The 68370-nt window shown below is 40.8% G+C and overlaps 8 protein-coding genes and 2 pseudogenes across 13 annotated transcripts; 8 read left to right on the top strand and 2 right to left on the bottom strand.

The window, feature by feature from the left end:
- The first annotated feature begins 3962 nt into the window (after window positions 1-3962).
- LOC115667132 (pentatricopeptide repeat-containing protein At5g14080-like) lies at window positions 3963-6112 on the top strand (annotated as a pseudogene).
- Window positions 6113-11680: 5568 nt separating this feature from the next.
- On the top strand, window positions 11681-12515 carry LOC115672965 (germin-like protein 9-3). The gene has a single exon (XM_030594969.2). It carries the CDS (start codon window positions 11746-11748, stop codon window positions 12397-12399), a length of 654 nt encoding a protein of 217 aa, XP_030450829.1. The 5' UTR covers window positions 11681-11745; the 3' UTR covers window positions 12400-12515.
- A 3072-nt stretch (window positions 12516-15587) lies between these two features.
- Window positions 15588-16240, top strand: LOC115673274 (40S ribosomal protein S17-4-like). The gene has a single exon (XM_030595388.2). The coding sequence runs from the start codon at window positions 15641-15643 to the stop codon at window positions 16061-16063; it is 423 nt and encodes a 140-aa protein (XP_030451248.1). The 5' UTR covers window positions 15588-15640; the 3' UTR covers window positions 16064-16240.
- A 2504-nt stretch (window positions 16241-18744) lies between these two features.
- Window positions 18745-22204, bottom strand: LOC115673052 (ubiquitin-conjugating enzyme E2 variant 1D). The gene is made up of 4 exons (XM_030595083.2): window positions 22032-22204; window positions 20279-20418; window positions 19445-19570; window positions 18745-19121 (listed from the first exon to the last, which is right to left on the bottom strand). The coding sequence occupies exons 1-4, from the start codon at window positions 22063-22065 to the stop codon at window positions 18981-18983; spliced, it is 441 nt and encodes a 146-aa protein (XP_030450943.1). The 5' UTR covers window positions 22066-22204; the 3' UTR covers window positions 18745-18980.
- Window positions 22205-25718: 3514 nt separating this feature from the next.
- LOC115673051 (pentatricopeptide repeat-containing protein At5g04810, chloroplastic) lies at window positions 25719-33108 on the top strand. Its single transcript, XM_030595082.2, has 10 exons — window positions 25719-26749; window positions 27444-27571; window positions 27977-28117; window positions 28467-28553; window positions 28924-29077; window positions 29535-29594; window positions 30324-30752; window positions 31168-31463; window positions 31726-31855; window positions 32222-33108. The coding sequence occupies exons 1-10, from the start codon at window positions 25784-25786 to the stop codon at window positions 32756-32758; spliced, it is 2928 nt and encodes a 975-aa protein (XP_030450942.1). The 5' UTR covers window positions 25719-25783; the 3' UTR covers window positions 32759-33108.
- Window positions 33109-35016: 1908 nt separating this feature from the next.
- LOC115673087 (uncharacterized) lies at window positions 35017-39240 on the bottom strand. Of its 4 annotated transcripts, none has more exons than XM_056306660.1 (3): window positions 37646-39240; window positions 35885-37146; window positions 35017-35270 (listed from the first exon to the last, which is right to left on the bottom strand). In XM_056306660.1, the coding sequence occupies exon 1, from the start codon at window positions 39152-39154 to the stop codon at window positions 37673-37675; it is 1482 nt and encodes a 493-aa protein (XP_056162635.1). In that variant the 5' UTR covers window positions 39155-39240; the 3' UTR covers window positions 35017-35270; window positions 35885-37146; window positions 37646-37672. The 4 variants fall into 4 exon arrangements, with proteins under 4 accessions (XP_056162635.1, XP_030451007.1, XP_030451009.1 ...); XM_030595147.2 differs by having other exon boundaries at window positions 35885-36044; window positions 36195-39239; XM_030595149.2 differs by having other exon boundaries at window positions 35885-36044; window positions 37646-39239.
- A 1192-nt stretch (window positions 39241-40432) lies between these two features.
- Window positions 40433-42847, top strand: LOC115673088 (uncharacterized). Its single transcript, XM_030595150.2, has 4 exons — window positions 40433-40773; window positions 41303-41559; window positions 41688-42133; window positions 42298-42847. Exons 1-4 carry the CDS (start codon window positions 40631-40633, stop codon window positions 42565-42567), a joined length of 1116 nt encoding a protein of 371 aa, XP_030451010.1. The 5' UTR covers window positions 40433-40630; the 3' UTR covers window positions 42568-42847.
- Window positions 42848-43663: 816 nt separating this feature from the next.
- LOC115673089 (vacuolar protein sorting-associated protein 60.1-like) lies at window positions 43664-49601 on the top strand (annotated as a pseudogene).
- Window positions 49602-51186: 1585 nt separating this feature from the next.
- LOC115673122 (vacuolar protein sorting-associated protein 53 A) lies at window positions 51187-63486 on the top strand. 3 transcript variants are annotated; one of them, XM_056308232.1, is made up of 25 exons: window positions 51187-51370; window positions 51482-51796; window positions 51888-51982; window positions 52676-52732; window positions 52863-53013; window positions 53695-53765; window positions 54274-54398; window positions 54720-54880; window positions 55003-55144; window positions 55866-55929; window positions 56676-56858; window positions 56962-57003; window positions 57488-57592; window positions 57688-57747; window positions 58159-58236; window positions 58930-59037; window positions 59121-59186; window positions 59829-59906; window positions 59998-60131; window positions 60209-60302; window positions 60662-60739; window positions 61484-61546; window positions 62491-62559; window positions 62641-62736; window positions 63050-63486. In XM_056308232.1, the coding sequence occupies exons 2-25, from the start codon at window positions 51748-51750 to the stop codon at window positions 63344-63346; spliced, it is 2466 nt and encodes an 821-aa protein (XP_056164207.1). In that variant the 5' UTR covers window positions 51187-51370; window positions 51482-51747; the 3' UTR covers window positions 63347-63486. The 3 variants fall into 3 exon arrangements, with proteins under 3 accessions (XP_056164207.1, XP_030451064.1, XP_056164208.1); XM_030595204.2 differs by having other exon boundaries at window positions 51187-51796; XM_056308233.1 differs by lacking the exon at window positions 58159-58236 and having other exon boundaries at window positions 51187-51796.
- A 2992-nt stretch (window positions 63487-66478) lies between these two features.
- Window positions 66479-68107, top strand: LOC115667704 (cytosolic sulfotransferase 12-like). The gene is made up of 2 exons (XM_030589259.2): window positions 66479-67140; window positions 67330-68107. Exons 1-2 carry the CDS (start codon window positions 66586-66588, stop codon window positions 67849-67851), a joined length of 1077 nt encoding a protein of 358 aa, XP_030445119.1. The 5' UTR covers window positions 66479-66585; the 3' UTR covers window positions 67852-68107.
- The last annotated feature ends 263 nt before the right edge of the window (window positions 68108-68370 follow it).

The raw sequence follows: 68370 nt of genomic DNA, 5'->3' as shown, positions 1-68370 counted from the left end.
CTTATATTACTCAAATGTTGGATGATATAAATGAGGGGAAACGCACTCATATTTATACGTGAGGCTTTCTAATTACTACTGTTGGTCGCCCTTTGATCAACGTAATGGAGATCTATTCTTCCCAACTACCGTCTATCCTATTAAATATAAGAAATATATTGAATACAAATATACAATTCCCATACCATCCTTAGGAGTATTCTAAAATCCTCATGAAGACCCTAGAGCCCAAGACACTTCAATTCTTGTTGATCAACCGGGCTATATCTTCGATCGGTTTGGTCACGAAACCTCCAGTTCCTAACATTCCCTCCACCCATTCGAGCGACGTCCTTGGCACTCTCAAGTCCTTTGCTTGCCCGATCGCATCCTTCCCTTGGATCATTGGTTCCCTCGAACGTTGGTGATTCTTCCGTCTACAATGCCGCTTGGTCTTTCCCTTCCTGACTTGTCAGCTACATGGTTCTTGAATTCCATCTCGTTCCACAAGCAACTCTTTTTTCAGTTCGGCCATTTCCATATTCTTCAGCAAGTTCTCCACTTCCGGAAGAAGCACATGGATCGTCATCTCACTTTGAGTAGGCATAGGTCGCCCAAACTCCACCTTTGGTCCCTCCAAAGGTTGTGGCTTCGCTTTCGACTCAACTATGAGTTCCTCAACTCTCGGCCTTTCGCCCATGAGTCGTATCGTGGAGATGCTCTTCGTCTCCGTCAACCAAAAGAGCATTTTCGGTTGGTGATAACGACTGACTTTGTTCTCATATCGATCATGCCATTTATGCTATCAAATAATTCAAAACCCAAATTAAGATCATATTCATCAAGCGGAATTACCTAGATAAAAAATGTCCTTCTAATCACCAACGTGTTGTTCCACGTTCCGACCAATGCCAACGGCCAATACATCATCTAAGTTGACTGCCTTCAATGGATGTCCGGTTGGTTCCACTCGAAGTCCCAAACTCTTCGCTTGACAATCACTACAAAAAAATATGAATTTTGCGACGGAAATTTGCGACGAAAATTTTTCGTCGCTAATTTGCAACAAACTTTGCGACGGATTTCTAATTCCGTCGCAAATTAGCGACGAAAATTTTCCGTCGCAAATTTGCAACGGAAAATAAATCCGTCGCAAAATTGGTCACAAATTAGCGACGGAAAAATTCCGTCGCAAATTCCGTCACTAATTTGCGACGGAAAATAAATCCGTCGCAAAATTCGTCGCAAATTAGTGACGACTAATTTTCCGTCGCAAATTTGCGACAAATTTTGTGACGGATTTATTTTCCGTCGCTAATTTGTGCAACAAAATTTACCATTTTGCGACGAAAGTGGAGACGAATTGGATGATTGTCACAAGTTCAAATTCAAAAGAGATTGGACGATTTGCTACACGTCCAATTCTAAGAGAGATTAGATATTACAAATTCAAATTAGATAAGAACATCTATTATAAACTCAAGATATTAGATAATCTCTTAAAATGTTCTCGTCCCAAATAAGCTTTTTTAGATTCGATAGGTGCAAATCTTATCTTCTTCTTTTTTTCAAGACTTAGATATAGATAACGCAGATATCTATTTAGTTGAATATGGCGGTTTCCTCCGCACGTAGCTCTTATGTATGCGTAAATATATGGGTAAATAAATTATAGCAATTTTCAAATAGATCGGAATCAGGTGGATGTATAAAATGTAAAGTCAATGTATCTATATGGGGATATCTATAGGAGATCATATAAAAGAGATATTCTTATTTAAACCTAACCAATTTGATCTAACCAATTAGATGAATTATTTCTAAAGGGTTACATCCGAATGATGAGTGAATAGAGGGCATGCATTCCATTAGAGAAATATTTAGAAGATTCTCTATATTTCGTTTAATTGATTGTAATTGATATTTTCCCTTTTAGATAGTCATCCTATAAAACCACTTTTTTCTACATTTAAATGTCTCACGTTTTATTTATTATATATTTCAAGTGATCATATTGATTTATGAATCGTCATGCACATATAATATCTCTCATCTTATATATAAAATATACTAATTTTGTAAATTAATCTGTTAAATTAAATTGGCAAGCAAGACGTATATAAATTGTTGATTAGCTGTACTCCAAGCTTAGGTAACAAGCCTACGTTGGACCCCATCAGTTTGCCTATCCACTTGCACCCAAAAATAAGAAAGACACGACAACAATATAATGCCTTTTTCGCGAGACATTTAAATGTAGAAAAAAGTGGTTGGCATGAAATTCATGCATATAAAAGAAAGTCTTTCATTTAGCGTTTATGTTTTTTTTTTTGGTCAAAATGTAGCATTTATGTTACGTGTCACGTTATTGTGGTATCAATTACAGTATAACAATCCATTGTTGGTCCAATGAAGATGAAGGAAAGAAAAAAAGAAAAGGAAAGGAAAAAGAAAAGAAAAGAAAAACTAAAAAAATTCGAAAAATAAAAAAAATTATATTAAAAAATTAGTTTGGGGTAAAATTGTCACAGGTGTACCAGTTTGGGGTTTTTGGTGGTCAAAAAAATAGTTCGGGGTAAAATTGTCACAGGTGTACCAGTTTGGGGTTTTTGGTGGTCAAAAAAATAGTTCGGGGTAAAATTGTCACAGGTGTACCGGTTTGGGGTTTTTGGTGGTCAAAAAAATAGTTCGGAGTAAAATTGTCACAGGTGTACCGGTTTGGGGTTTTTAGTGGTCAAAAAAATAGTTCGGGGTAAAATTGTCACAGATGTACCAGTTTGGGATTTTTTATGGTCAAAAAAATAGTTTGGGGTAAATCTGTCACAAGTGTACCAGTTCAGGGTTTTTCGTGGTATTAACCCATATATATATTGCTCTTAATTTTTTTTATCACATTCTTGACTTGGTATCAGAGCCCTATTGTTATTTGAGAAATCGTCAATCGAGTCTGTTTGTAACAATGACATCCACATCAGTCATGTTTCTCCACAGTGCTCGTAATGCTAGTCACATCGGCCCATTTCGCAACAACCTTCCGTAGTTGTTTGACATTCCTCCGCTGCTCTAATGAAAAAAAAAAAATCACCAGACTTGCCGCCCTTAGATGAATTAGATCATGACATTTACTAATTCGTCAAATATGAGTAATGTGTCATTGTAAAAAGCATATCTACTCAATGTTCCGATGGAATTAGCGACGGATTCGAAAAATTGGTCGGTATAAACATTTCCGTCGGTAATTCCGTTGCAAATTAGCGACGGATTTGAAAAAATGGGCGCCATGTGCCGCGAAGATCACTTCCGTCGCAAATTAGCGACAGAAAAATAAGTCCGTCGCAAATTTGCAACGGAAAAAATTAGTTTTTGCGACGGAAAAAAAAATCCATCGCAAAAATTTGCGACGGAAACAAAATCCGTCGCAATTTTGCGACGGAAACAAAACCCGTCGCAAAACTTTGCTACGGAAAAATAATCCGTCGTAAATTTGCGACGGAAACAAAATTCGTCGCAAATTTACGACGAAAATAAAATCCGTCGCAAAAATTTACGACGAACATAAGATTCGTCGCAAATTAGCGACGAACTGAAAAGGTTCGTCGCTAAAATTTGCGATGAAATATGAAGTTGGTCGCAAATTTAATTAAAAAAAGTGCGCCCCAAAGCCCCGCCCTTACCCCCAATTTCTCTCTCTCTCGCTCACTGTTCTCCCTCTCTCTCCCTCTTCTCCCTTCTCGCTTCTCGCTTCTGCTTCTTCCCTCTCCCCCACACCCCCAAACCTCTCGCGCTCGCTCTTCCTCCCGCGACTCCTCCTCGCCCATGGCCTCCGGAGCCCTAGAGGCCGCGGAGCCCGAAGGGGCGGCGGCTCCTCCCCCCGTCGAGGGCAAGGAGGAGGAGCTCCCCGAGAAATCAGAGGTGGAGGAGGCAGATCAAGAGGACCGAGAGATCGCCGCTCCGGAGGAGGAGGAGGCCGAGGCCGCCGACGAGGAGGCCTCGGCCGAAGATGACGACGGGGACGACGACGCCCCCCCGAAAGGGAAGGAGAGCGAGGAGAATCCGAAAGGAGGGAGCTCCGTGGAGAAACAGGGCGTGCCCAAGAGGAGGAGGAAATCGAGCGCGGCGAAGAATAAGCAGAGCTCTCATTTCAGCCTCCAGCCGCACCGTCTCGGCGCGCACATGGACGGCCTCGCTCGAGCAAGCTCTCCACCGTCTCGGCTGCCGCGACCTGCTCACCCCTCAGCTCGTCGCCCGCGTGATCGACCCTTTCCTGATCCCCCACCCCTCGCTCGCCCTCGGCTTCTTCGACTGGGCCTCCCAGCAGCCCGGCTTCGCTCACGACCCCCTCACGTACCGCTCCGTCCTCAAGTCCCTCTCCGCTTCCCGACAGTCCAACGCCGTCGAGGCCCTGTTGAAGCGGGTCAGGGCCCGCGGGATCAGCCTCGACGCCTCGGCATACGGGCACGTCATCGCCTGTTTCGTCAGGAACAAGAGGACCCACGACGGGTTTTTGGTTTTCAGCGAGATTGGTTCGTTAGTTGGGGACGTTGGGCCCGACGTGTGTAACTTGCTTCTGGCTGCCCTCGCGTCTGATGGGTATATCGATAATGCAAGGAAGGTGTTCGATGAAATGATGCAGTGGGGGTGTTCGTTTGAGCACTCTGGGATTGGGCGTGTTCTTGTGGAAGTTTTGTGGTAATGGGGAAATTTCCGAGGTTCTGAGCGCGTTAGATGAAGTTAGGAGGCGTAATGCAGGGATTAACGGGTCAGTTATTGCCGTTTTGGTAGTTCATGGTCTTTGTCAAGCTTCAAGGGTATCAGATGCTCTCTGGGTGCTGGACGAGCTGAGAAGTAGAAGCTGCAAACCTGATTTTATGGCGTATAGAATTGTTGCGGAAGCTTTTCGAGAAATGGGTGATGTGGTGCAGAAAGAGAGAGTTTTGAAGTTGAAGCGGAAGTTAGGAGTAGCTCCGAGGGCGAATGACTATAAAGAGTTTTTATTTACTCTGATTTCTGAAAGACTAATGAAGGAAGCCTCAGAGTTGGGTGAAGTCATCGTTAGTGGGGACTTTCCCCTGGAGGATGATATCCTCAATGCATTGATCGGAACAATCTCAGCTGATGATCCCCAATCAGCTATCGCCTTCTTTAGGTTCATGATTAAGAAGGGAAAGTTCCCGACCCTTTTGACATTGAGCAATTTGTGTAGGAACTTATGCAAGCACAACCAAACTGATGTACTGATGCAGGTGTATCAAGTCTTGGATTCTGGTGGTTATTTTACTGATGCGGAGAGTTACACTGTGATGGTCTCATTTTTATGCAGGGCTGGAAAAGTAAGAGAAGCTTATGGAATCCTTCAGGTGATGAAGAAGAAAGGGTTGGGCCCAGATGTGGTTGGCTATAATTCTGTTCTGGAAGCATGTTGTCGGGAAGATCTTATACGTCCAGCAAAAAGGCTGTGGGATGAGATGTTTTCAAGTGGGTATTCTGGAGATTTTAGAACATATACTATCTTGATCAAGAAGTTCTCTGAAATAGGGCAAGTTGAAGAGGCGAGGAGGCTGTTTTACCACATGTTGGAGAAAGGGTTGGAACCAGATTCCTCAATCTACAAATCTCTCATAGAAGGGCTTTGTCAAGAAGCAAACTTTGAAGTTGCCTTTGATATTTTCGATAAGTGTATTGAACAGGATCCAACTCTTGCCAGTAGTGTCCTCAGTGCATTCATCCTGTGTCTCTGCAGAAAAGGTAAAGTTTTGACGAGCTCGGTAAATACTGAATTTGAGTATTCTTGATCTTATATAATTGCACCAACAGATAATGTCTTGGTTCTATGTCTTGACATGCTTGATGCAGGTGATTTTGTTACCGCTTCAAAGTTGCTCCAACGTTTCAATTGTGATTTGGGCAATTTAGACTCCCATGTCACTTTCCTGAAATACTTAAATGATGCGGACGAGGTGAGACTTGCCCTTGAACACATGAAATGGATTAGGGAAAACTCTTCTCTGATGATGAATCGTATTTCATCAGAACTTGTATTCCTAGTTTCTTCTGCGTCTAAATCGGAACCAATCTTGAACTGGCTTGACAGAATGCAAGCGAAGGAATTGCCTGCCGGTCAATAATACCTCTCTGTAGCGATATTAGCGATATACCAATCTTGAACTGGCACGCTTGGACTCTCTTTTTTAATCTTTTTTTCCAAGGGATTAATGGCTCGCTGGTATTTCAGGGTCGTGGTATACAGCTTAAGGACATTCCCCATGGTATGTTTCCAGCTTTAATTGTTTCCTCATGGTTTACAGTGGGTCTGCCGCCTCTTTGCCCAGTACTTCTCTTGCGGGGAGTTAGTTGCTATCTTAGTTTATATGCTCTTTTGAGTTGAACGGCACATGACCTTCGACTATCTCCGGGTTATTGTCTTGAATTTGTTTATGTTGCCCTGAATATTTCAATGTCTCAAGCTGTGTGGAGGCTGATTTATCCTGCAAAGATGGTTTTGCCACATTTCGCATTTTGTGTGGTGTCTCTGTTCCTTAAAAATCTTCATACTAGATTGTAGTCTATATGCCTGGAGAATCTGCATCTTAGGCAACATCAAGCTTTATAGTCTAATTACTATTTGCCAAAAATTTGTGTTTGAATATTTGCTTATTGTCATATCCACAGTCACTTTGGCTGAAATCCAACCATCTTGTGGGTTGTAATGGCGAGAATAATCTACTGCCTGGCATTAGCTTCTGTTTATAAACTTTTGCTTGTTTGATTTTTGTTGAAAGTGCACAGCTAATGGTCCATCAATACAAGTAATTTGGGGAAGTATCGCCTTCGTGATCATGAACTCTCCATCACAATTTTTTGAGCATTTCTAGGGTTTGAATTAGCAAAGCAGAAATTGAGATTATTATCATCAGAGAAACAAATGTTAGAGTCAGCATTTGGCTAGGATGCATCGTTCTGTTCTCCATAACACCAAGCCACCAAATGCGTTACAAGGCCTTCGGGTTATGATAAGCTGATAAGGTTTTATGCAGACGCTAGTTACGAGAAAATTCTAATTACTAGTAGAACCAAAGCATGATTGTTGTTTTTTTCAGAATGATTTGCATGTTGAACTTCATAGTTACCTGCTGGTATGATTTTCCCTATCTAGAATCACGAGCCTGTTGAAGTTCATGTTTCTCTGTTTATCACACACGGTAATGCTCATGTAATATGAATGTGAATGCTTACCTAATTATGCGCTGAACAATGATTGAATAGTCTCCAATTAAGATGTGGTATGGTAGAATAGTATTCTCTGAGCTTATGGATGTCATGGCCGTTATGGGCTTGATATATTATATGATACATCTTCCATCTGCCAGATTGTATGCTTCAAGTAACTTGGAAACTGAATGGTGATGATCCTTGTGTTAGATATTATATGTTAGTTAGTGACTGACAAACAACGGTTTTTTTTTTCAAGGCTTAATTTCTGGGTCAATCGATATGAGGTTTCACGGGTATTACTTTTAAAGAGAAATATTTGTCCATATTTTCTGTCCTAGCTGTTTATCGTAGGTCACCGTTCACCAGTACAATATATCTGTGCTAAAGATGTGCCTCTTTGGATAGGTAGAACTTTTATTTTCTACTTGTGTGTGTGTATCTTGGATTGAATTTTTGTGGATGGTTCTTGAGTTGGACACTGGCTATTTTATCATCTAATACTATCATGCAATAGGTCAGATAGGCACCAGTATAAAATTCTAATTGTAACCTGTGATCAGGGTTTATTTTTTATTTTAACTGCCCTTTTTTGTCAATGTTGGTCATCCTTGGTCTGGGTTCTTCTCTATATTCGTATATGTTGAGGGAAGGTTTGTCTGAGACTCCCTTTTTTACCTCCCTTATGTAATATGTTGTCATTGTTCAGAAGAAAGATTCAAGTTTTCTGTGGCCTTTGTTTTTGAGTGTTATTAGTGACAACTTGTTATTTTCATTTTGGTTGACTGTATCTATTTCTGAGCAGTAAACTTTTTTTAGCACGAATCCAGGTGCTCCACGGTAATCATATATCAGGATAAGTTCGTTTAACAAATACTCCCTCTGTGGAGATTAATGGCGATCACTTGCTTCAAGAGGTTATTAGAAGCAGAAGACGGACGAGAGGAACTGTCTTGGTATGTCAAATCTGGGGACTTCACCTGCAACCATTGACATGAAGCTACTTAAGTTGACATGGAGAAAGTTAGAAGGTTTGGCTGCTAGACTTGGTGGAGCCAAGAACATATTCTGTGAACTTTTTTCTGATAACAAGGCTGATAACGCCTTTTGGTTGGATAGTTCCTCAATTGAGAAAGTCTGTCTTGAAGAGGAAGAATGCACCTTTCAGTTTGGTTCTTTATTTTTATCATTCTTGTGGAAAATGTAGATGAATGTATTTCATTTTCATATTATTATAATATTTTGATGTTATTAAGTGCTTAATCAATGTTAAATATAAATTCCAAAAATTAATTTTGTTTTTAATTAGGTTTAAAATCGAAAAATGAAATAAATTATTTTATCGTACGATCACAAATTACAAAAGTTCAATGCAAAAATAAAATTTCGTCGCTAAACGATATTCGTAGGGGAGTTCGTCGCTAAAGAATTAATAAAAAATTGTCGCTAAATTCGATCATGAATAATGTTAATGGCAAAAGTAAAAAAAATTTATGGCAAATTAGCGACGAATTTTGCCACAAATAAGTTTGTTGTAAATTACTGACCAAAATTTTTTTTTTTGCAAATTAGCGACAAATTTTGCGACGAATAATTAGCGACGGATAATTAGCGACGAAATGTGCGACTAAATTTGTGACGAAATTTGCGTCGATATTTGCGACGAATTTTGCGACGAAATTTGCGACAAAATTTGCGACGAATAAAGTTCGTGGCTAATTTGCGACGAAATTTGCAACGAATTATTTGCGACGAATTTTGCGACGAATTTTGCGACGAAATTTGCGACGAATTATTTGCGACGAATTTTGCGACGGATAGTGTTCGTGGCTAATTTGCGACGAATTTTGCGACGAATTATTTGCGACGAATTTTTGTCCGTCGCAAAATTTTGCGACGACCTATTAGCGACGGAATTTTTTCCGTCGCTAAATTCGTCGCAAATTCGATTTGCGACGGATTTTTCCAAATTTTTCGTTGCAAAAATTATGTTTTTTTGTAGTGAATAACATGTTTGACGCACTCGTGTCCACCAAGGTATAGAGTTTTGTGTTCTTAACCTTGACTTCCACAAATGGCAAACTTATACTTGGAGGCTTCTTAGGCGTCGTTTGAGTCTTTACGAAGTTGAGATTCTTTACGGTTCTCAGCCGCCCTTCTCTCTTCTCTTGCTTTGCTTCTTCCTTTTCCTCTATGGCGAGCACTGTCGTGAGTTTGTACCTCTTTGGACAATCTCGGGATCAATGGGGACTTTCACAAAAGAAGCAACGGGATGGTGGTGGTTTCCTCTCCCTTTCTTTGTGAAAGTCACCTTGGGTCAGTTCCACCTTTTGTTGGGTTCTTGAAAGGGCCATCTCCCCATGATCTTTCTCGTCAGTCTCTTCGACAACGGTAACTTCGCCTTCCTTGTCTTCATCGTGGTGGTGAACCATTGTCCACCCATTTCCTTTGGACTTGAAAGATTCGGGTTTGGGGAAGTCGGCAGGAGGCTCGGCTACAGTGAGTGCTTTTGAGATACTTCGGACATCTCGTCTTTTAAGTTCGAGTTGGGCCTAAGGCTTCAAGCCATCCATCTATGCCCCATTAGCTTCCTCTTCCTCTAAGTTGGGAATTTGGAGTTTTAGTTTGGTGAACTCTTTCACGTAATCCCAGACCATGCCCTTTTGTTGAAGGCGATGAAGTTTGCTACTGGCCTCTTGTTGGGCGAACTCAAGGAAGAAGTAATCTCAAAATTATTTGACAAAGGCACCTCGCTTAGTCTCATCGCACCTATTTCGCCACCAAATCATGGCATTATCGGTTAGGAACATAGAGATGTTTCTTACCTTGGCCATCTCCTTTGGAATGTCGACGGCGCCAAAGTATTGTTCCATGCTCCAAATGAAGTTGTGCACTTCTTTAGCGGACCAGTTGCCCTTGAACTCCTTGGTTTTCGGCACATCCACCTTGTGTGCCACTTGAGCAGGTGCGGCACCGTACATTTTACTATTCTTGCACATGACTAGTTCGGTCTTGAGCTCTTAGATGTCCAATATCAAATCTTCGACTTTGGCCTTGTAGAAATTGTCCTCTTTGAGCTCTAGGACTTTCATCTACAAAGCCTCAATCATGGCTTCGAGGGATTCCTCCTTCAAGTGCAAGGGGGCCGTGGATTTGATCACGACGGTCGTGAATTCAAGGTGGAGCGTCTCTTTGATTACGTTGATTCGCTCTTTCACGACCTCATCGATTCCGTCCACGAACTCCACCATGCTGGCCTTCATTCTAACGAACCTTTCCTCGAGAGCGGACATAACATCCATCGAAACGGCCCTCTTCTTGGCTCTACTGCTGGTCTCCCACTCTTGGACGACCATCTCTTGGGGAGCCTCTTCAACAGTGGCAACATCGATAACTTCTTGGTTCAACATTCTCACGACCACTTGATATGTTCCTCAATCTCTTTGAACAGACTCTTTTCTACTTGCTCTAATACCACTTGTCAATGACGGATACTTGAGATCGAAACTGTGAGGCAATTTTAGACTTCCTTTGGTTCGTTGGGAAGCCTAAGCTAGCATTTTTTTCAATTGGACCAATTTAGTCCTAAACATTTTCACGTTGGTATCAGTTGAGTCCATCCGGTCAATTTAGGCTGGAAATTTGATGATGTCATCGCAGACTGTCTTACATGGCACGATCGCTGATGACGAGGACAAAGGCGATCCTCTCCAGCCTCGCTGGCCACAATGAAAATAAAAATAACAAATAATAAAAGTAATAAAAATATCAGAAAAAATATCAAGATTTTGTAAACTTTGTCCGTGTCAACGCTGGTCATGCCACGTAGGACGGCAGACATCGATGTCAGCAATTTCCAACCTAAATTATCGGATAGACTCAAGTGATACCAATGCGAAAAGATTTTAGAACTAAATTGATCCAATTAAAAAAATTAAAACTGAGTTGATATAGATGCAATAGATTTAGAAATTTTTTTGTACTTTCTCCAAAAATGACATGGTAAGGAAAGAGAAATGGGTATTCAGCTATTTTTGAAGCCCATTACGTTCTTGTAGATGATGACTAAGTTAAATGTGATTAACGTGTGTTGAATGGCAAAATAATCCTCTTTTTCGACGACCAGCTGTCATCATTTTCAAGGGCTTACACTTGAAACCCAGAAAAGCGCAACCAAATAGAAAAAAAACCCAGAAAAGTCAAAACGAGAAAATTAATAAGTTGACATCAAAACAGCTTAATAAGTTCAAGACATGTCAGCTGTCTATACTCTTTTGGTCGATCACCGGCTCGCGTGACAAGAGTTGTAACACGCCCTCGATGCAAATATCTCGGCATTATGCTTGAGCAAGACATAACGAAGCTTGGAACCAAGTTGCTGTCGTTACTGTAATTGGGTGACCATGTCTAGAAAACATCGAGGGCGGCATTGTAATCTTCAGCGAGCAACATTTAGTTCTTTTCTCTCTCAGACTCTTCCTATAAAAACAAGGCCAAGCTAGAAAGCTAGAACTCAAGCCTGTCTTCACACAAAGAACACAAAAGTCAGTCATTTTTATGAGCTCCAAAGTGTCCATCATGGCCAAGAATGAGCTCGTCGTGGCATTAGTCCTCAGTTTGTCCCTTTTTGGCTTTACAAGCGCCGGCGATCCCGACATTCTCACCGACTTTGTGGTCCCCCCGAACGTCAACATCAGTAACATCGATGGCAACTTCTTCACCTTCACCGGCATGAGGTCTATCTTGGGGTCCAATCCCCCGACCGCGTTTACAGTGACCAAAGCAAGTGCAAAGGAGTTCCCCGCTCTGGAAGGGCAGAGCGTCTCGTTTGCAGTCCTCCAATTCCCGGCCAGCTCGGTGAACCCCCCACACACGCACCCCCGCGGATCGGAGCTCCTGTTCCTCATATATGGGTCGCTGCAGGTTGGGTTCGTCGACACGACCAACAAGCTCTTCACTCAGACCCTCCAAGCTGGTGACATGTTCATATTCCCCAAGGGGCTTGTCCACTTTCAGTACAATTTTAATCAGACCGACTCTGCGGTGGCAGTCTCCGCGTTTGGGAGCGCAAGCGCGGGATTGGTATCGGTCCCTGTGGCCGTCTTCGAGACCAACATCGACGATGGGATCCTGGCTAAATCTTTCAATACTAATGTCACCACCATTCAAGCACTGAAGGCTGGCCTTGCACCCCCACCCACCAAACCATGAGAAAGAGAGTGCGAGGGAGACAGAGAGAGGTCAACTTCTAATAAAACAATGTGATCTTTATTCCTGCAATTTATATTTTGAAAGCTGAAGTGTTGAAAATCACTGAATAAAGCAAGTTTGATGATGTACCGATCTACTACCATTATTTTGTATAAGATTTGACTTTGCCGACACAAATGTATGAATACTGGGATATTCATAGTCAGTCGACTCACTATCTTTTCTTTCCCCTCTCAAGCATATACAGTTTCTTTTTCTTCAGTGCCCAACATTTTAGTATAGTGTTTTAGATGTTAAACATAAATAAGTATGTCAGTAATTAGCTATTCCCTGTGTAAAAGGCGTGCTAATCATTTTTTTTTGTGAAAAGAGAAGTGCTAATCATTTTTTTGCATCTTATTTTCTCTTCTCAAGGGTATATTTTATTAGGGAAAATACCACCAAAAACCTCAAACTATATCACTGGTGACAAATTTACCTTGAACTTTTTTTTGTGACACAAAAAACTCCAAACTATGTCACTTGTGACAAATTTATCCTGAACTTTTTTTTGTGACACAAAAAACCCCAAACTATGCCTCTTGTGACACATTTATCCCACAATACTTTGGGTCATGGGCATTTTCGACTTTTTTCCTTTTTTTTTCTTGTCTTCTCTCTTCCCTCCGCCAGCCATGGCGGAGGGAAGCCGACGAGGGTAGCCCTCGCCGGCTTTGGCGAGGGCTGCCCTCGTCGGCGTCGGGCGAGGGCTGCCCTCGTCGGCGTCGGGCGAGGGCTGCCCTTGCCGGATCTAGCGAGGGCGACTTCACTCAACTCAGGCGAGGGCTGCCCTCACTGGATTTGGCGAGGGTCGCCCTCACCTGGGCGGGCGAGGGCAGCCTCGCCCGACGTCGGCGAGGGCAGCCCTCGCCCTACCCAGCGCCGGTGAGGATCGCCCTCGCCGGCTTCCCTCCGCCATGGTCGGCGGAGGGAAGAGAGAAGAAAGGAAAAAGACGAAAATGCCCATCGGCCAAAGTATTGTGAGGTTAATGTGTCACAAGTGGCATAAGTTTGGGGTTTTTTGTGGTATTTTCCCATTTTATTATTATTAATTGTTTGACTTTGCCAACACAAATGTATGAATACTGGGATATTCATAGTCAGTCGACTCACTATCTTTTCTTTCCCCTCTCAAGCATATACAGTTTCTTTTTTTTCAGTACCCAACATTTTAGTATAGTGTTTTATATGTTAAACATAAATAAGTATGTCAGTAATTAGCTATTCCCTGTGTAAAAGGCGTGCTAATCATTTTTTTTTATGAAAAGAGAAGTGCTAATCATTTTTTTTGCATCTTATTTTCTCTTCTCAAGGGTATATTTTATTATTATTAATTGTTTTTGGATTGGCTTCTCCAAGGAATCCTTCATCAATATCAACTAAAGTCACCATTAGTTTCTCAATAGGCTAATTCTCTAAAAAATTCTCAACTTTAGGTTTAATTCCAATTTTGCCCCAAATTTTTTTTAGCTTATAAAAAATCCCTAACTTTTACTTTAGTCCCAAATATGGTCTCACGTCCAAAAATCGCTACTAATTTCTTCAATATTATCAATATCAAAAGATTGCTATTGTTCCTTACGAGGTAAAGGTGTTGATGAAAACACAGGTTCTGATAATGGACTTCTAACTAGTTCTGATATCGATAATTTTAATAAACTGGAGATGATTTTTGAAAGTATAGGCAGATTTGAGACTAGAATAAAAGTTAGAAATCTTTTTTGAGATAAAAAAAAAATTGAGACAGAATTGGAACTGGATTCAAAGGTTAAATTTTTTTTGGAAAACTAAGCCGTTTCTCAACTATTAAACTAATAAGATCCCTTGTCTCAATGATAGTTCCACACGAATTTCGCATACCACCACATCCACTAAGGGTGCCAAAAAAAGGGCACAGAAGACCCAAAAAAGGGGATTGAACCGGTCCGATTTTACGGGCCCAATTATGACCAGGCTAGTCTTCGGCCCAATTTTGAAATTTTCATTCAAGTCGGTTTGGGTTTTTCAGGCCTGAAATGTATTAAAAATAATAATGTCTAATATTAGCAGATAAAGCAAAGTCGAACGTTTGAAGATAAGTGATTCATTATAATGAACCTCAATAAAGTCATAAAAATATGAAATTAACCATCGAAACCTCAAACTTCAAATGGGCCACAAAATTTATTACATGTTAAAGTCTGAGATGAATTTTGAGTAGATTTAATTTCATCTTTTGAGAATTGCACGTTAGAGATTTCAAGTTTGATTACAGTCAATATTTTCAAAAAAAAAAATTAAAATACAAAAAAGAAAAAGAAGTTAGGCCACCAAATCTAGCAATTTCGATTTGGGCCTTTTTTGGGCCTGGCCTACATAGCGAGCCCAAAAAAAGCCAAGCCCAGATCTGTTCGAACCGTACCGAAAGGAGCCCCTCTAGGCTCGGCTCGCTGGCTCCGTGGAGAGAAACCCTAGCGTCTCCCCTCATATTTATACACGCATCCGCCGGGCGAAAGCGCCATTCTCTGTCGCAGTCGCCGAGCGTTCGCACGACCACCCCATTCCATCTTCCATCTTCCGTCTTCAACAGGTTAGCTAATCTCGCGGCTCTTTGGCTGCTCTACTGCAACTTGCGTCGATAAAATCTGATCTGGGATGCTTGGTTGGGGCCATATTCTGTTCTGCTCGTTCTTGATTTCTGGAAATCACTGGCCCGGTTGCGCTTTGAACCTCGACTTGTCTGTAGCCTGTCGTATGCAGTTTTTCTTATACATCTTGAGTTAGTTTTTATTGGGGTTGGAGGATTGTGCGTTGGGTGACTTTGATTTTCATGGGTTTTTCATGTTCTTTTAGTTCGGCCTGGTCTCGGTATCGGATCTTGTTCGGGCGAAGTTTCGTTGCCTTCGATGAGAGGATTCGAATATCTGCTGTTCAATATCTGATTGTGACATTCTCTTAATCGCGATGGAGTCCCTTTTAGCAAGCACCTAGGGTTTCGATGCTCGAGTTTTCCGCTATAGAATTTTGATGAGCTGTTTATTTTTCCTTAGTGCTGTAATCTGACGAGTAATTGCAACTGAGATATGGTAATGGCTGTTCTGTTCTTGTGGTGTTTGCTTTGTTTATGTTTTGTGGGGTTAAGTGGTTTTTGTGTTCCGTGAACCTTGGATGCAATGTCATTTTTGTGGTTTCTCCAACCTTATGTAGGAAAAGGTAAGCCGTCATGGGCCGTGTCCGCACCAAGACCGTGAAGAAGTCCTCTCGCCAGGTTATCGAGAGGTACTACTCTCGCATGACTCTGGATTTCCACACGAACAAGAAGATCCTGGAGGAAGTTGCCATCATTCCGTCGAAGAGGCTCCGGAACAAGATCGCCGGGTTCTCCACCCACTTGATGAAGCGAATTCAGAAGGGACCCGTCCGTGGGATCTCGTTGAAGCTGCAGGAGGAAGAGCGTGAGCGCCGCATGGACTTTGTGCCCGACGAGTCGGCCATCAAGACCAACGAGATCAAGGTCGACAAGGAGACCCTTGACATGCTTGCTTCTCTTGGCATGTCCGAAATTCCTGGGCTCGTGGAGGTCGAGCCGCAGGTCATGATGCCTGCCCAGGCTTTCGGCCGCGGCGGACCTGGAAGGAGGTACTGATTGAATTGCTGTGAGAAGAATGGAGAGCTTTTTGCGGTCTGTCTGATTTTTATTTCAATAGTGGGTTAGTATTTGTTAAGGACATGTTGAATTAAACTAGTCAGCTGGGTGTGTTGAAGATCGACTTTAAGCATGATGTTTTGACTTTCGAGCTGCAATACAATTTCCTTTCGCCCATATGTTGCTATGACTGTGCATGCTGAAGATTGATGTTCTGTTTTGTGGAAATATGCATCCTTCCCTTAAAGTTTGCTAGAAGCAAAAGCTCCTTTACTCTTCCATACCTTCCCCTGTGCATTCTAATTGCTACGCAGATAAAGGGGAAAGACTCTGCTCTGCCAATAAGGAAGGCAGTTCTCTACACTGCCTTTGTAAATCACTTCTGTGATCGGCTATCATTGAAGAACAGCATAGAAGAAATCAAGAGAAAGGTAAAGGAACGTACAAGGATGTGGTGGACGATGCATAAAGGAGGAAACTTAACAAGTGAACGACCTTGTCTGCGCCTGTTAACCAAGAGAAATTAGCAGGTAGGCTGGGTGCATACACCCTGAGTCCATTTTAGCTGTCAGATATCTCTTCAAAGTTCGTGATACTCGTTTAAGACGACCTTGTTCGGGGTCCGTCGAATGAGAGCAGGTATTTTCGAGATAAGCCAAGATCTCAATTGCACACTCGAATTTATCAGACCGCTTTCAACTTGTTGCACGGTTTCAATTTCTATATGCATTTTCAAATTAGCTTATTTCCTACCTTCCAATAGGGTCAAGGGAAATGCACGCCATTGCAACTTGGTTTGCTTTTAGAGCTGATTCGCTGCAAAAAAATTGTTCTCTGAAATCATTGGATCGATCATGAACCTATTGCGGACGACGTTGCTTATGCGAACCTGATCATCTCCCTGTTGTTATACTGCTGTGAGGCCAGCGATCAATTCCGACAGAACGATTCCAAGCCACAAACGTCGCCTTTCATATTCAGCTCTCTTGTGGTATGGTTTTAGTAATCCGAATTCAAAGCATCGGTTGAAAATGCATAAACCGCGAGCTCTGAAGTACGGCAATAAACCCTTCACAACCAAAACTCATCTTTCACCATTGGAAACCAAAACTAGAAGTTCATTTTCACCAGTTCACTGACCATTGCGGAGTTTTAATGCCGTGCAAGGAGCTTACTAGGTATCGAGAGCTCGATTTGTATCTTTACACAGGTCGATCCATCATGAATGGAAATTGCTTGTGGGGAAATTATTTTTTAGGAAAATGTTTTCTTCCTTTTAAGGGTCCGTTTAGTAACCATTCTATTCCCAGAAATAATTTCTGCTCAAAAATAAATTTTTTTATTCTATTCCCGAAAATAATTTTTGCTCAAAAATAAATTTTTTTTATTCCATTTTCGAAAATAATTTCTAAGCATTTGAAGATGTTTGGTAATTGTCCAAAATTTTCATTCCTAGAATACAAAAAAAACATAAATGTGTTTGGTAACAATACAAAATTTCTTTTTATTAATAATAATTTTAATTTTTTAATATTTCTTTCTTTCTTTTTTCTTTTTTTTTTTTTGTTTTCTTTTTTCTTCTTCTCCTTCCTTGGCTCATGGCCAGGTCGTCGGCGATCGACCACGGGTTAGGGCCGGCGAGGGCAAAAGCTAGACCCTTGCGGCCTAGGCAAGGGCCGCCCTCGCCGGATTTGGCAAAAGCTGGACCCTCATCGTCGCCACCCTTACCAGATCCGGCGTGGGCAGCTCGCGACCTAGGCGAGGGCTGCCCTTGCGGCCTAGGTGAGGGTCCGGCGAGAGTGGCCCTCGCCCAGGCCATGAGGGTCCAACTCTCGCTAGCCACAGGCTAGGAAAGAGAAAAAAAAATTTCTTTTCCATTTCTTATTCTTGTTCCCAAAATCAAGAATCAACTTTTTTTTTTATTCTTGATTCTAAAAACAAATTTGTGCTCAGGAATAAAAAAATTTACCAAATGGATTTCTATTCTTTTTTTGTTCCTGAAAACAAAAAAATAAAATTAGGCACTATTTGACCGGTTACCAAACAAGCCTAAGTATGTATGTTTTCTTTGATCGAAAATTGTTTTCCGTTGAGTGGTTACTTTCAGCAAATCAACGGCCGGAAGTCTAGAAAATCGCTTTTGTAAGCGATATAGACAATTACTTTTAAAAAAACATTTTTTAAAATTATTTATTTTTCATGAAATAAACACAATCTAAAACAACTTTGTACATTGCATCCCGAAATAAACCGCTGTATCAACTTCCTGGGATCGTGTCCTCCTAAGCTTGATTTAGCTGAATGGGGACAATGGGAAGCTATGTCCTTAAGGCCGAAACCGTATAAAGATGAAAAGACAGTTTGATTTTGGAGTCTGCCATTAAAAACAGGAAAACCAATCATTCAATCACTTTCTGCCATTGAATGAAATTTGTTAAGATGCACACGTAGAAACTTCATCGCAATAAGCAGGAGAAAAATTAGAACTTTCACTGACCAAATTACCATCACATAATTTGTACAGACGATTTTTCCGAAATTCCAAAGCATCGGAGCAGTATCCTGTTGTGTTCATGTGGCCAAGAAGACTGAAATAATCACCGCTATCAGCCTGTCAGATCTAAATGCTGCAGCAATAGGCAAGAATAGTGGCTAATTAAGGTAGTGACCGAGGAAAGCTATTTCGACACGCAGAATAAAATTCCATTCACCAAACAACCTTTCGAGACACGGTTTAGGCAAAAGAAGTCGACAGAACAACAATGAACCCAGGAAAAGGGGACAGGCTTCTTTAGGGCCAGTCCCCTCCTCCACGATCGTGACTTTAAAAGCATCGACACAGCATTACAAACTATATATTGCATGGGCGAAACACCAAAAGCAACATGCTCCCTTGATTTCTATGTCATATTCAAAGCTAGAAATAGGTGCCTTCCGGAGGCTGGACGAGCTTCCTGTTGTGTGGGGCTGCCATTTCCTTCTTCAGCTGAGTCAGTATGTCCTCCATGGTGTACTCCCTCTGCCAATTTGCAAGCAACCCAAATTTCTTCGGCTCGACCTGCAGAGAGCAGTAATCTTTAGGTCTTTTTATGTCAATGCCCAATTATCATCAAATCCTCATATTGAATGTGTGACATCTAGGCTTTTATGCAGAATACAAGAGTATCAAGGATCACAGAAATGACATAACATTCAGTCGACTTTGGGAAAAAGAAAAGCAAAAGCCAATCCTTTTCTTGAACAGGAACAAGTGATGGCTATATGAAGTCATGACCATGCTTCACTAATGGACACGGATCTAGACAATGCAGCACGAAGTCATGATCAAGCACTAATAGAAGCCACTACATTCCACAAGCATAGGAGCATGGGATCAATTACCACTCCAGTTTCATGGTTAACGCATGTCATGTTGATGCGTGAATGAAAACGAACACTGGGTGGCTTTTCTGGGTAATCTTTGTCGCAGAACAGTTTCAACTGGTAGATACGACCTTCATGTACAGTCTGGCAAAAAGAGCAAAATCTGCAACAGTAAGCAATTTACACTAGACAGTGGTGAACATGAACAGAAACAAATATAATACTTTGACTGATGATATCGAAAAGTAGTCCAAAAAATATACTCTTATGACCAACATGGAACAAGAATTCAGGCTACATCTTCATATTGTGTCAGGCAAATATGACCTCTGATTGGACAGATAAGAACTTCAAATTTCTTCATAAAGTGAACTGGGATGGTGATCAGAGTTAATATTTTGTGACCCACTAATATATTCCATGCTCTAAGCAACCACTACCCTAGTTAAGCATGGAAAACATTTCCAGTAGTATCTAAACAACAAGAACACATTATCAAGTCTTGAATATCCTATTGTTCTAACGGCGGAAGCATATGCTGACCACAAGCGTGATTTATCTATAAGTTTCCATCGGTAACGAAAAGTGCAACAGTAACACCATGGGACCCGGTGTAGCTTTAAAAGACCAACTAAAGTTTCCCAATATTGTAATATTATGACCCTAATCAATACAATCTAATTTATCCTTCATAAGTCAAAGCATTTTCGTCTAAGAAACCAAATCTCAATACACAATAAATTGAGAATTGCAACTCATATGCACATATAAGAATGTTTAAGTACAAGTACTCTTTTCACAAGTTGCGAAAATAGAAAATCATAATAGATTACTTATCACAGAAAACCGCACATTGTGAGGACCAATGATGGTGCCAGTCCAAGATCGCATGTAAATGTCATCTCCATCATCCATCCCATAGCTAACAGTGCCATCTCCAATTCCTTTTTCTCCACGCTCAAGTTCCTCCAATAATCTGAAATTTCGAGGAACTAAAGTAGACTCAAAAAGTTAGATGTCGTAAAAGTTATGCAAAGTTAAACATGTAAAGAAGCACCAAGTAACCATACAGGCAATCAAGAGGTTCCCACTCCAAGCGCAGAAGCTTCATCAGATGCAAACATACATGCATGCTAAAGGGAAAATGGTGATGATGAAGCAATCATTCCCACACAATGAACAAAATATTAATGTTTTTGTTATATTTGTATAAGGATATTTATGAATAAAGCTCCTTATATACTTTGGTTGATCAAGAAAGTGATAGCATTTTTTAATGAATTTCAGTTCGAGCATGTATTATGTTATGAGATAGATAATCAAAATTGCCAGACTTTACTGACGCACATGCTCTAATATCTCACTAGACCCATATACCAGCAATTTAAGACAATAATCCAAGCCAATGCCTTTGATGACTTAACCATGAAAGTGTTCCCAAGCCTACGTGAAAATAAAATTATTGCACGGTTGGACAAGCAAGACTTCCCATGAGACAGGATCTGATGAGCGATTAGCTCACTCGTCAATTCAAGATTTAAGACTTCATAATTTTAAACACTACCTTAAATTAATAGTCTAAATAATAAAAGAATGCTGCCACCATTTCCTACGAAGATATAGGCTGCTTTTCTAGATGAGCAAGAACAGTTGCTACAAAGAAAACACAACAAATGAAATTTTTGTGTGACTGAAAGTGGGACAATACCAGCAACTTAGACAAACAGACCTTCAGGTCAATTGCAATTGTAACAACCAACTGACCGAAGCTATTGAGGTCTAGTCACATCTAATATATGATTTGCACTTGTATCAAGTAAGCACAGGAGATTGAGAGGAAAGTGGTTTTGTACAGGTACACCACAATAGAAAAATGAAACAATGTGCGCGAGGCATCAAATCAGTTTCTCCTGAGCTATCTGTATCGATCTATCCACCCTTCACTCCTTAGTAAACCAAACTCGCCAGCAAATTCATCCCAGCCAAATGCATTTACAATTACTTCCCCAGTGAATTAAATCCTTGAACATCATTTCAAAATCTTGTGCAAGCCACCAAAAACCTCACACTAATCCAAAAATCCAGCAGTATGAACACAAAAGCATTTTCAACGACACATCATCTACAAACATCCAAAAGCCTAACAAGCAAGAGCTAGCTAAGCAAGACAGTCATAGAAAAAAAGCATACATACAAAGATCATGATCCCGCAACAGCCACAAGCCCTTACAAACACAAAGAACACATGCGGTAAGCTTTCAAATTCGTCATCAAACAAAGACTAATATACAAAAGGCCAGCCTGTATCATCTAAAGCACCAAATATTGCAAGCACTCCCCCCCTAAACGCGACATCGCACCTAACCAGAGAGAATAACGTCACCAATTCTTCACCGAAAGAGACGAAACCACCGTCGTCAAGCCAAAACAGACCTGCGAACCACCTGAACACGCTAATACCGCGCACGCTCGTCAATCCGCAGAATCTCCGGATCGATGAAGTGCGAAGCGAAGCAACCGAAAGCACGTCCGCGAAGAACACGAGATCAAGAGGGCCAAAGACCAGGTCGAACGACGAGGTCGGGAAGGGGTTTCGAGAACTCACCGACGACCCCCGATCCTCCCGAGCCGAGCGTCATGGATGAGAGAGCCGAGCGAATCGGAGTTTCCGCGCCGAGAGCTGCCGGAGATCTGATCGGAGAAGAGGGAGAGAGAGCGAGAGAGAGAGAGAGGGATTGTTGCAGAGAAGAGAGAGAGAGAGAGAGATAGAGTCAAGAGAGGAGAATCTAGGGAAAAAAGAGGAAAGTGTAGACGACGATGGCTTCTTAAATGCTTTAAAATTGATGGGGAAGGAGGAATAATAAAAAGGACGGGCAGAAAATGAAAATGGTGGGGATTTTTCATTTTTTCTGGAGTGGCGATAATGGGAACCTTAAAAAGCAAAAGAAAAAGAAGAAAAGTAATTGCTCCCTTTATTTAAGAGTAAAGACCATGAAAAACCCTTAAATTCGTACATTTATGATAATTTTATTTCGAACTTATTTTTTTGATCATCAAAAACTCTAAACTGATATTTATCCCGAACTATTTTTTTAATCACCAAAAATCCCACACTGATACACTTGTGATAATTTTATCTCCGAACTAATTTTTTGACCAGCAAAAACTCTAAACTGATATACCTGTGACAATTTTACCTCAAACTAATTTTTTGACCACTAAAAACCTCAAACTGGTACATTTGTGATAAATTTACCCTCCGTTAGTGTCTGTTAAATTGGATTAATATCACGAAAAATCACAAATTAATAAACTTGTGACAAACAAAGGGGTAAAACCCCAAATTGCTACACCCGTCGACTATCACGTGTCATCAAACTTAGTAATTTGACAATAAAATTTAACGGAAACTAACGAATGGTAAATTTATCACAGGTGTATCAGTTTTGAATTTTTTATGGTGAAAAAATTAGTTCGGGGTGAAATTGTCACGGGTGTACCAGTGTGGGGTTTTTAGTGGTCAAAAAAATAGTTCAGGGTAAAATTGTCACAAGTGTACCAATTTAGGGTTTTTATGGTCAAAAAAATAGTTTGTGGTAAATTTGTCACAGGTATACCAATTTGAAGTTTTTTTGTGGTACTAACCTTCTATTTAAAGGACCTTACCAAAAAAAAAACCTTCTATTTAAAGGAAAATCTACTTTCGTAAAAGTATTTTTAGAGAAACTTAATTCTAAGAAAAATGATCCCATTTTCTTATGTAACACGAAAATCTTTTTTTTTTCATAGAAAAACTATGACGTAGATTTAAAAAAACGTTTCAAATATAATATCAAGCTCCGATCAGCTTGGCCTTAGAGGATCCAGGCTTGACTTCGAGAGACGCAAACCCTTCCTTCAGAGACTCGAACCCAATCATCAAGGTCTTGTGTATGGGCACCCAGGGACTCGGCCCTGAGTATTGAAGTCGAGAACTTGGCTTGACCTCAAAGGACCAAGCTTGTACACTAAGGCCCTAAGTGCCAAAAGCGGGGTCGTAGTTCTAGACCCCACCTCGATGGACCAAAGCCTAACCTCAAGGGGCCTAAGTGTGGGAACCCCGTGACCCAAGCATCAGAGTTGGTTCCCAAGTCTAGTCTTTAGGGTCTCACGCGCAACATCTGTGGTGCTAATCTCGACCTCGCATCAAGGGACCTAGATCTGGCCTTAGAGGAGCCAAGTGTCAGTGTCGATGATATGGGCGTGGGAGTCGAGTACCTAAGCTTGACGGTTGAGATCCTAGTCATCGGTAGCAGGAATCGGAGCAGCTGTCGAGGACTCGGGTACGGGTGGCACTTTGGCCCGATCACTAGGGATTAGTCGTATTTTGGGAGAATGATCTCTAAGTTTTGAAAGAGAGAGTCATTTTCTTGAACTTAAGCATGGATTTTCGCTTAACTATGAAAAAATTTTATGTCGACTCATTTTTTTAAGCTATCAAAATACCGAAAAATGATAAAAATGTTATTCCAACAGCAAATTTTCCGTGAATAAACGGACGAGAGAAAATAGAAAAAGAATCAAAGGGAACTGCATATTAATTTTATTTTTTAATTTGGACTTGATTTTAGACATCTATATAAGGGTAATCAATGAATACAAAATAGAGGTCCCATATAATCAGACGTGACCATGAGTTTGTTTATACATAAATGGGGGAACCTTTTGAATTGACATGTTATGAATTAGTTTATTTGTTTTACGAGTACAGGAAGAACGTCCGAAGTGAATGTTGCACAAATAAGAGCCGGCAATCACCATAAAAATAAAAAATAAAAAAACATGAGCGAAAATAAATCACTATAAAAAAAAAGAAAAAGAAAAAGGGAATTCGGAGTCGAGATGGAAAATAAATAATCATTCCTCTTTGCAACAAAAAAAACAAAATAAAATAAAATAAACGAAAGGGGAAATATAACACGCAATTGCACGTTTTTTTATTATCAAGCGTTGATTTTAACCCCACTTAAATTAAAAAAGATGATGGAAAAGTGGGTGGGGTTGGTATTCTGGGAATAAAAGTGCGGCTTGTTGCCCTTGAAATTAAGCTAATTTAATGTTGAAGAGAACAACTTCACCCTCCGCCTCCCCAATAATTGCTATGTTAGTCCTAACTTTTAAATTTTATTCAATTTAGTCCTCGAACTTTCAAGAATCCACAAGATATAGTCCTTCCGTTAAAAGTTTGACACCGTCGGCTAACATGAACATGATTTCTGTTAACTCGAAGTTAGATTTGCCGTGATGAGATCCACAGAACTCCTGCTTGCCTTCCTCGTGCTGTATATATATATATATGTATATCAATTTATCTTAGCTAAAAAAGAAAGGAAAACGATTAGTTGACTTGAAAAAATAACGTAACAGCTCATATGATTATTTTGACCCAACAAACTCATGTGGCAGTCCACGTAAAAAAAAATTGTGTACTGACAGTACATTTAATGGAAGGATTATGGTCTCGTTTGGTTTAGCTTTTTTAAAAGGCCTTCGACCTCTAAAGCCTCTTAAGAATACACTGAAATGTTTGACAAGTCTTCTCAAGGAGCTTTCACGTGAAAGCCAGTATTGGGAAGGTTGAAAGCCCAAAATTGGTTTTTCTTCCCGATATTGGCCTTTCAGCATTTAGCCAAATGCCGAAACCTATTTTTTGTTTCAAAACCATCGTTACTAATTCTTTAATTTTTCAGTTTTGCTCCTCGTTGTTACTGTTCATCTTCTTTGTGGGGCGACTGGCTAGAGCCGACGAGGCTAGATCGGGACGGCAAAGGGCAGGCGAGAGGCCAACGAAGTCGCATGACACCGGCGACGCTCGCCTAGGTCGAGCGACTTCAGGCGACACTCGTCTGGGTCGCGCAACTTCAGACCTCGTCGCCTGGGGTCGCTCGACCACGGTAGCCGTTGCCCTTCGTTGGAGCTTTTTTTTGATAAAAAAAGTGATTCAAAAGCCCTTTGCAAAAAAAAAATTTACCAAATTCTACTTGGATCAAAAGTAGATCTTTTACCAAATGTAATTTGCATTTCCTCAAAGGGCTTTAAGTTAAAGGCATTTGCATTTCCCCAAGCCCATTTGCAAAGCCGAACTAAACGGGGTATACATGGACCGATATTGGAAAGATTAGGAACTAGACCGAACAAAAAAGAAGGTACAGGATCACATTAGATATTAACGGGAAAGTTCAGGGGCCTATCCGTAAATAATAAAAGATCTATCCATAAGGCTGAAGAGGATGAGAGAGCCGGTCCCAGCTGAGCTCCGATGACTGACCATTTCTAAACCGTTCGTTCGTCACTTTCCCTCCACTCGCCAGCAATGCGATGATGGACGCTGTCTCCCTCCCGACCCACACCGCCCACCCGCCCCCGCTCTCCTCCGCCGCCGCCCTCTCCGCCGCGAAACGCCGCGCCTCCTCCGTCTCCTTCTCCCGGCGGCCCCGCCACGAGCCCTACCCGGAGCCCGACCCCGACCCCGAGGACTCCGCCTCCGGTCCCTCCACCTCCTCGAACCCCCTCCGTCGACCCCGGGACGTCAGGAAGCCCTCTCCCTCGTCTTCCTCCGCCAAGCCGAGGGTCAAAATCCCCCAAAACCCGCTGAAGAGCCTCGCTAGTCCCTCTCATCGTCCCGGTTCCACCTCCGCCGCCGCCGCCGCCGCCACTGGAACGGCCGCTTCTCTCTCCAACAAGCTCTGGCTCTCCAGCAAGCTCGCACCGCCTCCTCCTCTACCTCCTCCGCCACCGCTTCCGCCACCACCAGAACTCGGTGAAAATGACGTTCGAGAGGGTGGAAGTCGAGGCACTGGGGATTCGGATTCGGATTCGAACGGCGCTCCGCCGGCGGCTATTGATTACCGTCAACTGAGCAAGATTTTCGTTGGCAATTTGCCTAACTGGATTAAGAAGAACGAGGTAGCCGAGTTTTTTGGCCAGTTCGGGCCGATCAAAAACGTGATCCTCATTAAGGGGCACAATGAGACCGAGAGAAATGCCGGCTTCGGATTTGTTATCTACAGCGGTCCGGTCGCGGCCAAGTCTGCAATGAAGGCAGTGGAGTTCGACGGAGTGGAGTTCCATGGTAGGGTTTTGACAGTGAAGCTAGATGATGGCAGGAGGCTGAAGGCAAAATCGGAGGAGAGATTGCGGTATGTGGAGGGGAATGGTGGGGTGGAGTTTAGGACCAAGTGGCATGAAGAGAGGGAGGGGTCAAGGAATGCGTTTAGGACGGTTTTGGACACGGAGCCGGAGAATTGGCAATCGGTTGTTAGTGCCTTCGAGCGGATAAAGAAGGTATAAGCTCGTGGACATTTAGAATTGTTTGCATTGATTGTTGAAATATTTTCAATATGCATTGTCTTCTTTGTTGACGCACTGTATGATGTTAACGACTCCATGAAATATTCAGCGGAAAGGTGAAATTGGGGTAAATTAGTTGTGGATTAAACTCGCTAGAGGTTACATTTATCTCTTGTAGAAGTTTCACTGGCAGGCATGGCCGATCACGTACGGAGCACTTAGAAATTGGAATAATTTGTATGTACCCCTTATTAAGTTCTTGGAGAACATCAAAGAATTCTGGGTATAATTAATGTAACTTTTGTGATAATTGTGATGCTCTCCAATTTGGGTCATCTTTTTACGGTAAAAAATTGCTCTTAGCAGAAGTTTTGACTGCTAAAGTATGCTTCATGCAACCTTGGGTCATTGAGTTGGTTCTTCTATCTTGCTCCAAATGGTTGTCCTTCCTGGAGCACCTCCTACTCTGGGTCCTGTATTCTTTCACTGTAGTATTACCGGATTGAATCAGAATCAGACTCTTGTAATTACTCCTTGATATGGTAACTGCCTTTTGATGCTCCTCAACTTGTCTTTGTCATATATCTGAAGATCCGATTCTTACAATGAAATGACAATTTTACTTGGTGAGAGATTCCAACTTTGTCTTATGAGTACCTCGTTTTGCTTATGCTATATTTCTTGCTAGCCATCCAGAAGAGAGTTTGGCCTGATGGTAAACTATTATGCAAGAAGAGGTGATATGCACCGAGCACGAGAAACATTTGAGAGCATGCGAGCAAGGGGAATAGAACCTACCTCACATGTTTACACCAAGTAATAATTTCTGCTTTAGTCTCCAGATCATTGGAACTCATGTGACTGCTCTACTTAGCTTGATGTTTTATTGCGTGTTCTATTAGGGTACACTTGCTAGTCTAGTGTGATGGTTCCTGGTGTTTATAATAAGTGAAAGGTTCAACTTGACATGAGAGTGTGGTTGTTTTCATGTGTGACCTGTCTTGTGCATCTTTGTCTGGAGTAGAACTCTTTCAGCAAGTTATATTCTACATTCAACCTTTCTGAAAAAAGATCCAACATCTATGCTCACCTGATATTGTACCAATGTCTTTGGCCATACCCAAATAGATACATGTGTGTATCCCAGCTTTTTTTCATGGTAAAGAGTTATATTTAGGTATCCTTTTTGTTAGCTAACCAAGGTTTGTGTACTTTATGCAGTCTTATTCATGCTTATGCTGTTGGTAGAGATATGGAAGAAGCATTATCTTGTGTGAGAAAGATGAAGGAAGAAGGCATCGAGATGAGCTTGGTGACTTATAGCATACTTGTGGGAGGATTTGCAAAAATTGGCAACGCTGAGTAAGTAAACCATATGCTCGATCAATTACTTGAGAATTTAAATCCATCATCGTAAAATTAGTCATTCTCTTTGATGGTGAAAAAACAAAAGGAGCATAATAATTATTAGTTTCTGTTGGAGAGATGATAAGTCCATCTATATTTTTTTGGAAAAGAATACTTTGGCTGCCTCTTGTGATGAATGGACATTCATGAGAAGTCACTTCATTGCTTGCGCCACTAATTTCTGAAATCCATCCTAACTCATATCCACGCTTCACTAATTTAATGTCTCTATCCAACTTATTTTTTATTGAAGAGGTAAATTTGTGTTCCTATATCCTCACACTCCTTATTACTGTTTTGGAAGAGCTGCAGAACACTGGTTCAGGGAGGCTAGGGAGACTCATGCAACGATAAATGCAAGGGTTTATGGGAATATCATATATGCTCACTGGTGAGTATCTGTAATTTCTACTGCAGGTAAAGAAGTTAAGCAATAAAAAAATTTAACATTTTTTCCTGAGAGAATGGAAAACAACCTTCTTGATGGCACTCCATAGTTCATGCACACACTTGCCCTTAGGTCTATATTCCTGCGGATTTGCGTTTCTTGCTTTTTATGGAAGCTATTCTTTGTGTCCTGTCCCTCTTCTTTTTTGGGTAAATCAAATGGATTCTTCTTTTATGTGAAAAATCATTCAATTTTGCTTCACAATTTTCCTTGTGACATTTTTTCCTGCATATAATTGGATATGTACTCTAACAGGTGGAATATTGTATTTATAAAATTTTAATTTCTTTTCGGTCCTTTTTCGATCTATTAGTCAAACATGCAACATGGATCGAGCTGAAGCATTGGTAAGAGAGATGGAAGAAGAAGGAATAGATGCTCCCATCGACATCTATCACACCATGATGGATGGTTACACAATGGTGGGCAATGAGAATAAATGCATTGTTGTTTTTGAAAGACTTAAGGTATGTTTTCAGTGCTCTAGTCTTTGCTTAGTTGGTCCCAGTTTGATTTTTCAGATTTTGTCTCCCATTGCAGAACAAGGAACTCTCTTCTCAACTTTGTGAAAATTTTGTCAGATCAATAGTACTATCGTAGCAAAAATCTGCCTTCATGTATAAGATTTGACTTTTCTTCATGTTCTGGTCAAGTATCATTGGTGTTATTTGTCTAGCTTTGGGTATCTTTTCAATAAGTTGGAGCATTGGAAACATTGGACTTCCGCAACGAGTAGCGTGACTTATGGATCATATGGATTTTTCTTAATCCTTTTGTGTTCTAATGATTATTTGTACCTCGAAGAGTGCAAATTGAAGCATTTCCCCGAGTACTTTCTTCACATCTCAATATGTGTCTTCTGAAGTCAGTAAACATGGCAATATAATCAAAAAGGTACCTGAATGCTTTTTTTCCTTTTGATAGGAATGCGGCTTCACACCTTCCGTAGTTACTTATGGATGTCTGATCAATCTCTACATCAAGGTGATGCATTCTTTGCCTTTTCTTTCTATATGATTCATTGTTCCCTATATTGCGCACCTCTGAACTTGAAACATTAATCGTGTTCTTTACTTAAATGTGACGTGTCTTTCCTCTTAACCGATTTACTTACTTCTGCTTGCTCTCCCTATCAGTCTTGAATACAGTGCTGGCGTGTGCATGCTACTTTTGGATAATATCATACTTTGTATTGGTTTCGTGGATCTGTAACTACTGAAGGCATGCACATGTTGGGAAAAATTGATGGCAGGCCTTTTTTCATGAAAAGTACCCTACATATACGTTATCCTGTACACTTTGTACAAGATAGGCATCTATTGTTTAAACTAGTTAAACTCTATGTTTAACTGATACATGTATGCTTAACTGATACATGTATGCATCTTCATTATCCCCAGACGTGGTTGCTTTTGTTGGTTCTGTTTGTTTCACCCAGTATGGGGCTAATTATCTACCAAGCAGTAGTGTATGACCTACAGCCATAGCTCTGCTAGCTTTCAGTTCTTGGTGGTTAGTTTAGATCGTCTAGGTTCATGACAGAAAATGTGACACGGCATGATGTATGACTGTGCCTACCTGTTATATTTATCTTAATACGATACGCCTTGTGCACTGCATGCAGATAATGTTTGCTTCATATTGGATGGAAATCTTTTATGCATTGGTCCATGTGGGAGACACAAATGAAATTTTTCATGTTTGTCATCTCAGATTGGAAAGGTTTCTAAAGCGTTGGAGATCAGCAAAATGATGGAAGGGGCTGGCATAAAGCATAACATGAAGACCTATTCAATGTTGATCAATGGATTCTTAAAACTAAAGGATTGGGCTAATGCATTTGCAATTTTTGAGGATGTAATCAGAAGTGGTTTGAAGCCTGATGTAGTGCTGTACAATAATATCGTCAGAGCATTTTGTGGGATGGGAAACATTGATCGTGCAATCAGCACTGTTAAGCAAATGCAGAAGGAGAGGCATAGACCTACCTCACGTACATTTATGCCCATCATACATGGTTTTGCAAGAGCTGGGGAGATCAGAAGAGCTCTAGAGATGTTTGATATGATGAGGCGGAGTGGATGCATTCCTACCGTGCACACTTTCAATGCTCTGATTCTTGGTCTTGTGGAGAAGCGTCAGGTATATCGATCTTAAGGAAAAAAAGATGTAATAACTTTCCATAATGGGGAAAAAGAATTGGCTGAGAATGCAAATAATTTACCATGACCTTGCTGGCATTACTTGGATTGCTGTCATTTTCATCTTTTTACCTATTGAGGCAAAGGTTTGGCTCAAGGGATTAAGGATTGCCTTGCAAGGTCCAAGACCTGCTCTTGAACCTATGCTTGATTCATGGGCTTGACTGTGCCCATACGGGATTGTTCATGGGGACTGTTAAGTGGCTTTTTACTATTATGCTAGATTCAGTTTATTCTTGGCTGTTCATAGTTTTGGTCTTAGTTTTTGGGAAGATGCATATTTATCATGTATGTTATTGTAGCTATTTACTTCATAAATTGACTACTTGACCATGCTAATATCCTATCGGATGCAGATGGAGAAGGCTGTTGAAATATTGAATGAAATGACCCTGGCAGGCATAAGTCCAAATGAACATACGTACACAACCATCATGCATGGTTATGCATCACTAGGTGACACAGGAAAAGCTTTTGAATATTTTACTATGATGAGAAACGAGGGCCTGGAACTTGATGTGTATACATACGAGGCATTATTGAAGGCATGTTGTAAGGCAGGAAGGATGCAAAGTGCACTGGCAGTTACTAGGGAAATGAGTATGCAAAGGATTCCCAGAAACACATTTGTCTACAACATATTGATTGACGGGTATGAATGCTGCAATTTGTATTAGCATAACATTGCATGAAGGCTCAATTAGATGTCAAATTTTCCACAAAAAAGACGGGGGCGGGGGCGGGGGTTCATACATGTCGATCTTCATAAAAAAGTGTTCCAAGTCTGTTCTTTTCCTTTCTCTCTTTTTTGAAGTCATTTTCAGATTGAATCTTTATTTTAGTTATCGTTTTCATTTGTGAATGCGAATTTATGCTTTTATCCCCTGTTTGAGAAGCTCTATTTTGTTGTGTAGATGGGCTCGACGAGGTGATGTCTGGGAGGCTGCTGATCTAATGCAACAAATGATAAAGGAAGGAGTTAAACCTGATATCCACACTTACACATCCTTCATCAATGCTTGTTGCAAGGCTGGAGACCTGGCGGTACCTTCTCTTTCTTGGGATTAAAATAACTTGTCTTTTTCTTGTGTTGTACATATTGAACTCTGTTTTCGTGGTCATGTGGAAGATCTGCGTGCATTTAGGTTAGATGTTCGTTGCTGTATGGACTAATCATAGAGACATCCATCTTCTGTGATAGCTCTTTATCATGTTACTTGTAAGTTGTAATCCATCCTTTTCCTATTCATATTATTGCTACTGATGACTGTGTCCTCGGGTAATTAGCACCTAATGCTGCACATATGAGCCTGACAAACAATTGCCTGTCTTTTATATTAATAGTTCCCGCTTTACACTGCTCTCCCTGATTTTGGACTTCGTCTCTTTCTCTGACTTTCTTGTTCTCAGAAAGCATCAAAGACAATGGAAGAAATGGAAGCTTTGGGGGTGAAACCAAATGTCAAAACCTACACGACGTTAATACATGGGTGGGCACGTGCATCTCACCCGGAGAAGGCCTTGAAATGCTTTGAAGAGATGAAGCAGGTCGGTTTGAAGCCAGACAAAGCCGTGTATCACTGCTTGATGACATCGTTGTTATCAAGGGCAACTGTTGCTGAAGCTTACGTGTACTCTGGAGTTTTATCTATATGCAGAGAGATGATAGAGTGTGGGTTCACTGTTGACATGGGGACTGCTGTTCATTGGTCAAAGTGTTTGCGCAAGATTGAGAGGACCGGTGGGGAGCTCACGGAAGCGCTACAGAAGACTTTTCCTCCCGACTGGAATTCAATGCACGCTCTTGATAATAATATGGATGGTGGGAGTGACAAGGAATCTGATGTTAGCGATGATGACTTATTTCATGCTGCTGCAACTGATGGTGACGACAACGACAGCGAAGACGACGACGACGACGACAATCTCGGTCCGAGATTATGGTAGTGATCTGGTATACGTCAGTATGCAAGAGTCTTTCTGGATCCCTCAAAACTCTTCAGACTCAATTTGAAGAAAGAGGTCCTATGTGCTTTCCCCTGATGATAGAATAGTTGCTGTAACCTTTTGTTTTCGGCGTAGGGACTACGTGGGGACACCGACTTGGTTTGGTTCAGAGAGAGAGAGAGGGAGAGAGATGTTGCTTTTCTACCCCATTTGTGCATCCTTCTAGTTCTTTTGTGATACGTACTTCGCAATGTACTCGTAGACAAGACAAGTAAATAAGTGGACAGCCTAACAAATTGGAGATCCTTTTTAGTTGTCAAACAAATAAAACGATTCACTGTTGCTTTTTCTGCGTTGCTTTGGATCAGAGTTTTACGGTATGATGCAGCCTCTCGACACATTCTGTGTTTGTTTCTATGAATAACTTTTTATATGAGCATTGTGCTCCTGCTGCCTACTGCATGAAGTGAATGGTCATAGACCGACTAACACGCCCAAAGCATTTGCAACTTCTTCGTGACAGCAGCAGAAGATAACAAACGGATTCACGTGATAGCACAAGCTTTTGAGCTTGGAAATCTGTCCCCCCTTTTTTCCTCTCGGTGTCGCCGTTGCGACGGTTACCGTAAGTGCACGTTCTTCGCGTTACCGATGTTGTTTCTCTTCATTCATTTACCGGATTTTGTTAACTAGTGCCTTTAAGCACCTGTTAAGTGACTAATTAAATGCGGTTTTCAATGTATTAGCATTTCTAGTAAAGTGTGCAATTAGTGTTTTTGAAATCATTATCCGGCATACTTAACGAGTGTGCTTGAACACTCGCCAGTGTAACTTTAACACACACACACACATATATATATAATTTTAGTCTTTTCCTCGTCCCGTGGTTTTTATGCCCCCTGAATTTTCGAAGACAATTGCATATTTTTCCACAGAAAGCAAAAACCTAAAAAGAAAAATTTGAACTTGTACTACTGCTTAACAAGCCTCCCATTTTTCCGATTTTCCAATTCAAATCCCAAACTACTCATGATAATCTACGAATCAATGCTCTAAGAGCGTTTAATAATTTTTGTCGGACCTCCTATGTTGGTTGTCCATTATTTATTATCCAAGACAAGATCGAAAAAATCAAAATTTCAAGCAAGGAGAATTGCAGGATAATCTTTGGATTAATTATCTATATGACCATAATCATCTCCTTCATCTCTCGTTTGAGATACAATAAATGAGCACGACAATAAGATTTACAATGAACCCAACCCACCTTTTTGCACTCCACATGCTGCCACTGGATTTGAAAAACAAGCATGAAAAATCACGTTTCTGGGCTCAACTGCTACCAGGCTATATATATCCGTCCAGGGAGAAGAGAGAGTTTAAACTCTGTTTTCAAGTAAATGGCTCATGAGTCTGTTAATGCAGGCACTGCTAATGACTTCATTGTATCTAACAATAATGAGGGTGATGAAGATGTCAAGCAAGAAGAAGAGAGGGCAAAACCACAGCAACTTGAGAGTGATTTTGATGCTAATTCTCAAATGAACAATCCAATTTCGACTCCATTTGAGCAAGGCGACCTTCCGCAATCGCACTTGGGAAGTTTGCATCCTTCATGTGAGGTGAATTATTGCTTTCATTCTTATCCTTTTTATTCCTAAATGGTTAAGATGGTTTTTTCCTTGTTATTTGTTGGTTTTTCTTGCAGGGAAATTGTCAAATTGTTCATAATTCCTCCATTCTATTGACATGTTTTTTTTGTAGGGTGGAGTGACACCGGTAACTCAAAGATGCATTGAGGAAACATGTCATGAAGAGTCAAGGAGGCAAAGAGCAAAGCCTACTACGAGTAATGTGGACTTGACTCTAAAACTGTCACCACCAGGCAGTGCTATTCAAGAAGATCATATTCTTCATGCCCCATCTGTTCAATTAGAAGAGCCATCTCCAATCTCATCTCAGCACTCATGTATGTCGCTGGATCTTAATTTGAATGAGGTTCTCGACATCGATCTTGATCAACAGGAGGGACCATCATTGGTCTTGATGGGTTGCAAAAACTGTCACATGTATGTCATGGTGTCTGAAATCAATCCGAGTTGCCCCAGATGCAAGAACTGCGAATTCTTGTTGGATGTTTTCCGAGGAAATCTGCCTAAGAAAATGATGAAGGGCTAAAGAGAGTTTCTTTTTCTTTTCAAGGCATTGTCAGCCTTTCTTTTGTTATTTTGGTAGTCGAGCAATGTCAGACAAGTTGATTGAAGTAATTACCATTATGCATTATCAGGTGAAGTTCTTGACATGTTAAATCCAGAAATTCAGAAAAAAAAACAGACGGATCTGCTTTTATTATATCCTTCCATTGGAGTCCTTCATCAGTAGATTTCATATGTCCAATCATCAGGCAAATGTATGAAATGGGTTGAAATCAGAGGAGATTCTGGCACTTGCTTTCGCAAATTTTCCTTCTTGGTCATTCCATTGCCTTGATAGCTTGGCCTATTTCTCCCACCTAGGGAGGAAAAACGAAAATGAAATCATGTAGTGCGAGCAAGTCTGTAGTGCATATTGTGAGCAAGCCTTTCACAGAATTTAGCTACACGTCCCCGAATTTCATCTTGATAACTAGTTATCTCACAGTAACTTTACACAGGATTAAACAAGAATTACTTATCAAAAGGTCAAGTCAGTCAATGATTTTGAATACCCATCCAACACACAGAACGGGAACGGAGTCGTTTGATCTCTAAGGGGCATAAATAAGTTAGGCATAATTAAGGAAACAAAACAATAAGGATGTCTCCCCGTGTCCGTTTAAATAAAGAATTTTACTTTTGCCCCACTTCATTTAAGGGGGAAATGGCTCTTTTAATGTACTCCAATTTACTAAAGAACTCCTGCATATTCAGAAAATGGAAAATATATAATCTCCCAAGACACCTATTTTCACCAGTTTCTGTCAGGGAAAAAGTTTTTCAATCACAAGCATTAGTGAGAAGTCAAAAGCTTATATTGAAGGGAAAAAGAAGAGAAAGAGGAGACCACAGTATCAGCTGAGGCCCATAGGCAAACCAGCTAGTAATGGAAACGACCTGAAAACTTGATGATTGAGGAAAACATGAGTACCTTTGTTCATTTTAACATCCGATTCCTTCCAAGGCTTGGTTGGTTTAGGGATAAAGACACCGGTGCCTCGATATTTCCAGGTGGGAATGTTCATTAGTCCTCTGTCCACATGCGATCCAGGAAAGCATGCCCGCCCTCTTAAGTTCCTCAATCTGCTTTCCTACATTGTTCAAAGCAAGCTTAAGCATGATTATCACGGTGAAATTATTTAGAACGACAGTGAACCCCACTGGTAGTGTCATAATTTAAATTGAAATAGCCAAATACGATTCACGTATTAGGAAATTTCCAGAAAGCAAAGAGAAACAACCTTGAAATTGATAGCAATGTTGGGGAAAGAACTGGCAGCACTTGTCCTTGGACCAACAACAGCTTGAACAGGATGACTATGAGCAATATTCAAGGCATAATTTGACCTGTTCTCACGATGAGTATTTGTTGATTGAATCTCATGAAAAACATCAGATGGTAGCCAGAGCTCTCCATCTTCTAAGTTTGGAGGAAATCCAGACATTTTGGCAGGAACTTGGAATTTATGTATTGATTGAGGCAATGACCGTCCTGGGTCCATTTATGCATGTGTTTGGATCATTAATGGGTGGAGAATTAAATGAATGGCCTCTCACTTTCACTCATAAATCATGTAAGAGTAGCTTATGGTGAGTTCATAAGTGTTCTTTGTATCTTTCTGCACTTTCACTTGCATCATAAGAGGGCATGACACAAGATGACAAGAACTTGGGAAAAGGGCAGGTCGAGCTATGGTACATCTGGTGTACCGTGTACCAAGTGTGTAAAGCCTTGGATAATTCATTACCTTCCTTTTCTTTTATTCAGTGCTAATCCAACGGTCAAGATACCCTGATATACAGTACACTAAGTGTACCTCAGCCTCACTCAAAAACGACAAGTTACAGCCTAATAAATGAGAATAAGCAAACCTAGAACGAATGGAATAGTTAATGTTTTTCCTAATTTAAACTCTCCGCTATCAGCTGTAGCGAGGGTTAGAGAACATGTCGTGTTTTGGCATCCGTGTCCTAACACGTGAGCATTCAATTATTGACATGGACGAATTCAGAACATTGAACAGATGATGAAACATCTGTTCATTTTCGCACCCAATATGTTACCGTTGGTAGTCACGATCACAAACTAGCATGGCATATTTTAAAGCCGTGCTGGCTTCAGTGAGTCGGGACCAGAGCAAATAACATTGTACTGGCAGTAGACCCACGCAAGGCCGCCTGCACATCTTAATCCTGAAATTGGACAGGCAATATGTTTTAAAGGAGAAGCGATATGTTTTAAAGGAGAACCAAGGAATTCCTTGGTACGGACAAAGGGATGCCAGAATCTAAATTAAATGTTCACAAGTTTCCGGAGACCGAGCCTCTGAAACTCGTAAAGGCTAGCCTTCCTAAACTCGGTGGAAAGGAAAACTTCACCGGATGCAAACTTTTGACCTCTCTTTTCTGGCCTTTCATTGGCAAGATTACATGACTAAATAAGAGGATATATGGTCCAGACCAATATTATAAACACAGATTAGCCTTCACCGATTATACACAATCTCAACACGTCCGTTGTCTGATTATGTTATGATGCAAAATTTCTTCATGCAACAGCTTAATCCATAAGGTTAACAGAAGGGAAGAATTTGCTTCCTGTAAATTGCGGCCTCAAGTCATTCAACTGAATAAGCAGACTCACAATCGTTGCCAGTTTTGCAACTCAAATATCCGAGAATACAAACAATACCTCCGCAGGTGTGAAATGTTAGCGCACTCAAGTTGCTTTCTCCAGTATATGCTCCAAATGATCAGCAACAATCTCCGCCACGATTTCTGGAGCAAACCTACCCCTCATGTCTTCTCTGGCTTGTCTTCCTTTTGCCTTAGCATCTGCAGGATTACTCTCCATGTGCCTCATTAGCATCCTTAGCTTATCGACCGAAGGTTCAGCCCATAGATGCCCCTTGAATGGCCCTTCCAGCACTTCGCTCATTCGCTCAACAGGCAAAGGGTAGCTATTGTCGTCCGTCAAGTACTCAGTGGGCCCTGACCAGTTGGTTGCGATCACGGGCAAAGACATTGCCATGGCTTCTACAAGAGGCCTCCCCCATCCTTCCCCTCTTGACGGAAGCACAAACGCATCGGCCGCTTTGTACATTCTTGGCAAATCCACTTGAGCAATGTGGGCATCGATCACATAGGTTGGAGGCCAACCCTTATTTGGTTCTTCTATTTTAGAGTTTTTCACATATTCAACTATCTTGTTGCCAAAGTTTCTGTCCGTGTGATATGGGTTTGTCAGTAAGTACAGAGAAACCCCATCACTCCCAGAGAACTCGTTCAAATATGCCTTCAACAACACATCCCAGCCTTTCCTATACTCCCACTTAAAGATACTCAGGAACACAAACTCCTTTTTTTTCAAACCGAGAATATCCTTTCGTTCTTCACCTAAGACCAAATTTCCAACAGTACCTAGATCAAGCGGCTCATACTTGGCCTGATTGAAAAACTCCACATCTATGGGCTGCACAACCTTAACTACCTTGGATGGATCAACCCCACTATCAACAAAGGTACCCACATGGAAATCAGTAGGAACCCACACACGATCCATCCTGTTACATCTCTTGGCATGCTCAGGGTTGACTCTATCAGACTCAAACATGGTCCTCCCAATCACAGACAAATACTCACCATATCCAGATGGCGGACAAGGCAAGGTCTGAAATAATGGTGGGTACCAAGCACCGGGCTCACTGTGACATACCACAATGGTGTTGCTCGCTGCACATTCTGTCCGGTGAAGCTCGATGGCCAGCCTCCGCATCTTCTCTGGCAAGCCCTCCCAGAACTCATGGGACTGAAGATCACCATGTTGCTCGATGGTCAATCTGAATTTCGGGCTCTTCATGTGCTCTTGGAGGGACAAGATGTAGGACCAGGCCTCTGAGCTGTACCCACCACCGGAGAGGAAAGGAGCCATCCATAGGACACAGTACGGAGGTGCTGGGTCGGAGTCCGGGATCGGTTCTTGGTCGAGTATTCGGGTCCGGAAAAGAAAGTTGGAAACTTTACGGACGATTGATCGGGGGTTTAGTGAGAGGAGCGTTTTCAGGTGCTGGGTTTTGGAGAAGTTCGAGCCGGTGAGAGCGATGGAGATGGCTAGTGAGAGGATTAGGATTGCGGGTACGTAGTAGAACAGGAAAGTTTTGGATCTTGAGGTAGCTCGATTGGGATGTGCTTGGGAATTCATGAGCTAATGGTGAACGGGTGTATGCCTCTGAGAGAGAGAGAGAGAGAGATTTCCTGCTGCAGCTTGAGCTTGCAGAGGAGACGATGGGATCAAGAATCGATGAGAATCAAGAAAGCTGCCATTGACATCCCCTCTGTTTTTTCTTCACCAGAGCCGTTGACTTCCATTGACCTCACCGAAATGGGAAAAACGAAAATGATTAATACCGTAAAAAACCTTAAATTCGTACATTTATGATAAATTTAACTCGAATTATTTTTTTAACTATCAAAAACCCCAAATTGGTACATCTGTGATAATTTTATCCCGAACTAATTTTTTGACCACCAAAAACCCTAAACTGGTACACCCGTGACAAATTTACCTTTCGTTAGTTTCCGTTAAATTTTACTATCAAATTGCTAAGTTTGACAACACGTGGTAATTGACGATTATGTCAGTTTAGGGTTTTACCCCTCTATTTGTCACAAGTTTAACAATTCGTGATTTTTCGTGATATTAATCCAATTTAACGGACACTAACGGAGAATAAATTTGTCACAAGTGTACCGGTTTGGGATTTTTGGTTGTCAAAAAAATTAGTTCGGGGTAAATTTGTCACGGATGTACCGGTTTGGGGTTTTTTGGTCGTCAAAAAATTAGTTCGGAGTAAAATTGTCACATATATATATCAATTTGAGGTTTTTTCATAGTATTAACCCAAACGAAAAAACACGAACAACGGTTGCTTGTCGAAACGCTGGACTTTTCCAAGAATTTTCCAGTCAAGAAAACGAGAATCTTTTCTGGCTTTCATTTGGATAAAAAAAAAAAGATACAAATCTTCTTATCACACCATTCCTTGCAAAACAAGGTCGCAGATCTCTTCTCTGAGGTAACGGGTGACGTTTCTTCTCCCTCCGCAAAGGAAACCCAACTGATGTTTGATTTTTGTCATGTCGGTTGTACTGCAACTCACGAACTTGGTGGATTTTATCTTTTGGTTTTTCACTAATTATGAAACGGAAAAGAGAGGGGAAAAGAAAAGGAAAGGAAAAAACAGAAGGTGGCATCGTCTTTTTCTTCAGTATGAAGCCGGTTCAATCCGCTGACCTTACCAGGAGCGAACCCAAGACGGGCAGAAAACGTCACTGCCTACGAAGCTCCAATTCACAATCTAGAAGGAAGGAGATTCGTGGGTCCTCTCAGATTCAATCCTTAAGACTAATCCAACCTCGTCAAAACATGTCCCAAGAAAGAACAGTGCTAAAGAAGCACACTAATCTTTGCGATGCCGAATTGCTTTCCCGGATTGCCCTCTCCGGTTACTTTAATGTCTTCTAGAAGTTTCCTTTAGAGTATAGTTGCCTATATAAATCGGGTTCGATTCTTGTGTCCTCGCATCGTGTTCATTTTGAGTGCCAAATCGAGACTTCTTGAAATTGTCGAAATCAGAGAGAGAGAGAGAGAGAGAGAGAGGAAGAACTGTGAAGCGAGATGAGTTCGAATACGAAAGAAATGGCCGCGAAAGAAGGAGCTAAAGCAGAGAGGAGGAAGGTGGTGGTGATTGGTGGCGGCGTGGGTGGCTCTCTCGTCGCAAAATCCCTGCAGTCCGTTGCTGAAGTCGTTCTTATCGACCCGTAAGCCACAGAACTCTCCCCTGCTTTTCTATTTTCGAAGAACTCTGATTCATCATCATTCATGGTCCCTTTTTCCCGTTTAACCTGTCTATTTTTCCTGGACTGAGAAGTAAAACACGGTGAGGACGACTGATGGCAAAATGGCATTTGGCATTTTCTTATTATTTTCCTGGTGAATCCCATCTTGAGTACAGAAAGCAAAGCTCTGAGCAATTTACGTTGTGGAACATGACAGTTATGTCGGTTATTGAGGATGAGATTGGCTCGATCTCATTTTCGAAAACCCTTCGTACCGTGTAGCGTGAAAAGTGTTTCCTTTGCATGTATAGAGAGTTTGAGTGATTATCATTAGTTGCCAAAAGGCAGAATGTAACTTCCTCTTTTTTCTTCGGAACACGGCGTGATCTTGGTTGTAGACCACTAATATCAGATGATGCTTGTTGATACTGCGCATAGTGTGCTGATGCTCAGACCGTTTTAGCGCCTCGAATTGATAATCGGCGCTTCTTGAATTTCGAAATGTCAACAGGAAAGAGTACTTTGAGATCCCCTGGGCAGCCTTAAGGGCGATGGTCGAGCCCTCTGTCACCGAAAGATCCGTGATTTATCACAGAGATTATTTCACCCACGGACAGATTGTCACGTCTGCGGCGGTGGACATCACGGAAAGCGGAGTCTTGACTGCAGATGGCGATCTGTATCCGTATGATTATCTTGTTATCGCCACCGGACACGATGATTCAATCCCGAGAGATAGAGGCGAGAGGCTCGTCTACTACAAGGCCGGTGAGTAAAATGCTCGATCACGAGACAACATGGAAATCCTAGTAGGAAATTTCGGTATTACAAAAATCAAGGATGTTTTGGACATGTTTCGATCTTAAAAGCCTGTCTATGTGGCTTGTTATTTGCAGAACATGACAAGATCAGATCTGCGAATTCGATCCTCATTGTTGGAGGAGGTCCCACGGGTGTTGAACTTGCTGGCGAAATCGCCGTTGACTTTCCAGAAAAGAAGGTGACCCTGGTGCACAGGGGTTCCAGATTGCTGGAATTCATAAGTCCCAAGGCTTCCAAAAAGACATTGAATTGGTTGGTTTCGAAGAAAGTCGAAGTGATCTTGGGCCAATCGGTCGATCCGGATTCTATGTCAGACGGTGTTTATCGCACGTCCGGGGGCAACACTATCCAGGCTGATTGTCACTTTGTTTGCATCGGGAAGCCGATCGGCTCGTCCTGGCTTAAACAAACTTTTCTTAAGGACAGCTTGGACAGCCACGGGAGATTGATGGTCGACGAGCACTTGAGGGTCAAGGGCTACAAGAATGCTTTCGCTGTCGGCGATATCACCGATATTGAAGTAAGTAAAATCCGATGCCTACCTTGTATGTTAACTTGATTCCCTCGAGCACTCTTCGTCAATCCTTCTCTCCGTGCCTCATCTGTAGTTATCATACAGGGAATCGATCCTGAAAGTTTAGGTCCTAACGAATGATGATGTTTTTTCTGTGGCTAATAATACAGGAACTCAAACAAGGCTATGTGGCCCACGCGCACGCTGCGATCACCGTGAAAAACCTGAAGCTGTTGATGAGCGGAGGAGGACACGCGAGCAAATTGTCTGCTTACAAGCCCGGACCGGCGCTCGCTATTGTTTCCCTCGGAAGAAAAGAGGCGGTCGCGCAATTCCCGTTCATGACGGCAATCGGATGGTTTCCTGGAAAGATCAAATCTGGCGACCTTTTCGTGGGGAGGACGAGGAAACAGCTCGGGCTCAAACCGTCGTCTTCGTAACCAAAGTCGCCGTCGATCGGGAAATGAGAGAACGCGAACGGTCTAGAGGTGTTGCTGGGCATGTTCCTTGGTGTTGTATGAATGCATTGGAACAAGGGTGGAGTAGTCTGTAGGAGGTGTGTGTGAAATTTGCAGCGTGTGTTTGTTAAAGATTGAATTTTGTTATTCAGTAAATTACTTAATTTGTTTTTCTGGGGTTGTAAGTTTGTTTACTTCTGTAAAATGCATGTAATTATTCGCAATTAATAATTATTCATGATTATTGAAGGACGAGTTATTTTCGATCTATCATAACTGGTAAAATTATTGACATTGTTAGAAATTTACGTAACTTCTTACTGGGACTGATCTTCTTAAACTTTACCTCGTGGTGCACTAATATTCCATTTTTTTTCGTCTCGCCAATATCCCGAATTTGTATTGGCGATCCACAATTACTTTCCGTCATAGTTCAATGGTCGTTTCAAATGTTACACGGCGATGCTGCTACGGTTGGATTTAATTATGGATGGAACTGTGATGGGATGCATTTTTGGATCGCCGGTATAATTTTGAAGGTATTAATGAGACGGAATATATATATTTTTTGAGATATCGACGTTCTACCGAAGAAAAAGTCGAAATGAAAAAGGAAACGAAGCATTATATATTAGGAAAGTTATTTATCAATCGATCGGTGTCCAAAAGAATCTCTGCTCGAATCACCTCAAAATTAATAAACAAGATTAAGCCGCACGAGGATTAGATCGATTTTCCCTTTATTGCCAATGATTTTTGGCTTGGCACGTAGGACTGAGATGCAGTGATTATAAGCTAATCAATTAATTATGCTATTGTAATAAAAAAAAAATTTCGAAAAAGTCATCAGAATTTTTAAACTATGTCCATCATAATACATTTATAATAAACTTTTATTTTGTAAAGTTAAAAATCTCAAATTTATAAATATGTGTCATATTTACACTGGGTCAAGGTCATCAAAACCTGTCCATATGGACGATAGAAAGCAAGTGGTACAGACAAAACGCCCAAGTTTTTTTATTTTTATTTTTGGTTAAAGCAATAATAGTTCTTTTTTTTTTTTGTGGAAATGTAATGGGTAGAAATCTGTGGTAGCTTTCACTTTCCACTTTCATGGCGCTTGTGGAAAAAGACTCCCATATGGCGAATCTCTCTCTCCTGCTTCTCGCTCCGGTCCACTGACAGTGCCGCTTCTCGCCGGTCCTCGCATTCCCGACGCTTTTCTTCCGGCTTTGCTCCGCCTCCGCGTAAGAAAACCTTCGTCTTTGCTCCCGTTCCTCCGGTGAAACGCAGCTGCAGAGGTTCCTCCAGTTTCGCTCCCGAAGAAGAAGAAGAAGAAGAAGAAGATGGAGAGAGCTTCTGGCGTCAAGAAGGAGAAGGAACCCGCTTCCTCCGTTCAGGACGCCTCCGATCGGGTCTCTCTCTCTCTCTCTCTCTCCCTAACGCACACGCACACACAGGCTCGCCAACACAGGAATGCTCGCACTCACTTGCACTGGTCATGGTTGAACGCTGTGCCGAAGCGGAACTCCTTAGTCGCTGTTCGGTTAGGGTTTTCGTGCGATCGATTTCCTTTCTCACAGTTCCTCTGTTTGAAAGTTGAACCGCTGCTGCTGCCGCTGTTGGTATCACTGTGACGGTGTTACCGATCTTTTGATGCGCATTGTGTGTGTTCGGACGCGAGCGTGGCGGTGAAATGGTTGTGTTCACGTTCTGAGATGCAGCTGAGGACGTAATCATAGACATGCTTATATCAAAATCGGCTGACCGTCGGTGGTTGCATCATACACTGTCGTTTCTATTATGCGTGCGAATTTGGTGCATTGCGTTATAACGTTATAATGTCGGAAAATCGAACTTTTGCTTATATGGGGGCAACGCGCTGTCGTCCAGATCACCAGAAGAGGCGAAACGATAGATGACAAAATCAAGAAGCTTGATGCTGAGCTGAGTAGATATAAAGAACAAATCAAGAGAATGCGGCCTGGGCCGGCGCAGGAAGCTAAAAAGGCTCGAGCAATGAGGATTCTCAAACAAAAACAAACGTATGGCCTCTTTTGCAAGTTATCTGGCTTTTAGGTTCTAATTTGTTTCTGGATAACTTACTGCTTCACTTCATTTCACCGAGGTGTGGTATCTTCTCCTTTATATGAGATAAATGTGGAGCACCTTTAGTATTATCAGGTCTGTGGTTCATGTCAATTGAGGATGCTTTGAGATGCAATGGTCCAGATGTTTGGGAGAGAATGTGTTATACTAGTGACTGTCGAAAACCAACACTTCCATTGGGCCGTGAATTTAAGATCTTGTAACTTTTTACTCCACATATATTTGATTTGAGCTTGAATGAACATATTAACTTACTTCCAGATGACATGAATTGAAACCAGCGATCTTTTTGCTTTGCTTTGGTTACATTTTAAAAGATTTAGATGGAAATTTTTTCATAATTCTTCTCCTCCCATTGAACTTAAATGGAAACTTCAAAAACAGAAAGAGAACCCAAATTGAAACTTCTACATGCCTTATAGTAACGTGTGCATCGCATTCACACCCAACCATTTTCTCTTTCCTGCTTAAGTTTTTCTGATCTGAGGTCCACACTGCCTCTGTTATTGGTCCATCTTAGGTTAACATGTTACACCAAAGGGCTTGGGTGAAGTAGTGTCTGGGACTATAGATTAACAGTACTAGTTTTTGTCAACCAAAGCCACTACACTCTTATCACTTTGGACCATGGCTAGCTTGGCCAAAAGTAATTTGTCTTTTCTCTTTAAAGGAGAGCCCTGCTTATGATAATGTGGAGTCGATAATAATTGCTTGTTGTATATGGACTTGGTCCCGAAGAGAGGACATGTCTTCCATATCTAGCAACTTGTAAAGAATGGGCATCACACTGTGCACATGGATTGATGCAGCTATTTTCCTGGATGTTTGTTTATTTTTAGACCAGAATAAAATTTGTACTTGGGTTTTGATTAAGTTGATACTTTTGACTGAGGTATGTATAATAATTTTGAAAAATTGGAGCAACTTGGCATTTTGTGAGTCTCAAATTGCTGCTGTGTGTTTTCTTAGTTGAGGAAAGAGCATCTTATGAGTTCCCTGCAATTTTTCGTATAAGTGCTCTTATCATGAAAGTCTGTAAACAGGTATGAAGGACAACGTGACATGCTATGCAATGAGAGTTTCAAACTTGATCAAGTTGCTTTTGCTATTGAGGGTATCAAAGACAAAGATGCACAACAGACTGTATGTGCTACTACAATTCACACTTTTCTAAAATTTGCAATCTACCACCTACCTCACGTAAATGGCAGTATGAGGATGATATCTCTGGAGTGTTGATGTATGATAAATTTTTCGGTTGTTTTTGTTCCACTTGAAATTTTACTCAGAAAACTGTGTTCATAATTTGTTTGAGTTTCTTTTGAAGGGACTAGGTTGTCTTTACACGAATTTGTATCTTGCCTAAAAGAATCCTATCTCTTGACTAACATTCTAATTATCAGTGTAGATAATGCTCTGGAACGGGTATTTTGGAAAAAAGTAATTGGAATAGACTTCCTGTCCCTCAAAATTTCAAAAATTTCTTAAAATATTTCCAATGTAAGACATTCTGAAAGTATAATGATTAAGGTGTCCTATTTGGGGATCTGATCAGAAACTTTTGAGATTACTTCCAAAGCCAGCATGGGATTTCAATAACTTGATATAGTGTCTCCAAGAAGAGTAATTTTATTAGTGCTAATTTTCTGATTGGCAAGGTTAGGCTGTGGCTATCTGTTTGGCTGTTCTTTTTACTGGAGGCTTGCACAAGTAACAAGAAAATGTGTATGCTTTGCCAGTGTTGCTTGTGCGGCATAACGATCCTTGTAATATTCACAGATGAGGTTTTCCTTGTCGGAAGTGTCCTTTTGTGTGCTTGATCTGACAGTTATGAGTCCATCTTTCAGCAAAGTTATATTTTTCATTAAATTATGGTCTCATTTTTCAGCAGGTCAATAGTGCATCTAATTTAATTAAATTTAATTTACTTATCTTTTTCCAAAACCATAATTGCTGAATCGTGTCTGTAGGTGAACCTGAGTTTTATTAACGTCCATTGTAAGATTTGATTCATGCCGCATCACATCTGGTTTTTTTATTACAGTTCTAAAGTTACTGTTCATATTTGTTTTTGGTAGCGCCGCAAGACGCATAATTCAAGACAGTGCAACCGAAGCTTTATGTGTACCCTGTTTGGAACATGCTTGCCTACGTCTTGAGAGGTAGGGGATGAGCCATTTGCCACTAGCAAGGGATTTCTAAGTGATATACATTAATAATCTTTGGCGCCACATTACTTTGTTTTTGCTATTCTTCGAGTCATTATTGCCGGGATCAAATTTCGTTTTGTTCTTCAGGACCTTACATAATTTTTATTAGAATAATGCTACACATACTAAGACTTTACTAAGAATTTCTTACTAAATGACATGGTGACCTATGTGGCATGCGCCATGTCATTAAATAAGTGTTAAATCATCATCCAAATAAAGTTAGTAAAAAAGGGAAAAACATTAGTGAGGCAAGAACAATTAAAGGAAATTTAGTTTCCCATTTTACCATAATTTCTTCGCAAAATTGCACAAAGGTCCTTTCAAGCATTATTGCAAGCTGCTGTTGAAGTCTACCCAACAATGTTTGAAGCTCTTGAAATGGTTTATAACTTGTTATATGAGAATGTTATCTTAATTGTACTTTTTCAACATTGGTGTTATTATGGTTTCACCAATAGTTAATCAATTGCTATTAATTGCAATGTTACTGGAGTTTATTAAACACGTGAAAATGGAGATATGTCAAGTAAAATCATTTCACAAGGAAACTTCTAGAGATATTTCAAAATATTTTACTAGAAGTAATATAGGATTTTCTGTCTGTGCGAAGAAAGACATGAAAGGAAGAGATTTATTTCATTGGACGTTTGACTGAATCAAAACTTCACTTTTAGTTATTTTATTGTCATGATAATAAGAGTCCATTGTGCCAAGAAAACTGAATCTTCCTTTTTATAATCAATGAATCTAAAAGCATGATTTGAGATGTAGGAACAATCCTTGAGAGGAGATTTGTTGTAACTTTGGAAGAAAGGATAATGGAATAAGAAACTAAATTTTCTTTGACTATTATAGCCCCATTATATTGTTTTCCCCTTTTCTATACACAATCTATAATTTGATTGCCCATTGTGCACTATTAGGACGCATGCTCAATAGGCTGTCGTATCATTTAGTAAGTAATTTCTAATAAAGATATACTCCGTGTAGCTTTACTTCTTGAATTATCTATTTGTTTCACTTGATACTGAACCTGTATTCGTCTTCTGCTTTCAGCTGACGTCTCTGAAGTATGCCTGTATGGATTTGAAAGGCGTGGTGAAAATCATGAAGATCCATGGCATTGATTTCTGTGATTTCTCCTTTACTCTTTTATTTCAGTCTTGACGCTGACTACTTTTGGATCAGCTGTTTCTTCGGACAGTTTTATAGAGCTTGCATTTGCAAGATGAGATGACGGACCTAATGGACGTAACTGATGATTAGTGAGATACAAGAAACCTTTGGTGGGAGCTACAATGTACCTGATGACTTCAATGAAGAAGAGCTCATAGTTGGTGAGCTTCAATTTAGTTTTCATTATATATGCACATGCCTCATGTGACAAAAGGGGTACTCTTAATTTTGGCAATTGCTAAAACACTGTAGTTCGCACTGTTTATCTAACTACTGCACATGGTTGTGACCGCTTTGAAAGTCTTTTGAAAAGTTGCTTTTGAAATTTATTTAGAAGTCGTTATCTGATGGGGGGGGGGGGGTATTTTGGGAGCTTGGCCCCGGAACTGACACATTTAGATCAAGTCAAATAAAATAAGTAGCATAAATTGAGAGAAAACTTGTATTGTAAGTCTCATCGTTTGAGGAAGATGTGTTGGAAGCTGTTGGTTCAGAAATAAGGTAGAAGACTATGTGAATCTTGCTTCAAAGCCGTCTTCTTTCGGCTTCTTTTTTTTGGCCTCTTATGCAAGCAAATGTACTCCTAAGAAGCAGAACATAATAGTAGCTGAGGCACCACACTTTCTGACTTTTGTTGATAGAACTAAATGCTTTGGAAGCAGACATGGGAATGCAAACAGAGACCAGAGGGCCTGCGTATCTCCAATTGGATGAGGGGCGGATTTGGATGCAGAGCTTGATTTGCCTTCGGCGCCAGCAACCAGCAGGACATGCTGCTGAACCTGCTGGCAGATCCAATTCCCAGGTAAATATTGTGTGTTCTTGCTTGCTGGTGGCGGCAACCAGTAGACGCGCCGTAAAATCCTTCTAAAACTTGTTGCATGCATTATTTGAGAAAAAAATTTAATCATGATTTTCCCATATCACCCCCTCAATCTATATCCTGTGTTCACTACCACTCTTTGCTTTTCTGTCGTGCTTTGGCGGTACATATTCTGCAGACAAGCAAGCTGCTTCTTTGGGATGGTTACATCATTGAATTATAGGATTCTCGATGTTTTTTGTCTTGTTTGTTATTGGCTCCTTGTCATTGCATCTCAAGTAGAGTCGCTTGCGAAAAATTAGAGCAGCGAATCTCATGGTACATCTCTTCCGTAATCAGGCAGAGGATGAACTGGGTCTACCTGCTGTCCCTCGTGCAAAAGAAATTACCTGCCTTCTTGATAATGTGTCGGTCCCGAGGAAGAAGATGGAGACGCCTGCTGCAGAAACGAGATGCAGAGAAGTCTATTTGATTCTGTAGGGTTATGCAGCTTTGTTTTACTCCTTTCTGCTGTGATGACGATTCTTTCAACAAACTAATGACAGCAAGGAGTCGACGAGTGACCCAAGCTGCCGAGTTTTTGAGTTTGTAAAGGGGAATGGAAGATGATTACAATGTGGAATGACCAATTGGTCTGCAGTTTACTTTCGAATCAGTGGTTATTCTGGTGGATATAAGTTTGCTTTCTTCAATAGCTCCATGTTCTTTTTGAGAGATCCTAAGATCATGAGTGGGAATATATAATGGGCAATGCTAGTAGCTTGCCGTGCCCCTTAAACCGGATAGATATACATTGAGCAATGCGAGAAGCTTTGAAAATAAAGAACTAATTTTTTCCGTCAGTTATTGGTGATCGCTCACATGTTTAGTGACTTTCCAAATAGAAAGGTGAGTTGCGATTTTAGGAACTAAATTTTTCGTGCTGAGGTTAGTAATTTTTTTATTTGAATTGCAAATTTTTCTCTCATTAATAATGAAGGGTGCTTTTGCCCCGCAGAAAATTATTTCGTGGAAAATGAATAATTATGAAAATATTTTCTTAAAAATAATTGTTTGCATCGCCTACAAAAACGAATGAACAAAAAAAAAATTTCATCGTTTACGAAAATGATTGCTTGTATCGTTTAAATATAAAAATATATTTTTCGAAATATTTATTTTTCGCGAAACGAATGGAGTTAAAATTTAGTCATGCATTTTGTAATTTCCAAGTTTCGAATTTCAAAAGTTAGTAACATTTAAATGTGGTCGATAACTTTTAAATAGAATAGTAAGTTGCAACAAATTATAGGAAGCAAGTGTTATTATGTTTCATTAATATTTCATGATAAGTAATTTCTCTAAAAGCAATCTCGTCGCACCTTAAATAGATGGGGGTAAATTGACGTCAAAATTATAGGAAGTAAGTAATTTTAATTTGATTGACAGAACATATTAGTAATTATAGACATGCAATTTTTTTATAATTGTCAATATCTTTTAATATCTGAAAATAAGTATGAACACGTCAGTTACTTATAAAATTCGTGTGTCTAGTAACTTTCCAATATAAAAAGTAAAAGTTACTAAGTTGTCACGAAAATTAATTAAAAACCAACAAAACACGCTGGTACTCTAGTCCAATTCAATTAGTTGATGGGCGTATATCGATATTCAGTGTCTACGAACTCAAGCCGTTTGAAAAGACACGAGATGCTAGAATTGTGAGGAAAATTATCCAATCAATTCTAAATTTATTGTACTAATGAAAAATATCTTTATTGTTCACGAAAATGTTTAGACATAAATTGTTGTTGACGATGAAAACATTTTCTAGTGATTAATTATTTTAAGCAACATAAGCGATCATTTTTAGAAAAATATTTTTTAAATTATTCATTTTTCGCGAAACAAATGAAGTGTTAGCTTCAGAATTTGACATTAGACGTATTCCTCAAGCATGATTATTCGAACATCCGACTTTAAACAGATTAGCTTCCAAACCTATTTTTAAACTTCAAGAAACAGAAAAATGAAATTGGGTTACCAAACGGATTTCTGTTCCAAACATGTTCCCGAAAATAAAAAAGTAGAAAAACAGAGAAACAGAATAGCAATCATGCGCACCCGACCAAATTTTACTTTATTTTCTTGCCGAAATTGAAAAATATTGTCTCTATTATGGAAATAGAGCCGAATCTTCAATGTTGATATTCATACTTTTCTTTTTTCTTTTTATTTTTGGTAATTGTTCGGAGCACTCCGTTTTTTACTAGGCCCGCTCCTCGCCCTCTCCTCTCCTCTCCTCGCGCCTTTCATGCCGTCGCTTGACTCCGCGCGTTAAGCTTTTAGCTGACGACGAATCGAGACATTCGTCGCTGCTCGCTCGCTCGCTCGCTCGTGCAGAATTCGGAGCAGTTCATCTTGATCTGCTGCTCTCCAAAACAAGCTTCACGACTCAATCGTCGGAGATCTTCGATCGGTAAGTCCACGACCGAATCGATCCCTCGTATTTTCTTCTTCCTTCCTTCTTGTTCCTCCTCCGACGTCGGAGTCGGATTGTGATCGGAGATTCATCGAAGATCTCGAGCAGTCTCCGACCGACGGAGACTTTTTTGCCTTTTGCCACTTCAATTTGCTCGGAGATCAGTGGCTCCGGTGCCGTCGTCGGCGCCAAGCCAGAGGCGAACTCGAAATCCGTGCAGATAATGCGGGGATGACGCGTGATGAAGGATTGCGGAGGGGAGGAAAGTAGGGAGTGAACTGATTCTGCGCATCGCGCGGGGGGTTCCCGCCCACCGGCTCTCACAGGTCGAGCTGGCGGCTGAGGACTTGCGTTCGCGACCGATTCATAGCGCGATGGACAAGTCGAGCACCTTGGAGTACATCAACCAGATGTTCCCTACAGGTCCCTCTCGGTCGTGCATTTCCTCTATTGATGCGATTGTCTGCGGCGCTGGTGTGTTAACGCGGCGAAGGACGCTTTGTTTTGTTTCCAGAGGGTTCGTTATCCGGCGTCGAGCCCCTGATGCAGAAGATACACAGTGAGATTCGTCGGATTGATGCTGAAATCTTGGCAGCTGTTCGCCAGCAGGTCGTTCTTTTTCATCTTTTTTTCCCGAGTCCTCTTTGGCATATCGTGGAATTGATTCAATCGTGCCTTGTGAATCTCGTCATGCTCCCAAAGGAGTTTTCCAACGAAGTAGCATGTAGTTTACTGGCACATTGTGGAGAGATTAGTTCGTGTAAGCTGTAAATTCTTCCGGACAAGATGGTGCGGCAGTTCCGTAGGATCATGAGTTTTTGCTCTTCACAACGCTGAAATTGCAAGAGCGGAAGAAGCCACACTGTTATTAGTTTTCTTTTTTCGTCTATTTTTGCTACCGAGTCATTGGATTTCCTTGTGATTCTTAATGGATAAGTAGCTGATTTATGCTGTTATTGGTAAGGTGAAATTTTATAGATGTATTTGAGAGAGGTTACATTGAGTACTTCTTCGCTGCCTAGTTTTGGATCTGTAAGGGGCTTGTACAGGTCTCTTACTTATTTCAAAGTGCTTACGTAATAGCAGTTCTCTGTGAGACTGGAAACCCAAGCTTACATGACTGTTGTTCGGCCTTCTTTGCTGCTACACCGTCACTTGATTCTACATGAGATGTGGGGAGGAAACAAGATGTCGAAATGATTTGGAACGTTAATCATAATCTCATACTTATTACGAAATTCTGGTTTTATTCATTTTTTCTATTTAAGCTTTTGACAACTTCTCTCCGGCCCATTCCTACAGAGTAATTCAGGGACAAAAGCTAAGGAAGATCTTGCTGCTGCTACACATGCTGTTGAGGTATGTTAAAGAATAATCTTAAGTTACTATTCATCTTTGATGCCATCCTGCAGAAAGGGAACTTCAACTGTTTTGAACACCACCTCATCAGTCTGCTATTTTTATGTTCATATGTTTTCCTTTCAAGCAGGAACTCACGTACAAGATTCGTGAAATAAAAACCAAAGCCGAGCAAAGTGAGACAATGGTTCAGGAAATTTGTCGTGACATAAAAAAGTTGGATTTTGCTAAGAAGCATATAACAACAACGATCACTGCCCTTCACCGTCTTACCATGCTTGGTTAGTGTCTTTGTGGTTTACATTATATCATTTTGGTATCATGCATGCCTCTTATTTTGCTCTACATGGTTGTGGATTCATTGTGGGCAGCAATCATTCCCTGGATTTTAATTAATATCGGGAAAATAAGGATTTGTTTCTTCATCAAACATGTTTACTTTTAGTGTTGTGGCTTTATTTGGGAGAATAAATGAATTGTGAATTTGTTGGAAATATTGATATTCATGTCTGAATACACAATATTACATACACACTATATTTTTCACAGTGGGTTCTTATCTTGAATACGATGACAGATTATTTTGAGCACTAGCTTGCGTGCTTCTTGTCGCTTGGCAATTACACAACACAAGAAAATCAAACTAAAATAAGACGAGGATCATTTCCCAGTTTCATTTTGCTTCTTTCCCCATTTTCACCAGGGGTATGTCATTGCTTGCTTGAAATCTGTTTTGCGCTGCCCTAGGTGTCCAATTTATTACTTTGAAGGAAATATGGTACAAGGTGGACCTCTGGATCCTGTTTTATAGATTTAGGGTTTTGTTATGTGCTGTAACTTGTGACAATATATCTGGCATATTTCATTAAGGTGAATAATAATTTTGGCGTGATTAACTTACTTTGACAATACCATCTGAGATGCTACAAATTTAACTCGTGATGCTCTTTGTCCTATCACAGTCTCAGCCATTGAGCAACTCCAGATAATGGCTTCCAAAAGACAATATAAAGAGGCAGCTGCACAGTTGGAGGTACTGTGATTGCTCGTGAGTCAAATAACTTGTTAGATTGAACATTATATAGAGGGTTGGCATGACTTTATTGATAGAATTTCTTGCTATAAGCTTCTTTTAATGTTCACTCTGCAAAAATATTCTTTGAAGGTGGTCAGCTCTTGATTCCTGCTAATTTATAGTTGTTTAGGTTACTCATCACCAAAGAAGGTTCCGGGCTTATCTAGCTCTATGGAATACATTATAATTTGCATTATGTTATATCTATGCGAAATATAGAATGACATCCAAGTGCAATTGCCTTACCTGTAAGATTTCATGAGTGCATTTTTCAGTTTCGTCCTTTTCCTGCATTGACTTCTGAGATGAACTGGTTCCTGCTTCAGTCATTGTATGCCGTGGAAGGCCTCCTTGTGCTTTAACTTGATTGGTCATTCAGATCTTATCTCTGGGAAAATCTAGATTTTATTGTGCATAGTCCTGTAAAAAAGCATTGATTGGGTTTTTTTCTGTTGATGCATTTCAGGCTGTGAACCAGCTGTGCAGTCATTTTGAAGCCTACAGGGATATTCCCAAAATAACAGAGCTTAGAGAGAAGTTTAAGAATATCAAACAAATACTCAAGTCACATGTGTTCTCTGATTTTTCGAGGTACCTTTTTCTTTGAATGCATGAGTTCCTGTCAGTCATGAATAGTCTGTTCTCTGTATGCACATTGTTTGTCCTCTATTTGATTATTCTTGACTATTGTTTCAGTAGTACTTAGTGTCCAAATGAGCCTCTAGATGCATTCATGTGAAACTCAATAAGATAGATTTTTGCAACTCTTCCTTCTTACGTCTTTCTTTTTGCTTTGAGGCTAAAGTTGAAATACTGATATGGCAGTTCTTTTGGTTTGCCATTTTGAAATTTATCTCCAAACATACTTTTTGGATAATCTAGATTGTGTACTTGACTGGCCCCTTATTTCAGCTTAGGTACAGGAAAAGAGAGCGAAGAGACAAATCTGCTGCAACACTTATCCGATGCTTGCTTAGTAGTTGACGCATTGGAGCCTTCTGTGAGGGAGGAGCTGGTGAATACATTTTGCAGCAGGGAGCTCACGTCATATGAACAGATATTTGAAGGAGCTGGTCTGCCATTTTTTCCTACTTTGTATTGTGCATGTGATGATATACTATTATTGTCGGACTTACCAAAGTTAACTGTTTGCTTTTTCTGAGGTTTTCAAGCTGATGTGTTTTTGTTTCTATAGAACTTGCTAAGCTGGATAAAACAGAACGGAGATATGCCTGGATTAAGCGTCGAATGAGAACCAATGAAGAGATATGGAAGATCTTTCCTCCTTCCTGGCATGTTCCTTATCGGCTTTGCATCCTATTCTGTAAGAAGACAAGGTATACTTACCTGAAGATATACCGTTTCTTGTGTTGAAATAGTGTTATTGTGACCATGTCTAGCTATTAAGCGGTCAGTCAAGTAAAGTTGAGTTATCACAGTGCGACTTTTATTGTTACCACAATGAAATATCTCAGTTTGCTGTTATTATTTAGAACTTTCAAGATTAGTGATCAGGGTGTCCTTAATCAGATGAGCTTGTAATAAAAAAGTGACAAAGGAACATTGCAGAAACTGCTAAAAGAGCTATGTATTTTGTAATTGTGAAGTTTGGCTGGCCTTATGAACATAGTCTGTCAATTTCGTGCCAAATGTTTCTTATAAGCTCATCCTGAGGAACTTTATCATTTTCTTCAAGCATGAATTATTTTTTAGCGACAGGTTTTTAAAGGAGGAGAAAAGATCACGTTTTCCCCCCTTAAACATGTGCATTCCAACGGAGGTGGAGTCCTTAATATGTGTTTCATCAGTACTCTAGAGAAATTTTCTTACTTTGAATACACCAGCGTTAAACAAGTTCTGAGAAGGCTGAGATTTGTGACATGATCATTGCACTGCCCTACATATGCTAAGCATGTGGAGGCAATCAAAGCCTTATTTAGTTTGTGAGGGCTTGCAGTTTGCCCTCTCAATCTTGATCTTGCAAGTATTGCAGTAGTTTCTCTGTAGCACTATGAAGCAAAAAGATGTGACTGATCTGCTTCTTGGATATATCTTCAGGAAACAACTTGAAGAGATCCTCGTCAGTTTGAAGGAAAAGCCAGATGTCGGTACTTTGTTATTGGTAAGTTTCTGCTATCCGAACCCTCACGGGACCTTTCATTTCTGCTGTATTCACTATGTCTGTATCATGGCTCATAATTTTTTTAGTAAGGCTGTGTTTCCAGGATGTTGCACGGCACCACATTGGTCTGAGAATCTATGTAGGTCTTCCCTATGTAAATGCTTATACATGTATGTAGTCTTTGAATCAGTTTTCAGAATGTCTTAAAGTGGGCTTCTGAGATGCTAACGCCTCAATAATCTCCGTAAGATGATCGCTGATTAATTAGTTATCTCATGGTCAGAGTCAAATCAAGAAGTCCCCTAAAGCATTTTGTGATCACATGTTGTAGAGATAATTGAAGTTTTTAGCTTGATCATGAATATTGATGTGATAGTATCTATTCTGCTAACCTGTCCTAATTTTTTTCCTGGGCAGTGTCAACTTGACTAGATTTTACCTTGTGCATGTGCTATACCTTAGTGTGTTTTCATCATCACTTGTACTTTTGAGATCCTAATATGGGATCTTCCCTAATCCTTGCTAAACATGTAAGAGTAAGAGAGGGTAAAGAGGTCCTTGTGGCCCGCGTGATCTCATAATTCGCAATTCTGTATCTTGTCACTGTTACTTATGCAGGATCCTCTAAGTGGAAACCTCACTGAACATAATGTCATTTGGTTGCTTGATCTCATCGAATTTGAACATTTGGAAAGCTTTTCGTAGCCTCTTATAGAACGTTATTTGTCCTGGATAATTAACTTTAGGCACTCCAACGAACCCTGGAATTTGAGGATGAATTGGTAGAGAAATTTGGGGGAGGAGCTAGGAGCAAAGAGATCATCAGTGAAGATGATATTGATAAGGGTGAAAATAACAGTCAAATTGTGTCTGATATACGAAAGAAGTACGAACGGAAACTTGCTGCACATCAAGGAACTGAGGATGAGGTAAATCTATGACAGTGCTTTAAGCGATTTCTAGTCCTTAATGTGAAGTTCTGTAAGATTGCCTTTTCACCCTTCTGCCAATTCTTCTGGTTTCAATTGACAGGAGAAGGATGGAAACAAGGATATGTCAGTGCCTGGTGCTGGGGTAATTTTTTAATCTTGTGTAGAAAACAAGAAATGAAGTAGGTACTTGTGTTGGTGCGTCTGAGATATATCATCTGTATGAATTACCTTGTCTTGTGTGTGGAGATTTTATGTGATTTATCGTCACAGGATTAAAATTCCTGCTTAAAGTTTGCATTAGATAGAATAAGACCTATATTCTAAAATTTTCTTATGACTTATACATTAGGATGGCATTGAACCATTTTTTCCGTGAAATTTTTTTTCTGAGGAAATCCATTTGTGCAACGACTATTCTTAGGCGGGTTTTTACTTCTAGACCAGGGTCAACAAGTCTTGAGGATGGAGAAATTAGAGTGCTTGATCTAAGAATAAGGAATGAAAACTGTGGTTCCATTGTTTATGTTTGGGTGTCCCGGCGTGCTTTCTTATCACTTTGATTAAAGATTGTGAACAGCGTCTATTAACATCTTTCAATGACAACTGATTCCATTCGTTGATGACAGTTCAACTTCCGTGGAATCATTTCATCTTGCTTTGAACCTCATTTAACGGTATATATAGAGCTAGAAGAGAAAACACTGATGGAAAGTCTGGAAAAACTTGTCCAGGTAATTTCACTTCTTTCTTATTGGACTTTGGCTCTCCATATTTTTCATTCAATGATTTATGACTAACATTGACTACTTACGATGTCCTCTATTAGGAGGAAACATGGGATATTGAGGAGGGGAGTCAGAACAATGTTTTAACCAGTAGCATGCAGGTAAGCAACTGAAATGTTGATTTCGGATACAATTGCAAGTATTTGATGCATCTTTTGAGTTTGGATTCATTGATCAAATATAGGTCGAAACTTTTGTAGATGTTGACAGTGAATCAATTAACGGAAAATTTGACTCATGTATATTTGGGTGGAGTGAGAAATCTAGTGACTGCTCTTTCGGTTCTGCTGTCTTGACTCTGAACCATGATCTCGATGGATTTGCTAATTTTGTGAATATTTAGATTTTCTCATGAATGCTCATGGGGATATTATGTGTGCATCCTGTGGTACTTTTCCAATTACCATCTATATAGAGAGATGCAGGACTAACTCTATACAGTATACTTGAATGTAGCATGGTAAGTTTTTTAGCATTTGTGCTGACAGACCCTCCTTTTTATGTTGTCTTAGCTGTTTCTTATCATCAAGAGAAGCTTAAAGCGTTGCAGTGCTCTGACAAAGAACCAGACGTTATTCAATTTGTTCAAGGTGTGTTGATCGAATTCAATGGTTTAGATACCTTCCTTTATATTGGGATTGGTGATGGCACTCGTAAAGATTTTCTCAAGCTAGAGTTCCTATGAACTGGGCAGATAACAGAACGCCTTTATTAGAGTGATGTACTGTAGTTGTGATGGGTCTAGTGACTGATCCATGTGGCTCAACGAAAATAAGTTCGTAGCTACATCGTTCATTCTTTAAGTTAAGTTAAGCAAAGTTTGGTGCAAGTTAGGTGGCATAAGCTGTAGGAAAAGAATGTATCGTTACATAGAGACTTAGAGTGTGTGCTGTAGAGGATAGGTGGCTTCACACCCCCCCCCCCCCCCCCCAACCTTTTTTTTTGCGTTGTGGGGGCAGGCAGCTGTTTAGACACTTAGGTTTTTGAGTTTCAAATTGTCTCTTACTCTCTCGCTCTCTCTCGCTCTCTCTCTCTCTCTCTCTCTCTCTCTCTCTCTCTCTCTCTCTCTCTCTCTCTCTCTCTCTCTCTCTCTCTCTCTAGGTATGAAGATCTTTTACCTGAACATTTGATCATTCAATTTTCTATTCATTTTGCATGTTATATGTCTAGTCATGCTATTTGAGAATTAGTATCTGCAGTAAAATCTCAAGATCTCATCCAGTTCACCATCACAAATTAAGATTTCAAAACCTGATAGAACTTGACTTGGAAACTATGATCAGGTATTTCAAAGAGTTCTTAAAGCATATGCCACAAAACTTTTTGCAAAACTACCTAAAGGTGGTATGGGGCTTGTTGCAGCGGCCACAGGTATAGATGGACAGATAAAGGTAGTCTATTTTATAACTTTTTTCTGGCTCTTCTTTAAAGTTCTTATATGTTCGCTTTTTGAGCAATCATTGTAATTATGCAGACTTCAGACAGAGACGAAAGAGTGATCTGTTACATAGTGAATTCAGCTGAATACTGCCACAAAACGGTTAGTTATTAAATGCTTATTGTTTCCTTAACGATTATCGTGACTGCTGGGTTATTTTACCTTGTCATATTGTTAAAACAATAGAAGAACAGTTTTAAGCAACATGGAAAGTTGTAGACTATGTGTGCTTAATAGGAGGTTATTGTGTTACATTTCTTCGGGGAAGAACATAAAAACATCATTGCTGAAATTTTAGCAATGTCCCACCAGAAGGTTCTTTGGACTGTTTGTGCTTTACTTGATAGTGTATGACCAATTGCAATGCCATCATTAAAACTTCAACCTTTGTAGTTAACTATTCACCAGAAACTTCCAAATGCCATCATTAGGGTTTAAAGTCAAAATTTTTAGTCTTGAGAGTGGTATTGCAAGATTTTATTCTAATTGTTAATGCTAAATATCAGATTTTCAGAGTCAACTTTGCTATTGCCTTTACCATTTTAGGCAACAGAATGCAATTAGACAATGCTTTTTATAGTGCTAGAGAAAATTGTTCCACAAGGGCATCACTACTACGAGAAATTGTTTGATGAGGGTTGAGACAATATTAGCTTGTTACAGAATATTTGATTTTTTGTATTCCCGTCTGATTGGGCAAAATCGGTGTAAGTTTATCGTAACTGCAGTTTGACATTTTGATAGTCTGGCGAACTGGCTGAAAGCGTATCAAAGATAATCGATTCGCAATACTTTGATGGTGTGGATATGTCAGAAGTACAGGTATTGTTTGACATCAATTTGCATGCACTTGTGAGTTACTCATGTACAGTTCTCTTTGTCACTAATTGCTAACTTATAAGCAGTATTGCAGGATGAATTTTCTGCAGTCATAACAAAAGCACTTGTGACTCTAGTGCACGGCCTAGAAACGAAATTTGATATAGAAATGGCCGCCATGACACGCATCCCATGGAACACTCTAGAAAGTGTCGGGGACCAATCAGGGTGAGATGATTTCTACATATCCAAAACGCATTTAATGGAGATTATGATTCGCTTGTATGACCACATTCTTCTTTCAGGTATGTCAACAACATAAATCTGATGCTGAATAATAGTATTCCTGTGCTTGGAAGCCTTCTGTCTCCTATTTATTTCCAGTTCTTCTTGGACAAGGTAACCTGAAGGATTTTTCTATTTCCTGATTTTATGCATTAGCCTAGATATTTTGTCATTTTACTGCAAAAAAGAAATAAACTGAGGCACAACACTTCCTACGAATCTTTCGTCGTTAGTATTTCTTATGTTGCAGAACAATGACATATCTTCTCAGGAGCCTCTTTCCATAGTTATGCGTGTCTATACTCATTGTCAGCTGTAGAATAAGGCGAGTTTCAGTTTAGCCATCTTTCTGTTAGGCAGATGTTTTTACAAGCCAAAGTAGTGCCCATGCATTTTGTTGCATAACTTCCAGCGGAGATATACTTTCTTCAGTCTTTTATTTTACCTTAACCTTGATAACTTCGTTCTTGCAGCTTGCATCATCACTTGGTCCCCGCTTCTACGTCAACATATTTAAATGCAAACAGATATCTGAAACTGGAGCCCAACAAGTAATTGCTGCTTCTTTTTATTGTTTGTCATCATTCTGAAGCATCTCACTATTCAGAAAGGTTTAATATTTTGCATTTGAGGCTTCTGTGCTAAGACCGACTTTGAAGCAATACCTGGTCAATTGACATATAGGAATCATATTGAAATATCTCTCTATTCAGATTACACCTTAAATTCTTTGCACCTGAGCAAGAATCATATTGGAATTCTCCTTGAATGGAAATGTCATCTTGACTTATCCAAATAGCTACACGTGGATCTAAGTGCTTTGATTTCTAAGCCACTGCATGGAATGAGAGCTTTCTACTTCCAATTGTTTCAAGGAGTAGTTTCTTTTAGATTATTGATGTAATTATAATTAAGGGGCTCAATGTCTCTCATGTCTTCTATCTTTATACTTTTGAATGGTTTATTGTCAAAAAGCGAAACATGTATAACTTTTGGTGTATATCTCTTGATGCGTGCCTGTTGTTTTTCTCTTAAATGAACAGCCAAAGGACACATTCAACACCCTAAATTGGCATGATAAATTTACTTTTGCAATGGCTAATATCATAAAAACTATAGATGAAATAACATAGTTCAATTTCGAGAGATATTTTATTCTGTGGTTTCGTTGATTGAACTTTCAATGAAAAGGACCTTGTCTATTGTTGTTGCGGCTTCGAGTAGAAATTGCGTTTCTAGTTTGCGGAATCAATTTGATGTCGCGGAATAATTTTAACTGTATCATACTTTTGCAGATGCTGTTGGATACTCAAGCCATAAAGACAATCCTTCTAGATATTCCTTCCCTAGGCCGACAGGTGAGTTAATACATTTTGTTATAGTTTTATTGCTTCGATGACATCTAATTATACTCTTCAATTTCCTTTTTCACTTTTTTTTCTATTGTTGACAAAACATCTAAACGTGCAAGTTACCTAGATTTTTTCTTTTAGCATTTTGTGGATGTGGTTAACCTATGATGGCAAATTGTATATTGCTCACACTGGAATGAGTGAGATTGACTTTCAAGTACAGCCACCAATTGCTTGGAACTCTGAAACCCTGCTCACCTCTCTCTATTGATCGTGTTGCTTGCACCTTGGAGCACAGTTATCCATCTCAACCTATTTTTTGGACTCCGGGTTCTTGCTTCTGGTCGTCCATGACTTACTTAATTGGGGAGTTTGTCCAGTGTTGATTTAGATTATGTTTCTTGCTTAGTTTTTATGATACCTTTTGCAACAGACAAAATCATTCAGCTACTATATACTCTGCAATAGCTCTACAAGGATACTTGCAAAGTTATGTTGCTAGTCATAGCTGGACTAGATAGGATGGCAGTGGGCCTAGAACATCCCAGCTGTCTCAGTTGACTGGAGATGCAATAGTAACTAGGGAGGTCCAGATTAAGCTGATGTGGTGCAATTGCGAGGGACTTGGAGATCATAATGTTCGGTGGCAAAAGGACTGGCAATCAGCTTCCTGTGATAAGAGAATAAAAGTTGATGCTTTCAGGCAAGCATAGATAAGTAGGCAGCCAAACTGTTTGGCTCATATTTTTGCTTCGATTCATAGTCAGAAGATCCTATATCTGCAAATTTTACAGGAAATGAAATTAATTTATATTGATGTGGTTACATGGTGCACGTTTGATTGGAATTCTTGGTCGATCCCGGCTGTTATTTAAGGGATTCTTTCGTCTTTTCTTCCATTTGACAACCAAGCTTAGGCAACCATTTTGTAATCTGTTTCTGTGGTGCAGACATCAACTGCTGCCAGCTATTCGAAGTTTGTAAGCCGAGAGATGAGTAAAGCTGAAGCACTTCTAAAGGTTCTCTTCTTTACTCCATTACTCTCAAGTACGTGAAGTCTCCTTTATCTGTTGCACTCATAATTTGTTTTCCCAACGCAGGTCATTCTGTCTCCAGTTGATTCTGTGGCAGATACATATCGTGCATTATTGCCGGAAGGGACACCAATGGAGTTTCAGCGTGTTCTGGAGCTCAAGGTAGTTGACAGAAGATTAATCTCTTAGGCAAATTTTGATAGCACTTGCTTTTTTAGACGATTTATAGATCAAGATACACCAAGGGAAAAAAAACGACATTATTTTACCAACATGGCGACTTGGTTGGCGAACAGTCTTCTCTCGTGATAAAGAAAAACAGTTCTGCTGTGATCTCTTTCTTGTTTGCAAGATGGAAATTAATCAGCAAGCATCAATGCTTCATCATTTCTCCACGATTTCTTTATATGGATCGTAACTACCTCATCTAGGGTTTGTTTTTATGCTAGTTGTGACGTGGAATCGGCATGTGCAGGGGCTCAAGAAGGCCGATCAGCAAACTATATTGGATGACTTCAACAAACTTGGACCTGGGATCACGCAACCTCCCGTAGCACCACCCATCGTTCCTGCTGCCCCAGCTCCCATAATAGCTCCTGCAATGTCCAACATTGCTTCAGTCGGCTTGATTGCTTCTGGGGAGGATGTGCTCACTAGAGCTGCCGCGCTTGGGCGAGGTGCCGCCTCAACGGGTTTCAAGAGGTTTCTTGCTCTCACGGAAGCAGCTAAGGATAGGAAGGACGGACCTTTTAGGAAGCTCTTCAATGCTTGATCATATGAATCCTCCTCATCTCTGTGAATTCTCATTTTTGAAGATGATTCCATTTTTGGTAATTCCGTATAGCTCATGCTCCATTTGTAACTCTTCCTCTAAGATTAAACGAAATCGAAAAAAGAAGAGCTTTTCTTGAAGGACCACGGTCTATTCTTTTTTAGAATAGTAGCAAGTTGACAGCGCCAAGAGAAATGTAATTTTCTGAGTGAGGTGAGAAACTTTAACAACATGGTATTAACTAGGGGTGTCAATAAAACCCGGGCCGGCCCGGCCAGACCCGCGCCGACCCGGTCCGGCCCTAAAATTTGGGATATTTTGGGGTCGGGCCTTAATCTTCTTCGAATATGGCCCTAAAATTTGGGGTTTCATTAGGGTTGGGTAGGGTCAGGCCGACCCATTAACACTTTGGGCCGGCCCATCTCCCTCTCTCAGACTCTCAGTCCGACTGAGTCAGTCGCCAATCGCCATCGCCATCGGACGCTCTTTCGCCTCGCCTCGCCTCGTCTGCTCTCGTCTCTACCCCCGTTGATCATCTCTCTGCATCTTTGCTCGTCGCCGTCGCCGTCGCCGTCGTCGTCGCTCGAGGTCGGTCTCTCTCTCTCTCTAGCTCTGCAACGCCTCTGTTAGGGTTCGCCTCTGTTGTTGTCCTTTTCGCTCCGCTTGCCCTAGCGTCCTCGATTTGCTCCCTTTTGCTCCGCGATCGCTTGCGCTCGCGAGCTCCCGCCCTTCCGTTCACGCTCCGGCGAAGATTGCGGGGTCTCCTCGAGGACTCGGAGCGGTGGCCGGAGAGCGGTGGCGGGCGAAGCGAGAGTGAAATCTCCCGCTGATGGGGAGAGCGACGAGCTCAAGTTCCCCAAGCAATGCCGCGCAAGGCATCGGGACGAGAATGTATGTTTTTCTGGGTCGTGGGTCTTGAGTGTGATGGTGTTCTTGTTTCCTCTTTTGCTTGGGTGAGATCTTATACTTGCGAGTCCTCGGTTCGAGAATGTATTTTTAGAAGCTGCAACTTGTTCTCGTCTTGAATTGGTTTCTTTTTTTGGGTGGTTCTTTGGAATGAGAGGTCTTGACTGAGTCGGTTTTAGGTATTGTTTCATCAGTGTCTCCACATTTGATAAGTTTCTTGAACAATATTTGAACTTTCTGCTATTTTTTGGATTGTTACCTTCGTAGTAGTTTCTTTTAGAAGGTAAGGTACGAACTGATCCTTGTCATCTTGGTTGCGTTAAGGATGAATTAAATCTCCAGTTGGTTGTGACGTAGGAAGTTTTGCTGAAAAAGTTTGGTTCGTTACACTTTGCATCTCAAAATTTGAGTTTGTCAAGCTATGTCCTGTGTTCTTTCATTCTTTCAATTTGCTCACTACATTAATTGTCTCACTTTGTCCAACTCTTTAGTTATTTTTTAATCATGGTCAATTGACTAATGCCTTAAGCAAAGGGTCATTTCTGTTACTCAATATATACAAAAACTGAACTTTGACTTTTACTTGAGACTTTAACAGCATCTGTAGGAAACAACTGTGGCTAATTATGTGGATTGGCATTAGATGGGCATTGCCGACTAGTTTTGAGAATTAAAAAGATTTAGGTAGGTAACATATGAGGCTTGCTGACGAGTTTGCTCTTGGTGGCAGAAACTCGCAGCCAGTGATGATTGTTAATGCTAGGGATTGAGTGTAAGTGAGAAGGAGGGAGAGAGGGATTTCAACTAGGATCTGCATAATTTTAAGATTTTGACTAATGGTTTGGAGACTTATTTTGTGTTGAAGTTATTCAACTTTGGATCATGGATTCATGGGTAACTCTATATGCCATTATTTTCTTTGAGAGATTTGCATCATTTGGTTGTAGAAGATACAGCAGGGTGTTGAACTTTAGATTGACAGCTAAGAATATATTTTGATGATTAATTTAGGTTGCTAAGAATCATTGTTATGTCATCAAATACCAATTGAAGGCTAATGTGTCACTAGCATTTGCAAATTGGTTCCATACATCCAGTTTAATCTAATATCTTGTGAGTTATGATTGCAAGAAAACAGTATGGCATTTTGCTTTAATCTGGATGGATAGACATCAAGAATTGATTATGAATGATTTGCTTATGTCTAACCTGCCAGGCAGAGCCTTTTGGCTTAAGCAAAGGATTTGGAATTTCAAAAATTTAGTGCACATCTAAATTGTTCAAGTGATATCTGCAGGACTTTAATCACGATTACTGAGAATATTGCTTCATGGTTAAATAGTTTAGGTCTTTTGTGAATTTTCAATCTGTTCACAGCACTTGAAGAAGCATGGACATTGTTTTTTGTCTTTTTGCTGTGTCTAATAATTGTTAGGTCTATTTATTCATGAATGCGAGTTATAGTCCCTCTTACAACCTAAATGCCACAATTGTAGGTACTTCAAAGGACCCGAGCTGCTTGTTGATTTGCAGGACCATATCTAAACATCTATTGCTGGGTCTTTCATTTATGTAAGTTACTTATCTGTTATGTTGTTATATCACGGGTCACCTTTATATCAGTCTCAAATGATTATTTATTCAGTTAGGTGCCAAGGCTGAAGTCAGTCTTTGTATGTTGATCTTCAATAAAAGAGATCAAGTTCTATATGGATGTATACATGTATTGCTTGCTGGAAATTTTTCTTCATGAGAATTGTCTTCTGCCTTTTGATGTAACTATCTGCGCGAAAGCGAAAAAAAAAAAAAAAAAAAACCCGAAACCTGACCCGACCCGGCCCGGCCCGGCCCGGGCCTTGGGGGTGTACGGTGAACAGGGTCTTGGGTGGGTCTGGGCGGGTCAAGCATGACCCTGTAGGTTTCGGGTCGGGTCGGGTATCAAGAAAGCCCGACCCGACCCATTGACACCCCTAGTATTAACGCATATTTTTTCCGATTCTTTCGGACCTCGGGGATGGAGATCAGTCTTGGTCGAGAAGGAAGCCGTGTTGCAAATTGTTCCGGCTCCTAGAATGAATGAAGCGAATGCGATACTTCAACTGATAAAGAAGAGAATAAATCACAAAGGCCGTGCATTTGCTTTCACAGTTTGCTCGAAAGTGTTCCATCTCGAGACAAGAGTGTCTTTGGCATAAGCATCAGCTGCCCTTTCTAAAAGATCCTTTACAATCTATCCGTACGAATGGACTATACATGATATGCACCAATTGATCTCAGCCTGACTCATATGTCTAAGTTTTCTCCGGTGACAACAGAACCAGAAAAGTGCTCCAATGGAAGTAACACAACACCACAAAACACTGGCCGTAGCTACCGTGAATGTTGACGTCGAAAAGCCGAGAACCACGGGTTATACTGCTCCTACGGAAGAAGAAGAATCCATATCGCTCGACCAGCTCCCAAAGCAGTTGTTCTGGGAGACTCGAGAACTCTTCCAGTGGAACGGCTTCTGGTATCGCCCCTGCCATCTCAAGGCCGCCCTGGCTCTTCGTTCACGGTTCCGGCCGCGAGACGACGACGTCCTCTTGGCATCTGCCATGAAAACTGGAAGCACGTGGCTCAAAGCGCTCTGTTTCTGCATCTTGACAAGCACTAAACACAAACAGAGTCAAGAGAATGGCAACATTGCAGCCGGCACCGAACAAGAAGATCGGTTGGAAGACCCCCTGGCGGTTAACCACCCCGCGCATTACGTGAAGACCTTGGAGGTCCAGGTATTCACGGAGAACCCGCCTCCGGACCTCTCGGTCATCGAGTCTCCAAGGTTGTTCCACACCCACTTGCCTTACAGTGCGCTTCCCGGATCCGTCAAGGCCTCTCCATGCAAAGTAAGTGTTGCCTAATCTTGAACTCTAGGATACCCAACCGATCATAAATTAAGAAGCTGCAAGGCTTGCATTGGGTCTTATGGAAAAGCTTTTCATGCTGTTTCTGCACTGTGATCGATTCGGTTCACCACATTCACCACATTCTCGTAGAACGAGTCTATAGCATTTATTTTTTCCTCTCCATGCCAGATCATCTACCTCACGCGCAACCCGAAAGACACCCTCGTCTCCCTGTGGCACTTCTTCAACCACCTCCGGAGCAACGAAGAGGGTCCCTTCCCGTTTGAGCGCGCCTTTGAGGGCTTCTGCGATGGGGTCTGCTTGTTCGGGCCTTTCTTTGACCACGTGCTCGAGTATTACAATGCGAGCTCGAAGATGCCGGAGAAGGTGCTGCTCTTGAAGTACGAGGACCTGAAGAGAGACCCGAGAGGACAAGTGAAGCGGCTGAGCTCATTCCTTGGGAGGCAGTTGGAGGAGGAAGAGGAAGTGGAGGACATTGTTTGGAGGTGCAGCTTGGAGAGGCTCAAGAGCTTGGAGGTGAACAAGGGCGGGGTCGATCCGTGGGTGAACATGCCGAACAGCGCCTTCTTCAGGAAGGGCATTGTCGGGGACTGGAAGAGCTTGTTCACGGCGGAGATGGCCCAGCGTCTCGACGAGATCGCAAGGACGAAGCTCGAAGGGTCAGGACTTGACCTCTGCATCGATACATGACGGAGGCGGCTCGCGTAGAAGACAAATTACGCGACCCGGGTATGCATTGAAAACTTAACACACACACACACAGAAATAACGTCGAGTCCCGCTAGCTATTTCCATGCAGTAAAGACACGCTCGTGTCATGATCTCGTGAAATCCGAATCAATAATTCGGGAGGATCCAATCTTAATGAGATCCTTCCAATAAAATCGTTATGTAAACTGAGTTACTGTTCTTGTTGCAAACAATAGAATGTTCAAATGATGCTTCACACTGGCCGCTAAAGGCAATGGGGCGACTGCCACCCATCGCAGCTGCTTTACGGACGGATTTATGCCGTCTCTAAAAAAGCAGTATAGGGACGGGACGGGCCGTTTCCGATAGTTCCGTTCCTAGTTTAGTTACGGAGAGTACGACATCGGTTATGTGGACGACCAAAAATCATCATCTAAAGTGTAATTGAGAAGACAAGCCGTGGTCACTAAGACATCCTTTCACGTTGTATTTATGGTTTTAGAGTTTAGTGAAGTTTAT

The sequence above is a fragment of the Syzygium oleosum genome, unplaced genomic scaffold (assembly GCF_021117445.2).
Source record: "Syzygium oleosum isolate NSW1041296 unplaced genomic scaffold, Sole_v2.1 Sole_v2.02, whole genome shotgun sequence".
NCBI classification, from domain to species: Eukaryota; Viridiplantae; Streptophyta; class Magnoliopsida; order Myrtales; family Myrtaceae; genus Syzygium; species Syzygium oleosum.
Note: the sequence above shows the minus strand (reverse complement) of the source record. Positions and strands in the feature narration are given on the sequence as shown.

Coding starts and splice junctions, on each gene's coding strand:
- LOC115672965 (XM_030594969.2), top strand. CDS start 11,746: ATGAGCTCCAAAGTGTCCATCATGGCCAAGAATGAGCTCGTCGTGGCA.
- LOC115673088 (XM_030595150.2), top strand. CDS start 40,631: ATGAGTTCGAATACGAAAGAAATGGCCGCGAAAGAAGGAGCTAAAGCA. Junction 41,560..41,687: donor GCTCGTCTACTACAAGGCCG/GTGAGTAAAATG, acceptor TGTTATTTGCAG/AACATGACAAGATCAGATCT. Junction 42,134..42,297: donor GCGATATCACCGATATTGAA/GTAAGTAAAATC, acceptor CTAATAATACAG/GAACTCAAACAAGGCTATGT.
- LOC115673122 (XM_056308232.1), top strand. CDS start 51,748: ATGGACAAGTCGAGCACCTTGGAGTACATCAACCAGATGTTCCCTACA. Junction 53,014..53,694: donor TCACCGTCTTACCATGCTTG/GTTAGTGTCTTT, acceptor GTCCTATCACAG/TCTCAGCCATTGAGCAACTC. Junction 57,748..58,158: donor TTTTAACCAGTAGCATGCAG/GTAAGCAACTGA, acceptor ATGTTGTCTTAG/CTGTTTCTTATCATCAAGAG.
- LOC115673052 (XM_030595083.2), bottom strand. CDS start 22,065: ATGACGCTCGGCTCGGGAGGATCGGGGGTCGTCG. Junction 19,571..20,278: donor CCATCATTGGTCCTCACAAT/GTGCGGTTTTCT, acceptor TCTTTTTGCCAG/ACTGTACATGAAGGTCGTAT. Junction 19,122..19,444: donor TTAACCATGAAACTGGAGTG/GTAATTGATCCC, acceptor TGCTCTCTGCAG/GTCGAGCCGAAGAAATTTGG.
- LOC115667704 (XM_030589259.2), top strand. CDS start 66,586: ATGGAAGTAACACAACACCACAAAACACTGGCCGTAGCTACCGTGAAT. Junction 67,141..67,329: donor TCAAGGCCTCTCCATGCAAA/GTAAGTGTTGCC, acceptor TCTCCATGCCAG/ATCATCTACCTCACGCGCAA.
- LOC115673051 (XM_030595082.2), top strand. CDS start 25,784: ATGATGGACGCTGTCTCCCTCCCGACCCACACCGCCCACCCGCCCCCG. Junction 28,554..28,923: donor AATATCATATATGCTCACTG/GTGAGTATCTGT, acceptor TCGATCTATTAG/TCAAACATGCAACATGGATC. Junction 31,464..31,725: donor TACAACATATTGATTGACGG/GTATGAATGCTG, acceptor TTTGTTGTGTAG/ATGGGCTCGACGAGGTGATG.
- LOC115673274 (XM_030595388.2), top strand. CDS start 15,641: ATGGGCCGTGTCCGCACCAAGACCGTGAAGAAGTCCTCTCGCCAGGTT.
- LOC115673087 (XM_056306660.1), bottom strand. CDS start 39,154: ATGAATTCCCAAGCACATCCCAATCGAGCTACCTCAAGATCCAAAACT.